General features: G+C 41.4%; 2 pseudogenes; both read right to left on the reverse strand.

The window, feature by feature from the left end:
• Positions 1–31762: 31762 nt before the first annotated feature.
• Positions 31763–32255, reverse strand: LOC132534642 (protein mago nashi homolog 2-like; annotated as a pseudogene).
• A 7618-nt stretch (positions 32256–39873) lies between these two features.
• LOC132534692 (probable RNA-binding protein 46) lies at positions 39874–57975 on the reverse strand (annotated as a pseudogene).
• Positions 57976–72089: the final 14114 nt, after the last annotated feature.

The following is a 72089-nucleotide window of genomic DNA, read 5'->3' on the forward strand; positions in this document are numbered from 1 at the left end:
GGCAAAGCAAGTGCCCCCCCTAAGTGAGCTACTAAATTGTTAACTTTGTTGACATAATAGGCTATGTCATTGTTTCAATATAATCATCTTCAACAACAGCATCTATTATAAAGGCTTAAGATATAGAGGTAGTTTTAGCTTTCAAATTCTCATTTTAGATATTATATGTTCTCCTCACACTTGCTCTCCATGAAGGCAAAACCCATTTCTTTGATAATATCACATCATTTCCACTGACATACTAATGGATCCTGATGTGTTATAAGTTTATGGCTGTATGATTCACCTCCATAATAATTTCACTTTCATTAATATAACAGTTCCAACTGTAGTACATCAATTCCTAGAATATCTACATTCACAACATAATGACTTTTATTTTAAACCCTTAATGTGTTTTAAAAGAGAAGAGTCCCTTTGTTCTACAATTCAAAAAATAAAATCTAAGGTGATGTCAGTCAACTACACAGTACCCTTTCCACAGAGTGGTTAGCATGTACTAATTCAGCACTCTGTATTCATGAGAGCATTTGCTCACATGGGGGGAGGGAAGAGGCACACCTAGTAAAGTGCACCTTACAATTCACAAAGACAATGTTGCAAATCCCCTGTTCCCACTTGTGGGGAAAGGGAGAAGTGAAACAGTGTTGCAAAGAGAGATTCTCCTCTCTTTCTCTTTCCCTCTCCCTTGCTTTGCCCCCAGCAGGAGGTCAGAGATGGGTGTGGTGGATCTTTGGTGGAGGGAGTAGTACCCCTTTTCCTCTTGATATCTCCTGGTCTCTTATCAAATAAATAAAATAATATTTTTTAACTTCTTTGACTGATTTAATAATGATCAATAGAACCATAGGTCTTATAAGAGGGACATAATTCCACACAATTCCCATCACCAGAGTTCAGTAACCCATCCCCTCCATTGGAAGCTTTCCTACTCTTTTTTTTTTTTCCTACTCTTTTTTTTTTTCCTCCTTTTGTTGCCCTTGTTGTTTAACATTGTTGTGGTTATTGGCAAACGCTAGAAGAAGTTGTGGTTATTGATGTCCTTGTTGGATAGGACAGAGAGAAATGAAGAGAGGAGGGGAAGATAGAGAGGGGGAGAGAAAGAGTCGCTTGTGAAGCGACTCCCATGCAGGTGGGGAGCCGGGGCTTGAACCAGAATCCTTACTCTGGTCCTTGTGCTTTGACCCATGTGGGCTTAACCTGCTTCATCACTGCCTGACTCCTGCTTTCCTACTCTTTGACCCTCTGGGAGTATGGACCCAGGATCATTATGGGGTGCTGAATGTGGAAGGTCTGGCTTCTGTACCTGTTTCTCAAAAGCCCAAAGAACATATAAATTACGTAACTGAAAGGAGTGAAACTAATTTTCTAAGCAATGTGGGATATATTACTATATATCCTACACTATGGGAAATATATTACAAGAAAGAAATGGGAAACAAATATTGGATAGTTTCACTCATGTGAGGAATGTGAAAAATAATGAAATGCATGAACTTGGGGGGTAGTCAAATTGTAAACTGTCTCTAAGGCTTTGTGAGAATCATGGTGGTCTGGAGTTGATGTGGGGGAGGGGACGCAGAACTTTGGTGTGGTATGGAACTATATGCCTGGCCTCTAATTTTATAATCTTATAGGCCACTATTAAATCACTAATACAAAATTTAACAAATTATATTACAAGGCTACTTAATCTGATATCTAGAAGCCTGAGAGTTCATGGGTGTACTACAAAAGGCAGGTAAAGCACCAGCAGTTGTAGGGGAAATGTTATATATGTGTATATTTTAGGAAATAATTCCTACTTCTGATCACATTCCTACAGTTGTTTACATTTGCTAAAATGAATAAATAAAGGATTAAGAGACCTCATACTAACTTGTCCGTATAACACGGATTATGGGAAAACAGGAGTTTACACTCGTTAAAAGTTTATCATGTGCAAACAGAATTGGGGAGGAAAGGGGCTGGGTGGTGGTGTACCTGGTTGAGTGCACATGTTACACTGCTCAAGGACACAGGTTCGAGCCCCTAGTCCCCACCTGTAGAGGGAAAGCTTCATGAATGGTGAAGCAGGGCTGCAGGTGTCTCTCTGTCTCTCTCCCTCTCTATCTCCCCATACCTTTCAATTTCTGGCTGTCTCTATCCAATAAAAATAAATATAATTTTAAATAATTAAAGAATTGGGGAGGAAAATAGAAGTAGTACGCTTAACTGTAAACACCTATCTCATGTCTACTAAGTGAAATTGTAATTGTAAAAGTTAAAACTGATACAAAGTTTTAAGTTTAACTGAAGACAGAGACATGGCTCAAAATTAGTATAAAGCAGGACTAGTGAGAGTTCACCTGCATCGTTGCGCCTGCTTGGTCAGGTACAAGACCCAGGTTCCAGTCCATTCCCTCACACTACACTGCAGGAAGATTCCATGTCTTTCTTGCCGGGATAGCCTGAGGGTGCTTCTTCCCGAGCTAGTGCTCTCTGGCTTGGAGAGAACTCAACGGGAGCTGATCTAGGCTGCTGCGTGGGAGAGGGATCAGGAACTCGTGCCGCACTAACTTCGCAGGAGATACACTCTGGAACTCTCGGAGCCAGAAAGCAATTTCCAAGTGTCTTTAATCAGAAGAGCAGCTGTATTTATACTCTCCAAGTAGGGTGGAAACAGGATGTGACATAGAGAGGGTGGAGTGAAAAGTAACTGGTGGAAGATCAGGGTGTGACAAGGAGAGGGGGCGGAGCAGGTGAGAATTCTACCACTGAACCACCAATGCCCTGGAGGGAAGGTGATGCTTTATGTAAATGTAAATGCGACTTATGTAAATAGACCACAACTTTGAATGGGATCAAACTAATCTCATACAGACATACTGGTGTTTAAGCCAGGGGGAGCTGGCATACTATCCAACATTTCTCTGACAAAAAAAAAAAGCTCATTGCAACAACGAAGCCTTAGTTAAATGGAATAAATGTAAAAAATAGCATAAAATATATAAATGTATATAAGTAGTATAAAGCAAAAGAGCATACCTACTTATGATTAAAAAGAATACAGATGGGCAGATGGGTGTTGGCCGGTAGTGCAGCAGGTTAAGTTTATGTGGTGCAAAATGCAAGGCTGGAGTAAGGATTCCAGTTCAAACCCCCGCTCCCCACCTGCAGGGGAGTTGCTTCACAGGCTGTGTCTTTCTCTCCCCCTCTGTCTTCCCCTCTCCTTTCCATTTCTCTCCAATCTAACAATGATAACATCAATAATAACAGTAACTACAACAACAATGAAAAATAAGAGCAACGAAAGAGAAAATATATATTTTAAAAATTTAAAAAAGAATATAGACAAAGCCTTTATAACAAGGTAGTTTTTTTCTTAATTTCAAAGTTGATATAAGAATTGTTTTTTTGTGAGAAATACTTTTTAAGATTTACTTATTCTATGAGAGAGAGAGAGAACCTGAGACCAGAGCATAAATCGGTTATTTTGGTGCCAGGAATTCAATCTGAAGTTCATACAAGGAAAGCATAGGTCCAAATCACTGAGCCATCTCCCCAGCTGCTTGGAATCTATTCTTGAGGAAAAGTGATCTACCTGGGGTTTACTAAGAGCACTCAAACATTAAATAAGCCAAATGGGGGCAGGAGGTGGTGCTCCTGGTTAGGCGCACACATTCAGTGTGCAAGGACCTAGGTTCAAGCCTCTGGCCTCCACCTGCAGGGGGAATGCTTCAGAAGTGGTGAAGCAAGGTTACAGGTGTCTCTCTGTCCCTTTCCCTATCTCCTCTTCCCTTCTCAATTTCTTTGTCTCAATCCAATAATTAATAAGTATATTTTTAAAAAGAAGTAGTAATTATTTTAAATGAGCCAAAGCCATACAAATTAAATAAACCAGTTTTGTTCATAAAGAAAAGTGAAGAAATTAGAGAAAGGAGAAAGATCTTGAGTATGGAAAGAGTAGAAAACTTAGGGAGCAAAAGACCAAGATAATTTCATGGTAAAAGGACAGCTAAAAAAAAAAAAAAAACAACAACAACAATAAAAACATCAGGACATGGTTACTAAGAAATCAATGCCCTAAAGGCAACCAGAAACTGTTACCTGGTGATCTCATCAGGTCATTAACTACTTTGCTGGATTAACTCCTTTGTGTGTTTACCTGGCATAAGTGGTCACTAGCTGAGTGGTGGAACAGTAAGAGGGCAAATCAATTTTACTTAGCCTTTGAATGGAAAACCCTAGAAAAGCATCCTGATTATAAGCAAGCAAAGACTGCAAGTTGCTTAATCTAATGTGCAATAAGGGCTAAGTTACCACATACATCAAAATGTGCACAAACACAGTGTAGAGGAAAGGGAGGTTACCCAGAGTTCTCATGAGCACCTATTAAAATTCATGATTTATGTACTAACAAATGAATCTTCTGAATGGAACCCATAGGCAGGGACTGAGGAGTTGAGGAATAACTTTAGACAGGAGATGAAATGGTTCTGATTTTTAAGCAGTGTAACATCATGCTGAATGAAGGAAGACTGAGAAGCATTACAGCCCTTATTAGTTACGTGATTTTAAGCAAGTGACTTAGTGCGTGACTGTCCATTTTCATAAAAAGTTTCATCAGGAACACTCCCAATTCAAATTCAAAATATTGCTACTATCCTCCAAAGTTTCTAGCATGTCTATGTCTAGGTAGTTTTCACTCATACCATCAAATTACCATTAATATGCTTTCTTTCTAATTATTTGTCTTATCAAGAAATTTCACATATACATAACCATTTCATATACATTATTTCACTTATAGTTTGAGATCCATACATGTTTCATGTGTCAAGATATTGTTCCCTTACTATGTGGAAAATTCCATTGTGCATATATGTCTCTTTTCACCTAGGACTATGAGTCACTGTTCAAGGAAATTGGAAAAATGAAAAGAAGTAGAAAGATATTCCATGTTCATAGATTGGAAGAATCAATCAAAATGACTATTTTACCCAGAGTCATATACAATTTAGTGCAATCCCCGTCAAGTGAGATAAGCCAGAAAAAGAAGAATGAACATAGTGTGATCTCACTTGTGTACGAAAATTGAGAAATAAGAACAGAAAGAGGAAACATAAAGTAGAAGTTGGATTGGATTTGATGTATTGCACCAAAGTAAATGACCCTAGGCAGGGGAGGGGGAAGGGAGTACAAGGTAAAGGGGCTTTCAGGTCCTGGCACATGAAGGATCCAGGCTAAGGGTGAGAGTGTTTTGCAAAAAACTGAGAAATTTTATACATGCATCTATGATTATATTATTGTAAACCATTAATCCTATAATAAAAATAAAAAATAAAACAAGAAAATATACCTTATTGAAATAAAAATGTCATCTACAGTAGCACATGCTCTGGGCAGAGAGATTTATTTTTTAACAGAAATGTTGTCAGAAAGCTTAGAAACCTTGACCAAAGTCTCTCAGGATAAAAAGGTAAAAAAAATTAATTAAAAAGTAGAAATAACATGAAAGCTAAGAAAACCTGGATAAGTTTTTAAGTAGGTCAAAGATTTTTTTAATTGCTCCCAGACTGCTGAATTTGGCCCAGATATCTATCCTAATTCAAGAAGAGTATCCTCAAAAGAGATTCATTCTGGAATCATTTAAGAGCCAACATGTAAGCGTTGCTATTGCTTTCTTAAAATAAAGTGTAGTTTTTATAAGTCACAATTTTGCTGTTGCCATGACACTGTGATTCAAAAAATCAGTCTTAAGGAATTAGGGTTTGTTGTTTGTTTCTGTCTTTGGCTTGTTTTTGGTTTTGTTTTATTTTGGAAACTCATTTATATTTTGCTACAACTTGTTTAGGAAATTTCTAGTTAAAACCAATGACATTATATATTATATGAGGAATGTATTCTGATGTAGTGATAACCTTCACAAATGATGCATGAAGAATTCTGCCAGGATCATAAAAGTCTGTGTGTCAGCTCCCACAGGCCACCTTTCTCCTTCTGAGCTGATAATATTTGGGGACTTCTAAGGAACAGGGGAAAATAAACATAATCTAGATCAAATGGAGACAGGAAAAATCATAGGCTATAGATCATATATGACAAAGAAACCAAATCTTAAGAAACTATCAAATAAAATAGTCATAAAATATCTCCGACACATTAAAAGACTCTAAGAGGCATACTGATTCCTGAAAGAATAAAACATTTTTGCATTTAACTTTTATTTCCAGTTATATCTCTTTTTATAATCATACATACATAATTACAATAATAATAGGATTCCAAATAGGAACTAATCTCTCCGTGATTAATACAGCGTAATTTCGGAGAGAAATAAATACATTAATTTTGTAATGTTTTATGTTGATAAGATTCTTTATTCATAGGAAACTGCAAAAGAAGTGTTCAGACACATCTTAGGCACCTTTTTATCTAGCCCCCTTCAATTTTGATATTTAAAGAAAAAAAAATCACAACCAGGAAACCAAGGGGGGATGGGTGGTGTACACTGGACACGTTAAGTGCACATAGTACAACCAGGAAACCAGCTGCAATAAAAACCACAGAATTTATTCAAATTTCACCAGCTTTGGACCCACAAGATATCGCACCTGGGAGTGTGCCTGCTTGCCAAGCGTGCAACCCAGGAACTAACTCTTCCTAGGTAAAGCAGCACTAGAGGAAGCCTGATGTTAAGGAATTATTCAGATGCAGTCTATACCCCCAGGTTTTACCACTTCCTGGATATTCTCGCAGTGCCCTTTTCAAACAATCCTGTCCCAACACGTCACACCTGGTTGTTGTCCAATAAAAGCCCTCCCACTCCCCCCCTCGTTCTCGGCGCCCTCTCTCTCTCTCTCTCTCTCTCTCTCTCTCGCCCGGTGGTGAGGTAGCAGGCACGGCCATTTTCGGCTGACTCCATGTGGCCTGAGCCACCCCCTCCTGATCCAATAATAAAGATTTGTATACCCCACTTGATCCGGACCTCCTCTCTCTTCTCCATGGCGCAGCCTGACACCTGGCACCCGAACGTGGGGCTCGACCGGCCCAGAGGCAGCCACTTGACCCTCAGCAGACATGGGACAGGCTTTCTACCTCAGAGATGTTTCACTTGGGGCTGCACTGTGGATTCTCTTGACTGTGATCACAGTGCTTGAGAGATGTGCAGGGTCCACTCCATGTCTCCTTTAAGGAGCGCTGACTCTGGCCTGAGAAGCAGCCCTAGTCTAGCTGACCATGAGGCTGTCGCCCAGAGACTCCTATTTTGGCAGACATGTCTTAGGCTGCTGCCACAGCTTCTGCGGCCCCTCCCTTTGCCACTTTTGCTGGAGGCAGGACGCCCTCTGGGACTCCTGATACAAAATAGCAGAATCTGAAAAATTAGTTCACAGAAACAAAACTTCCCTACCATTTCTTTCTCCCCCCCCACTCTCTCTAAATATCTTAAGCCTGCTTCTGTCTAACCTCTCTGTTTTCAGTAGTCTTAAACCGTGTGAGTAAAAATGGTTCAAATAAGACGGTACAGATCTAAATTCGTGTTTAAAATGGCATGTCTTCATAACAAAAGTTTTTCTCCTTGTGTATTGAAGACCATGTGTATGTGTGTGTTTAAAGTTTGGTAAACATTAACTTTAAGGTTAAGGCTACGTTCTTACCAGGAAAAGTTAAATGAAAAAGGTTTTCAACATACTTCTCATAAAGGTAAAATTAACTTACATTTAATGTCTGAGGTAAAAATTAGTTAAAAATCAATATATTTTAACTAAGTTGGTAAAAAAAAAAAAACAACCTGCGCACACCTAGGGTGTGTCTCCATCTTGAATGGGTGTAACAAAAGGTTAACTAAGATGGTATTGATATGTAAAACTCTCAAATACCTTCTCAATCAGGAACAGATTGCACAATGGTCATGCTAATGATTACTCATGCCTGAGGCTCTAACAATGGCTCTTTGCCTTACCACATTTTATTGAGCTTAAATTGGTTAAGCAGCCTTAAAATGAAAGGAGAAAGTTTATAAGATATTTAAACCAATTATAATCATCGAGGTATCAACTATAGTAAACCTCTAACTTGTTACAAGTTTTTTTTTTTCACAAGTAAGTGATTACAGCTATCAAGCCTTCACACAAAGAATCATCTGTTCATATGGTAAGGTATTAAACTATAAAAAGTTCTTCCATATACAACTTATGTGAATTAACAACATTCACATATTCTTCTACACAACTGATGTATCTCGTCCCCCAATACTCAGTTGGCTAAGGCACCAAACCTCTTTTTCCAAAAAATAAATAAATAAAATAAAATAAAATCAGATGCCCTGCTAACCACGAGAAGCAGATTGTTTGTGCTTCTTTCACAGGAATCCCAGGAAAAACCATCTGAACCCCTGCACACCCTGACGTCACCCACTAGACGGCACGACTACAGTGGCACACCCCCCGAAACCCTAGATGACACCTGACGCAATCTGAAGAACCTGATACACAGCCTCCAAGGACAGAACTTTCTTACTGCCTGCTTGCCTTTCCTGCTTCTGCTTTTGGCGGTTCCAGCTTTTGGCGGTTCCAGCTCGCAGAATTCCAGCGGCTGACCTTCCTCATGCAGCGTTTCATCCCCTGCCATTTCTTCCCCTAGCCATCTACTTTGGACTGAGACTTCTATCAGACTTGCTGGTATACTCTTTGGACACTTTACACAATTTTAAAGCAGCTTCTTTCCCTTCACGCTGCTGGTTTTTCATAGACTGACCCTGAGTAGTTCATAGACTTTACAGACTGTTGCCTTGAGGACTATACAATGCCAAATAGCCCCTCTGCTTGGTGGGTCATGCCCTCCCGCCTCCCCCTCATTATGTACCCTTGCCCCCCCAAACAGGGAAGGTCCCTTTATGCACCAATCCTTCCCTTGACATCACACTGGCTTTTACTACTCCCCTATTTGTCCCTTCCTGTTTCGTTATATCATTTAGGTTTATGCCCAAAAGGTTTCTGCTCACCCCTACACTACTATTCCTCTGTCATAGATAGTCTTTTACAGACTTTGAACCATCTTATGTGATGACTAGATAGAAAGATAGAAAAAGATGTAGAGATATAGTGAGGCGATGGTTGAGCAGGCTGTCTGTGCTTAACCTATGAGATGAGACCCTCCAGGTAAGTCTCTCTCTCTAAAGAGGGGTTGAGCACAGGAGGGACACATAAATCTCACAAGGTTGGTGGCCATTTAAGCCTTCTCTCCTCCACAGAAACGTCCTACATCTTCCCACCTGAGCACGGCATTCCTTAAAAACATTTAAGCCTGCTCCATTCCATATTTCCTTACTGTGTCCATTTAGATATAAAGGAAAAGGAGGAGATGTTGAGGAATTATTCAGATGCAGTCTACGCCCCCAGGTTTTACCACTCCCTGCAAAATCCTAGCAGTGCCCTTTTCAACCAGTCCTGTCCTGACACATCACCCCTGGTTGTTGCCCAATAAAAGCCCTCCCACTTCCCCCCCCCCTGCTCTCGGCGCTCTCTCTCTCTCTCTCTCTCTCTCTCGCCTGGTGGTGAGGTAGTGGGGACGGCCATTTTCGGCTGAATCCACATGGTCTGAGCCACCCCCTCCTGATCCAATAATAAAGATTTGTGTACCCCATTTGCTCCAGACCTCCTCTCTTCTCCGCGGCACAACCCGACAAGCTCCCACCACTGTTTTTTTTTTTTTTTTTCCCCTCCAGGGTTATTGGCTGGGCTCACTGCCTGCACTATGAATCCACCGCTCCTGGAGGCCATTTTTCCCCCCTTTTTGTTGTCCTTGTTGTTGTAGCCTCGTTGTGGTTATTATTATTATTGTCATTGTTAATGTTGTTCGTTGTTGGATAGGACAGAGAGAAATGGAGAGAGGAGGGAAGACAGAGAGGGGGAGAGAAAGACACCTGCAGACCCACTTCACTGCCTGTGAAGCGACTCCCTGCAGGTGGGGAGCCAGGGGCTCGAACCGGGATTCCTACGCAGGTCTCTGCTGGTCTCTACCGGTCGCAGCGCTCTGTGCCACATGCACTTAACCCACTGCGCCACCGCCCGACCCGGCCACCACTGGTTTTTAACGTACATAATCAGAATGACAAATAGGGCTGGGTTCAAACTTTCTGAGAGATACATCACCCATATTAGGAATAAGTAAAACTTATCACATATTGTTTTGTATTTTCCACCCTAGGACAATGACTCAAAAGCTAAATATAAAGCAGAATAAACCAGAATTACTAATTGTTAAGCAATTTATAACCGTGAAGTATTTAAAAAACCTCAACTAAATAGGGGTAGGGCGGTAGCAAAGCAGTTAAATGCACATGGCGCAAAGCACGAGGACCGGCTTACGGATTCCAGTTTGAGCCCCCGGCTCCCCACCTGCAGGGGAGTCGCTTCACAGGCGGTGAAACAGGTCTGCAGGTGTCTATCTTTCTCTCCCCTGTCTTCCCCTCCTCTCTCCATTTCTCGCTGTCCTATACAACAACAATGACATCAACAATAACAAAAGTAATAACTACAATAATAAAACATGGGCAACAAAATGGGGGGGTAAAAAAACAAAAACAAAAAACTAAATCATTAAAAATCATCAACTAGATTTTTTTTTTAGATAAGACAGGCAGAGTGGAAGACCACAGCACAGACGGTTTCAGTGTGGCGGGGGCTGGGGTGCACACAGAGCAAGCAACACATCACCCAAGGCAGCCAGCCCCAGCTAGATGCTTTTAAGTGACCTTTTTGCTGGAATACACTAGTGTCAAATGTGCACACGCTTTACCTCATTTCTTTATTATTATCTACAACCCCACAAAATGATGTTTTTATCTTCTATTTTCAGTATCAGGTAAGTAAGGTGGTAAGTGTATTTTCTAAGGCTTAAACCTGGATGGGAGGTCCTGGGTGTGTTTATCTCAGTAATGGATACCTTGAAGAGAAAAACTATTGATTATAAGGCTTCCTTATAAGGTGCTAGTTAGTTAATTCACTATTTTTACTAGAATAATTATTATTATTAAAATTCAGTTTTGGAAAAACCTATCATGAATAAGAAATTACAGGAGAATAGGCAGTGGTACACCCAGCTGAGAGTACCTACTGGCATGAGCAGGGACCAAGGTTCAGCCCCACCTGCAGGGAAGAGGTCTCAAGAGTAGAAACAGGTCTACATGCATCTTTTTCTCTCCCTATCTTGCCCTACCCTCTCAACTTCTCTCTGTACTACCCAATACAAACAGGGGGAAGGGAGCAAAGGCCACCTGGAGCAGTGGATTTCTAGTGTTGGCACCAAGCCCCAGAGATAACCCTGGAGTCAGTAAAGGGTGGGGGAGAGAGAGGAAGAGAGAGAGAATATAATGGTTATACAAAAGTCTTTCATGCCTGGGACTCTGAAGCCTCGGGTTCAATCCCCATCACCATTGTAAGCCAGAGCTGAACAGTGCTCTGGTATGTTTTTGTATCTTTCTGTATCTCTCTCATTAAAATTAAATGAGTAAAATATTTATTAAAAAAAAAAAAGAGGAGGGGCAGGCACTGGTGCGTCTGGCTAAGCACACACATTAAAGTGTGCAAGGACCCAGGTTCAAGCCCTTGATCACTGCCTGCAAGGGGAAAGCTTCAAAGTGATGAGGCAGGGCCGCTGGTGTCTCTCTTTTTCCCTTCCTATTTCCTTTGCCTCTCTCAGTTTCTCTCTGTCTCTATCCAATAATAAGTAAATTTTAAAAAAATTTAAAGAAGGAATATATTACAAGGAGGCACTAAGGCAACTAGACAGAAGTGTATGCTCACTAGCTGTGACATCACAACTACAAATACAGAAATCAAAACTGATCACAGTATTTTAAATATGCACATTTTATTATACTTCAAATCATAAACACAATTCAAGTACTCTTGAGTTAGTTTCAATGTCTCCAAAGCTACATCACAGATAATGGGAAATACCTCAAAACAAGGAGCCCTTCGCCACAAGCTCTTGAGAAAAGATGGGCATAACAGGCTGCGGCACAATCGCTCTACAGCTAAAATGCAGCATGATATTCCAAGACATTGTTTTTACCAGCCTGATTCTAGAGAAAGTCATCTCACTGAACAAGTTGGAGAATCAATTCTGTGAGAACTTTCCATAGTAATAATAATGGGAAAACATTAAAAGTAAAACAAGCAAACAAAAAAAAAACCATGAAGCACTAAATACAGCAATTACAAATACAAATGTTTTCAGGATCCAAGACATAACAAAGAAAAAAGAACTCACAAGGTCAAATACAAAACAAGTGTCTAGCTCTCTGTACCGAAATTAAGCTTATAGCTCTCCTTTCAAACAAACAAAAAACCTGGAGACCAAATAAGCCACATCTAAGGTCACCAATCTACTACTATTGTCTTAAGAGATTACTTATGCGTAATCCATTTGAATGCTAGTTTCTGGGCCATGTGGAAAAAGAGTAACAGAATGCAGAAGGAGAGGGAACACTACCTGAGTGGAGCATAGTGCAAAAAGTGTAGCTCACCAGGCAAACAACCCAAGTTAAAAAGAAGGGAAAAGCCACGGAAGAAATAGCAGCTCTTCAAGATTCATCTCTCTCTGAAAATAAAAACTCACAATTTCAAGCCAGAACTATAAAAAAAACACCTGTAGTGAGCATGTTTCTGATGTCACATATATATGTGTTTTATGCTAAGAATCGATACATAATAAGCATATGTCTCAATCATAATAAATTATTCACTGAAATGTGAGTACTATTACTTTCAACTGACATTTACAGAGCAATAGGTGTCAAAAGTAATTATACAGAAAGAAAAGCACTACTTAATCTTTCCAACTGCCTTACAAGAGGAATATTATTTTCCTAACAATAAGAAAATTGAGACACAGAAAACTGAAGAACAGAGACCATAATTCAGGAGCACAGAACATGGTGCTGGTGGTACTGGTTATTCCCCAGGAAATCACAGACTTCTTTCTGTTACTACATGTAAAATAGTTTGGACAGTAACAATGTCTACTCAAACTGTGAACTAGCAGCCTGGGGAGACCGCCTAACAGATATGCAAAAACGTTCATGCCTGAGACTCTGTGGTACCAGGTTCAATCCTCAACACCACCATTAACCAGAACTGAGCAGTTCTCTGGCATTTCTGTCTTTCTTCCTCTCTCTCTCTCTCTCTCTCTCTCTCTCTCTTTCTGTGTGTGTGTGTGTGTGTCTTTCTGTCTGTCTCCCTGCCTCTCATTAAAATTAAGTAAATAAATATTTTAAAAAATTATGAACTACCCTTAATTGCCAACAAAAACTGAATGTTCTCAGTACCGTGTGGAAAGAACCAAAATGGTGAAGTCCAGCAAGCTACCAATTTTCTCAGCAGCAATTTTGGTTTATTATGCTTGAGTAATTTAAGTTCCTTGCAAGTTTGAGAAATGTGCCCAAGTCACAATTTAAAATGCTGCCTATCAGCCTGGTAACTCCTAATGTACAGCAACAGGTTACAGGTTTGCCACTAGCTCTGTAATTAACACAGCCATTATAACTAAAAGTATTTCAAAAAGGTTTCATCCGAAAAGGTCTTAAGTGGCTGTCTGGAAACGAAATCTATTGCTTAATATTCCTACGACTTTTTTTACCTATTTATTTTCTCCAAATTCTTCTACAAAGGTCCGGGCTTAAGAGATTGTGTTCCCTGTCTGTAAGCAGTGAAGACAGAAAAGAATTGATTGAGTCTTTTAAGTTGATATCATCCCTATCTTGGAAGTGCACGCAATCCTTGACAACGTCAGTTAAAAATGTTTTTGATCAGTAAATAGAACACATTCAGAGAGAAAGGAACAAATGTCAAATAGTTATTATTTCTAAAGTTCTGCAAAGATGAACAGAGAACAGTATTTTGATACTTGAATGAAAATTATTGAGTTAACACATTATCAGAACAAAATTTACCTTCCTATCAGATTATGTCCTTATTAGTTGGTTTTTCCAAGAAACACTACTCTACAAATAAAATTCTTAATAAATGACACTGTTCAATGCCTGATAATTGAAGAAAACTAGCAAAATTGAACAGTAACAGCACATTTTCCTCCCTATCTTAAATATATACGGATGGCCAAAATGATACTAAGCTTTAAGACAAAAACATTTTGTTGATAACAGCTAAACTTTCTTCTTTTTTTATATTTATTTCTTTATTTACTTACTCCCTTTTGTTGCCCTTGTTGTTTTTGTTATAGTTATTATTGTTGTTATTGATATCATTGTTGGATAGGAAAGAGAGAAATGGAGAGAGGAGGGGAAGACATAGAGGAGTAGAGAAAGACAGACACCTGCAGATCTGCTTCACCACTTGTGAAGTGACGCCCCTGCAGGTGGGGAGCCAGGGGTTCGAACCAGGATCCTTAAGTCGGTCCTTGCGCTTAACCCACTGTGCTACTGCCTGACTCCCGCTAAACTTTCTTCTATTTGAGGCCTAATTTAACCACATACAGTATGCTGGGCATCTTTCTGTCTCTTTGTGTCTTAAAACTTTGCAATAGATATGGATATTCAATCCTAACTTCATGCTAATAACTATACATAAAAGTATGAGCAAAAGAAAATATTTGATAACCCATGTAAAATATATTTCAGTGACCATCTTTTAAGAGGAGAACTCAGTAGACAAAAAGTCTAGCTACTTCCTGATTTTACATGATGTGGTAGGTAACTTAAGCACACCCCTGGGAGAAACTAGAAAATATTTAACAATTATTAAGAGCAAAAGTCTCTATTTGAAAACACTGAGAATCACCAGGACAGTGAAGAACTATGAGATTGTAATCTAGACCAGAAAGAAGTCCTCCGAGGAGTGCCTGTCTTTTAAAGATGCATTCACTCTGAAAGGACCTGCCAATTCTGAACAGGAATCTGAGAAGCCAGGAAATGACAAGAGACAGACAAATTTCTGAGGACAGGACAAAAATCAGAGCAAAGAAGCTACCAGTGAAGTACGTCTGGAACCCTAAGTGTAACTGAACTACAAGTGAACCAGTTTAACAGAGAGGAAATTCAACTTCAGAGCTTCTCAACCCCTAGCTACTGTATAAAATAAAGCCATCAGTCCCTAACCACATTCTGACAGAAAAATAAATTCCCCCTTTAGATCACAGCATGCTAGCTTTTTAAATATTTCCGCATTTTCTCATAGACAGTATCTGTCACTCAATAAAAAAAATAACACCTGATAGAATGTACACATACCCATGTAGGTTCAACCACCTGGCCCCTACCTGCAGGGAGGGAGTTTCACAGTACACAAAACAGAGCTGAAGGTGCCTCTCCTCCTCCTGTTTCTCCTCTCTCTCTCTCATTCTGTCTCTTGTCCTCTAGCAAAAACAGAAAGAAAAGAAAAAACTATGGCTGTAAGGACAGTGGGGTTTTTGCAGGCACCTAGTCCTATCAATAACCCTGGTGGCGAGCAAAAGGGGGGGGGGTGCTGGGCAGTGGTGCACAGGGTTAAGTGCACACAGTATGTAACGCAAGGACCAGCTCAAGGACGCCAGTGCGAGCCCCAGGCTCCCCACCTACCAGACAGTCACTGCACAAGCAGTGAAGTCTCTGTATCTCTCTCCATCTCTACCTCCCCCACCTCAACTTCTCTCTATCATATCCAATAAAAATGAAAGAAAAAGTCATACAAATATATAGAAACAATGGGAGCCAGGTGGGGGCACACCTGGCTAAGCACACCTATTACGGTGCACAAGGATCCTGGTTCACGTCTCTGGTTCCCACCTGCAGGGGAAAGCTTCATTAGTGGTGAAACAGTGCTGCAGGTGTCTCTATCTCTCTTTCCCTATCTCCCCCAATTTTTCTGTTTACCCAAAAATTTAAAAAAACCAGATATTGAAACAATATGTCCTAGAACCAAAATCAAGTCAACGATAGTAGATGTATAGACATTTCCAGAACTTGGTATTATGATATGCTCAAGGAAATGAGACAAGATTAAAATGTTTAAAGAAAGATGAAAATGTGAAAATGCCAAATATGATTGCATTACTAAGAAATAAATGTAAATGAATGTCAGATAAAAAAATTGAACTCATGAGTCATGACATGCCTAAAGAAAATGTGCAAACTGAATATATAAAATAACAGAAAACACATAAAGAACAATAGATATAAGAAATACAGGGGCCAGGTTACCACACACACTGTGGTGCACAAAGACTTGGGTTCAAGCCCCTGGTCCCCACCTGCAGGAAGGAAGCTTCCCAAGTGGTGAAGTATAGCTACAGGTGACTCTCCCTCTCTAAATCTCCCTCCCCGCTAAATTATTTTTTTAATGGAAAAAATAGGGAGTCGGGCGTTAGCACAGCTAGTTAAGCGCATGTGGCATGAAGTTCAAGGACCAGCATAAGAATCCTGGTTCGGGGGAAGCAATTACAGAAGCCAGACCTTCTACCTTCTGCAACCCTCAATGACCCTGGGTCCATGCTCCCAGAGGGCTAGAGAATGGGAAAGCTATCATGGGAGGGGGTGGGTTATGGAGATTGGGTGGTGGGAATTGTGTGGAGTTGTACCCCTCCTACCTTATGGTTTTGTTCATTAATCCTTTCTTAAATAAAAAATTTAAAAAAAAAAGAATCCGGGTTCGAGCCCCGTGGCTCCCCACATGCAGGGGAGTCGCTTCAGAGGCGGTGAAGCAGGTCTACAGGTGCCTAACTTTCTCCCTCTCTGTCTTCCCCTCCTCTCTCCATTTCTCTCTGTTCTATCTAACAACGACGATATCAATAATAACTACAACAACAATAAAAAACAAAGGCAACAACAGGGAAAAAATTGTTTTAAATGGAAAAAATAGAACAAAACTAATATATGTAACTGGAATAAGGAAATGGGAAAACTGGAACTAAAGTAATATTCAGAGGCAGAGTAACAGAACTTTCTAAAATAAAAATATAAATGTGGCCAACACTGATAAAACCAAAAGGAAGAAAAGATGAATCTGTGTTGGGTAGTTGCCACCTCCCCCTGGCTTCTGCTTAACCATATGCCTATATAGGGATTTTACTGATCCAAAGCTTTGGTCTATTTACATAAATCACTTTTACATAAAGCACTCCAGGGCATTGGTGGTTCTATGATAGGATTCTCTCCTGCTCCACCCCCTCCTTGTCACACACTGATCCCTTCTTTGTCACACTCTGATTTTCACCAGTCACTTTTCTCTCCACCCTCTCTATATCACATCCTGTTTCCACCCTACTTGGAGAGTATAAAAACAGCTGCTCTTCTGATTAAAGACACTCGGAAATTGCTTTCCGGCTCCGAGAGTTCCAGAGTGTATCTCCTGCGGAAGTTGGTGCAGCACGAGTTCCTGATCCCTCTCCCACACAGCAGTCTAGATCAGCTCCCATTGAGTTCTCTCCAAGCCAGAGAGCACTAGCTCGGGAAGAAGTACCCTCAGGCCATCCCGGCAAATCTGTAATCATAGTGGGTGATTTCAAAGCTTCTCCCAGTAACAGAGCAAGGAAACTAAAACTCAAGAAAGACAGAAAAATCAGAGTATGACTAACTGCCCGATCTTGATTGTTCACTTGTGTGCCTATGTTGCCAGTTGGTATGTAGAGCATCTAACCTAATCCCTAGTACACTTCAGAATATGACTTGTCCTGGAAGCAAGGTCATTGGAAATGCATTTATTCAAGGTGACGCTAACCAGAGTAGGGTGGACACTTATACTGTTTTTTAACCTTTTAAACACTTGTTTTTTAAATGTTTTGTCCTTTTAATATACATAGGTATTTATTTATTCACTTATTCGATTGAGGCAGAGAAACTGAGATGGCAGAGAGAAATTGAGACAACCACAGTATTGCTTCACTGCTCTTGAAGCTTCCCACCTGAAGATGGGGGTAGGGGCTTGAACTTAGGTCCTTGTCCATGGTAACAGATGCACTCAACCCCTCTGACTGGTATTCTTTTTTTAAAATTTTTTTTATATTTATTTTATTTATTTATTCCCTTTTGTTGCCCTTGTTTTATTGTTGTAATTATTATTGTTGTTGTCGTTGTTGGATAGGACAGAGAGAAATGGAGAGAGGAGGGCAAGACAGAGAGGAGGAGAGAAAGATAGACACCTGCATACCTGCTTCACCGCTTGTGAAGCGACTCCCCTGCAGGTGGGGAGCCGGGGTTCAAACCGGGATCCTTATGCCGGTCCTTGTGCTTTGAGCCACCTGCGCTTAACCCGCTGCGCTACAGCCCGACTCCCTGACTGGTATTCTTTTAAGAGTAGAGACACATAATAGAATGCAATGTGAAGACACAGAATAAATGCAAGCTGATAAGAAAACTATGTTGTTGGTTTTTTTCCACTCAGTATAATTTCTTGGGCCTTCTTTCAGGTTACTATAGATACTGTTATTTTATTTATTTGGAATTATGCAGCAGTATTTCATGGTATGAAACAATTTGTTTGAACTACCACTCATTAAAAGATTATCCCTATTGCCTAACTATTCCCTATTCAAGATAATGGTCCTCTGGTTCCGACCAAATGCCAGAGTAAACAAGTGTTCTGGTCTCTCTCACATGAAGTAAGCAATCACTTCAAAAAAAAAATAATTGGAACATTTAACTTTAGGTTTTTTTACTCAATATTATTCTTTTATTCCGATGACACATTTTTTCCTTTCCTGTCCTTTTTTTTATATTTAATTTTATTTATTTATTCCCTTTTGTTGCCCTTGTTGTTTTATTGTTGTAGGTATTATTGTTGTTGTCGTTGTTGGATAGGACAGAGAGAAATGGAGAGAGGAGGGGAAGACAGAGAGGAGGAGAGAAAGATAAGACACCTGCAGACCTGCTTCACAGCCTGTGAAGCGACTCCCCTGCAGGTGGGGAGCTGGGGTTCGAACCAGGATCCTTATGCCGGTCCTGGTCCTTGTGCTTTGCGCCACCTGCGCTTAACCCGTTGTGCTACAGCCCAACTCCCTTTTTTTTTTTTTTTTTTTCTAATAGCCACTAAGATTGTTGCTGGGGCTAGCTGCCTGCATAATGAATCTACCAACCTCCCGTCCTGGAAGCCATTTTTCCTTTTTTTTTTCTTCTTTCTTTTATTTAATAGAACAGAGAGAATTGAGAAGGGAGAAAGAGACAGAGAAGAGAGACACCTGCAACCTACTTCACTAACTATGAAGCTTCCCTCCTGCAGGTGGGAGACAAGGGTTTGAACTCTGGTCTTTGCAAGGATAATGTGTGCATTCTACCAGGTGCCCCCCCATATTTTAATATAAAAGGAATTATTTCAACCACTTTAATTTCATACACACAGTTATCCAATGAGATAGATACTGCTCATACTCCTGTTTTACACTGATGTACAGAGAAGTTAAAAATAAACTTTTCAAGTAATCAATGAAGGTGGAATGTAAACCTACTCAAAACCTAGCTTCAAATTCTATGTTCTTTCAGTCTGTGTTGCCTACTAAATTTAAAGTAGTGAATTTCCTTTTGCTGATATTACTTGTAAAATACAGCGTCGTATTTTCCGGTCCTTTCATCTGAGATTAGGTCAGACCATCCAGTGGCACATGCTCATGTCACTCTGCACTTCTGCGAGTTTAGCAGGGATGTAAGTATCTGTCTTCATCAATTCAGTCTAAACTCTATGAAGGCAGCAACTGTGCCTCATTTGCCACAGTGATCCTCAGGATGTCACACAAAAGACAGAGCTCCATATTTCTGGGGCTGGCAAAACATTCTACTCCAGATCTTGTGCTGCTTTGACATGTCTGCCAACCAGGTTAAAGCCCCAATACAGTAAGGAAGCATCAATTCTGTTCACTATTCTCTCTCTCTCTCTCTCTCGAAGGACAAGAAGAAGGAGAAGATGATAATAAGATGATGATGATGATAAGAAGAATAGAATTTGTACTAACATATATGTTAACAAAGACTAGCAAGCAGTGAGCTGTCAGCTAATAAACTAGAATTAAGAAAGGAAAGCCCTGATGAGTTAATAGTTATAAGGAAAACCATATGATAAGAAAGATGCCAAAAGAAAGCTTTATTAAAATTGGTCTTTTTAGGGCAAGAATTTCAGAGGGCTTCAAAACAGCAAGGTTAATATATTTCAAGTGGTCTTAAGAGAAATAATTCTGATTTATAATGATCTGATAATCTTTCCTTCCTCTGTGTATTTAACTAATAAACAGATTAACAATAAATGTTTAAAATTTGGGTTTTTTTTTCTTTTTTCATTTTTATTTATTTATTCCCTTGTTGTTTTATTGTTCTGGTTATTATTGTTGTTACTTATGTCGCCATTGTTAGATAGGACAGAGAGAAATGGAGAGAGGAGGGGAAGACAGAGAGGGGGAGAGAAAGATAGACACCTGCAGAACCTGCTTCACCACTTCTAAAGCGACACCCCTGCAGGTGGGGAGCCAGGGGCTCTAACCAGGATCCTTATGCTGGTCCTTGAGCTTCGAGTGCCATGTAAGCTTAACCCAGTGCACTACTGCCCGACTCCCTTTTCTTTTAAATTTGTTGTTTTATTGCAACTACAGTGTTCTCCTGGAGCTCAGTGCCAGCACTATTAATCCACCTCTCCTGGCAGGCTTTTCTTTTTTCTTCCTTTTTTTTTTCTATTTTACTAGATAAGACAGAAAGAAGTAGAGGACAGGGGGAGACAGGGAGTGAGATAGACACCTGAAGAGCTGCATCAACATTCCTGAAGCTCCCTTCCAGCAGGTGGGGAGTGAAGGCTTGAACCCATGTCCTGGAGCATGGTAACATGTGCACTCAACTAGATCATGTGCACATCAACTTCCCGCTAAAAAAATTTTTTTAAATAAGAACATAAATCTTTTAAGTCATTTAAAAGCTTACATGGTTTATAGGTTATATTAAATTATAATCTACCTTCCTACAATTTTCTTCTGTTAGGTTTACTTTCAATCCTTGGGGCTTCATACTAAAGTCTTTCTTTTACATGGCAAGTCTTCAAACATTTGGAGAAAGCATTAATATTCCTCCGCAAATATTAGTCTTTTCAGACTAAAAAGCCCTAAATTCTTCAGCTGTTCACTGCTCTACTTCATGTTACTGAGTTTCCAAGTGATTTCTGGTTGTCAAGATTTAATTAAACTCTGGAGCCTGAGAGCAAACAAAACATTCTCTGTACAGACTGAGAAAAACAAAATTATTTGGTCTGGGTACTAAAATTTTCCTATTTTGTCCTGAATTATGTTAATTTGAGACTCGCATAGAATGATTCTTTCTCTAGTTTTGACAGAATAAAGTTCTTATTTTTGGCTGATTTTCAATGTCAGCTTACCTAATTATAAAACCATGCATCTGAATACATAAAATATAGATGTATGGATTGTATGATTTATGATTGCATGATTTAAAGAATAAAAACGCATACTTACAACCCAGGATTAGAAATAGATTAGAAATAGCAAGTGATATCCCCGACTCCCCACCTGCATAAGAGTCGCTTCACAAGCAGTGAAGCAGGTCTGCAGGTGTCTCTCTTTCTCTCCCCCTCTGTCTTCTCCTCCTCTCTCCATTTCTCTCTGTCCTATCCAACAACAATGACGACATCAACAATAAATACAACAACAATGGAAACAACAAGGGCAAAAAAATGAATAAATATTTTTTAAAAAGAAATAGCAAGTGATAAATAGCTTAGAAGTGTTTCCTGCACCCTTCCTAAAGTCTCCGTCTAGCCCTAAAGTAAAAATACTTCTGATTTTTACAGTTAAATCTTGCCGGTGACTTCCCTTTTTCTTTTTTTTTTTTATTTATTAAAGAAAGGATTAATTAACAAAACCATAGGGTAGGAGGGGTACAACTCCACAGAATTCCCGCCACCCAATCTCCATAACCCACCCCCTCCCCTGATAGCTTTCCCATTCTCTATCTCTCTGGGAGCATGGACCCAGGGTCATTGAGGGTTGCAGAAGGTAGAAGGTCTGGCTTCTGTAATTGCTTCCTCGCTGAACATGGGCGTTGACTGGTCGGTCCATACTCCCAGTCTGCCTCTCTCTTTCCCTAGTAGGATGGGTCTCTGGGGAAGCTGAGCTCCAGGACACATTGGTGGTGTCTTCAATCCAGGGAAGTCTGGCCGGCATCCTGATGACACCTGGAACCTGGTGACTGAAAAGAGAGTTAACATACAAAGCCAAACAAATTGTTGAGCAATTATGGACCCAAAGCTTGGAAAAGTGGAGAGGAAGTATTAGGGAGGTACTCACTGCAAACTCTAGTATACTTCTGCTTTCTTACTTTGGTGCCATACTTCAAACTCAGTCAATTTCTGCTTTGCGTTTCTACTTCTTTTTTTTTTTTTTTACATGCATAACATTCCCCAGATTCCCATTTAGCAATACAACCCCCACTATTTCATTCATCATTTTTCATGGACCTGTATTCTCCCCACCCACCCACCCACCCCAGAGTCTTTTACATTGGTGTAATACTCCAATTCCATTTCAGGTTCGACTTGTGTTTTCTTTTCTAATCTTGTTTTTCAACTTCGGCCTGAGAGTGAGATCATCCCATATTCATCCTTCTGTTTCTGACTTATTTCACTCAACATGATTTTTTCAAGGTCCATCCAAGATCGGCTGAAAACGGTGAAGTCACCATTTTTTACAGCTGAGTAGTATTCCATTGTGTATATATACCACAACTTGCTCAGGCACTCATCTGTTGTTGGACACCTGGGTTGCTTCCAGGTTTTGGCTATTACAAATTGTGCTGCCAAGAACATATGTGTACACAGATCTTTTTGGATGGATGTGTTGGGTTCCTTAGGATATATCCCCAGGAGGGGAATTGCAGGGTCATAGGGTAGGTCCATTTCTAGCCTTCTGAGAGTTCTCCAGACTGTTCTCCACAGAGGTTGGACCAATTGACATTCCCACCAGCAGTGTAGGAGGGTTCCTTTGACCCCACACCCTCTCCAGCATTTGCTGCTGTTACCTTTTCTGATGTGTGACATTCTCACAGGAGTGAAGTGATATCTCATTGTTGTCTTGATTTGCATTTCTCTGACAATCAGAGACTTGGAGCATTTTTTCATGTGTTTCTCGGCCTTTTGGATCTCTTCTGTGGTGAATATTCTGTCCAATTCCTCCCCCCATTTTTGGATGGGGTTATTTGTTGTCTTGTTGTTGAGTCTGGCAAGCTCTTTATATATGTTGGTTATTAAACTCTTATCTGATGTATGGCATGTAAAGATCTTCTCCCATTCTGTGAGGGGTCTCTTGATTTGGGTAGTGGTTTCTTTTGCTGTGAAGAAGCTTTTTAATTTGATGTAGTCCCATAGGTTTATACTTGCCTTAGTCTTCCTTGTAATTGGATTCGTTTCATTGAAAATGTCTTTAAAATTTATGCGGAAAAAAGTTCTTCCAATATTTTCCTCTAAATATCTGATAGTTTCTGGTCTAACATCCAAGTCCTTGATCCACTTGGAATTTACTTTTGTATTTGGTGAAATACAGTGATTCAGCTTCATTCTTCTGCATGTTTCAACCCATTGTTTCCAACACCATTTGTTGAAGAGACTCTGCTTCCCCCATATAATAGTCTGGGCCCCTTTGTCAAAGATTAGATGTCCATAGGTGTGGGGCCTCATTTCTGGGCTCTAAATTCTATTCCACTGGTCAGTGTGTCTGTTCATGTTCCAGTACCAAGCAGTTTTGATGACAATGGCCCTATAATATAGTTTGAGATCTGGCAGTGTGATGCCTCCGGTTCTGTTCTTTTTTCTCAAGATTGTTTTGGCAATTCTAGGTCTTTTCTGGTTCCAGATAAACATTTGTAGCATTTGTTCTATTCTCCTAAAAAATGTGCTTGGGATCTTGATGGGGATAGCATTAAATTTGTAGATGGCTCTGGGTAATAAATTCATTTTGATGATGTTAATTCTTCCAACCCATGAGCATGGAATATCTTTCCACTTCTTTGTGTCTTTTTCAATTTCTTTGAGTAGTGACTCATAATTTTCAGTATACAAGTCTTTCACTTCTTTGGTTAGGTTTATTCCTAGATATTTTATTGTTTTTGTTGCTATAGAAAAAGGAACTGATTTCTGGATTTCAATTTCTTCTAACTTAGTGTTTGCATAGAGGAATGCCACTGACTTTTGAATGTTAATTTTATAGCCTGACACATTACTGTATTGCCTGATGATTTCCAAAAGCTTCTTGCTGGATTCCTTAGGTTTTTCCATGTATACTATCATGTCATCTGCAAATAAGGAGAGTTTGACTTCTTCTCTTCCAATCTGTATTCCTTTAATTCCTTGCTCCTGCCTGATTGCTATGGCAAGAACTTCCAACACTATGTTGAATAGTAATGGTGATAGTGGGCAGCCCTGTCTAGTACCTGATCTGAGGGGAAATGCTTCCAGTTTTTCACCATTGAGTATGATGTTGGCTGTAGGTTTGCTATATATAGACTCCACTATCTTCAGGAATTTTCCATCTATTCCTATTTTTTGTAGTGTTTTGATCATAAAGGAATGTTGTATTTTGTCAAAGGCTTTCTCTGCATCTATTGATATGACCATGTGGTTTTTGGTCTTGCTTTTGTTGATGTGGTGGATCACACTGATTGATTTACGTATATTAAACCAACCTTGCATGCCTGGGATAAACCCCACTTGGTCATGATGAACAATTTTTTTGATATACTGCTGTATCCGGTTGGCTAGAATTTTGTTCAATATTTTCGCATCTATGTTCATCAGAGATATTGGTCTGTAGTTTTCTTTTTTGGTTGTGTCCCTGTCTGCTTTTGGTATCAGGGTGATGTTGGCTTCATAGAAGCTGGCAGGGAGTATTCCAGTGTCTTCAATCTTCTGGAAGACTTTCACAAGTAGAGGTATTAGTTCTTCTTTGAAAGTTTTGTAGAATTCATTTGTAAAACCATCTGGTCCAGGACTTTTATTTTTTGGAAGATTTTTGATAACTGTTTCAATTTCATTAGCTGTGATGGGCCTGTTCATGTTATCCACTTCCTCTTTACTTAGTTTTGGAAGTTGGTAGGTATCTAGGAAATCATTCATTTCTTCCAGGTTCCAGATTAAGAGATGCTGAAAACAACAACAGAGTCCTATGGGATGACTTCAAAAGAAACAATATACGCATTATTGGCTTACCAGAGGAAGAAAGAGAAGGGGAGGAAGAAAGCGTTCTCCAGGCCATAATAGCTGAAAATTTCTCTAGTCTAGACAACACCAAAGACATAAAGATTCAAGAAGCCCAGAGGGTCCCAAACAGAATTAACCCAGACCTAAAGACACCAAGACATGTCATACTTAGAATGGAAAGGAATAAGGATAAAGAAAGGATCCTCAAGGCTGCAAGAGAAAAACAAAGAGTCACCTACAAAGGAAAACCCATAAGATTAGCAGCAGACTTCTCCATACAAACACTACAGGCCAGAAGAGAATGGCAAGATATCTATCGAGTGCTCAATGAGAAAGGCTTTCAGCCAAGAATACTATATCCTGCTAGATTGTCATTCAGACTAGATGGAAGCATCAAAACCTTCTCAGACAAGCAACAGTTGAAGGAAGCAACCATCACCAAGCCTGCCTTGAAAGAAGTTCTGAAAGGTTTCCTATAAACAACCAGACCACCACAAATAGAACATATATCAAAACACTCTAAAACTCTACAAGAATGGCATTAAAATATCTTCAATCTTTGATATCAATAAATGTGAATGGCCTGAATTCACCTATTAAAAGACACAGAGTAGGAAGATGGATCAGAAAACACAACCCAACAATATGTTGTCTACAGGAAACTCACCTAACGCAACAAGACAAACACAGACTTAAAGTGAAAGGATGGAAAACTATCATTCAAGCCAATGGCCCACAAAAAAGGGCAGGAACAGCTATTATCATATCTGACATGATAGACTTTAAAATAGATAAGATTAAAAAAGATAGGAATGGACACTACTTAATGCTCAGAGGATCAGTCAATCAAGAGGACTTAACAATTATTAATATCTATGCACCCAATGAGAAGCCATCTAAATACATCAAACTTCTACTGAAAGAGCTACAGCAATATATTAACAGTAACACAATCATAGTAGGGGACTTCAACACCCCACTCTCTCAACTTGACAGATCATCCAGGAAGAAAATCAGTAAAGACATAAGGGAGCTAAATGAAGAGATAGATAAACTAGAACTATTGGACATTTTCAGAGTCATTCATCCCAAGAAACTGGAATACACATTTTACTCAAATCCACATGGTTCATTCTCAAGGATAGACCATATGTTGGGCCACAAAGACAGCATCAGCCTATTCAAGAGCACTGAAATCATCCCAAGCATCTTCTCAGACCACAGTGGAATTAAACTAACACTTAACAATCAACAAAAGATTAGTAACAGTGCCAAAATGTGGAAGCTCAACAGTACACTTCTTAACAACTTCTGGGTCAAAGAGGAAATCAAGGAAGAAATCAAAATGTTTCGAGAGTTCAATGAAAATGAAGACACAAGCTATCAAAATATTTGGGACACAGCTAAAGCAGTCCTAAGAGGGAAGTTCATAGCTATACAAGCACACATTAGGAAACAAGAAAAGGCACAAATAAACAGCCTGATTGCACATCTTAAAGACCTAGAAGAAGAACAACAAAGGAACCCTAAAGCAACCAGAAGGACAGAAATTACTAAAGTTAGGGCAGAAATAAATAACATTGAGAATAGGAAAACCATACAAAAGATCAATGAAAGTAAATGTTGGTTCTTCGAAAGAGTAAACAAAATCAACAAACCTTTAGCCAGACTCACAAAACAAAAAAGGGAGAAGACCCAAATAAATCGGACAGTAAATGAAAGAGGAGATATCACAACAGACACTGCAGAAATTCAACATATCATGCGAGGCTTCTATGAACAACTATATGCCACCAAGCTAGAGAACCTGGAAGAAATGAATGATTCCCTTTTTCTTATGACAGAGTGTGAAAGAAGAGACAGCAAGAGAGAGGGAGACAGAGAGGAGAGACACCTGCAGCACTACTCCCTAGTCTTGGCCTCTACTAGGTGAGCCAACACCTGGCCCTCTTGCTGTTCTTTGTGGTTTGGCTAGGTATTCATTTGGCTGGGTATTCATTTCTCGACTTTATTTTCCTACTCAGAATTTCATGTGGCTTCAATTCTACATTTGAACCATTCTGTATTTTCATATTTTTTCCTTCTTTATTCCCAACATACAAAGAGAAATGCCACAGAATCACTCCACCATACATGGAGCTTCCCCTGGTGTTGTCCAGGATGTAAATACTTTTTAGATGTCACTTCAGATATTTCACAGGATGAGACAGGGGTGAAAGGAAGCAGTTAATTACTTAAGATGATGAGAAAGGAGGTGGGCGGTGGCACACCTGGCTGAGCACACACATTACCATGTGCAAGGCCCTGGGTTTGAGCCCCTGCTCCCCCCACCTGGAGGGGCAACTCTTCATGAGTAGTGAAGCACAGTCTATCTTTCTCTCTTCTTCTCTCTCTCTCCCTCCTCTCTGAGTTTTCTCTGCCCTGTCAAATAAAACTAGAATAAGGGAGGAAGCTTTATTTAATTCAGTGTGTCCATCAATATGAGACAATAGCATCTCTTCCCTGGAGACACCAAGAGGAAGGACAGTGGGAGCATCTTCCCTTCTTTTCCTAAGTTGGGCTTTAGTATTCTGGCAAAGTGCTTGTGGCCGAGGTGGGATGTTGAGAGGACGTCGGGGACTCAGTTCATCATGACAAAGGAAGAGTGAAGGTGGTGATGGAAGTGATGGACTCAAGCCTATCACTGGGAGGTAAGACACTGTACTCATGTGACAACAACTGCCCTTGCCGTTATTATTTCCTAACATAAAAAGAAACTATATCTTCAAGATCAACCCAGGACAAGGAAATAAAATTAAAGTAATATACCAATAATATTTGTATCCATCTTGACTTAGCTTCTGATCTAAATGTAGATCTGAAGGCTAAATGTTCTGCCATAAACACCCTCAACATAGACTATCAGCATCAGGGAGTCGGCGGTAGCGCAGCGGGTTAAGCGCATGTGGCGCCAAGCACAAGGACAGGCATAAGGATCCCCTGGCTCCCCACCTGCAGGGGAGTCACTTCACAAGTGGTGAAGCAGGTCTGCAGGTGTCTATCTTTCTCTCCCCCTCTCTGTCTTCCCCTCCTCTCTCCATTTCTCTCTGTCCTAATAACAAGGACATCAATAATAATAATAGCTAGGGCAACAAAAAGGGAATAAATACTAAAAAAAAAAAAAAAGAATATCAGCTTCAGACAACTGAAAATAAGCTAGCTTTGCCTAGAAATTCAGAGAAAATATTAAGGCAATGAGAATGAGGCAAGTCCCTTACTGGCCAACTCAAATGAAAGAATATCTGTACCACTAGTCTGCTTTCCAAGGTCTTAGAGGATTGATGAAAACGCCTATCACCTCGCCACTCCATGTTCACACATGCAGAAATAAATGCCTCTTTTCTAGCCCAAACTACATGAATAAACAAGTACCTGGATAAAGGTGGTTTTATCCAGAGAAGTGAGGTTTTAAAAGGGCGTTGGCAGATAAATGAAAGGTAGATGGCTATAAAAAGAGGAGAAGTCGGCAGCCTACATGCAGTTCAATACAAGAGCTTCAGATGCTCCGGTCTAGCTGTGTGAGTGTGGAGGGAGGAGGCTCGGTGGGTAGAGGACTTGCACGTACGTGTCAGGTCCAGATGCTCTGCTCTCTTTCAATCTCTTGTCAAAGTTTTTTTTTTTTTTTTTCAGGTCAACCACTAAGTAAATCATCTTAGCTCTTACTCAGCAGCTAAGAGGACGCTTTTTTTTAAGCTCTCATTTTTTTTTTTAAAGATTTTATTTATTTATGAGAAAGATAGGGGAGAGAAAGAACCAGACATCACTCTGGTACATGTGCTGCCAGGGATTGAACTCAGGACCTCATGCTTGAGAGTCTAGTGCCTTAGCCACTGCGCCACCTCCTGGACCACAAGAGGACGCTTTTACAGGCACTTAAGTAGGTTTTTACTTACTATCTCTTCTTTCCCTCTAGTTTTTACAGAAAGAAGGGAGTTTTCCAATGCTCTGGTATCATCACTAATTCTATACTTGAGATACTTCAATAACATTCTAAGCAATCCTCTATCTAGCCCAGTGAATTCCTGCTCATCCGCTTGATGTGTGCTGTCTCCAGGGATACAGACAGGCAGTGAAGTGCAAACAGGTGCACCTCGTTAAAAGTAATAAAAAGTCACAATCTGGAATTACCTGCTTTTGATTATAAAATGAACTTCAGAGTTCAGGACACAGTTGCAAACCTATTTTCTAAAGATTCATAATGGTTCACCTGGAAACTTGGTAATTCTGTGCCCCCAACAATCCAGCACTTTTTAAAATTTTTTTATTTATTTTCCCTTTTGTTGCCCTTGTTTTATTGTTTTAGTTATTATTGTTGTTGATGATGATGATGTCGTCATTGTTAGATAGGACAGAGAGAAATGGAGAGAGGAGGAGAAGACAGAGAGAGCAAGAGAAAGACACTTGCAAACCTGCTTCACTGGCTGTGAAGCGACTCCCCTACAGGTGGGGCGCTGGGGGCTCAAACCGGGATCCTTATACCGGTCCTTGCTGCGCTACCACCGCCCAACTCCCAATCCAGCACTTTTTTTTTTTTTTTGCCTCCAGGGTTATCACTGGGGCTCGGTGCCTACACTATGAATCCACTGCTCCCGGAGACCATTTTTCCCATTTTGTTGCCCTTGTTGTTGCGCTTGTTGTAGTTTTTGTATTGTCATAGCTGTTGCAGTTGGATAGAATAGAAAGAAATTGAGAGAGGAGGGGAAGACACAGAGGAAGAGAGACAGACACCTGCAGACCTGCTTCACCACTTGTGAAGTGATCCCCCCCCATGTGGGGAGCCGGGGGCTCGAACGGGGATCCTTAGCCGGCCGTTGTGCTCTGTGCCATGTGTGCTTAACCTGCTGTGCTTCCGCCCACCTCCCAATCCAGCACTTTTATAACTCTTCTAACTACAACTTAGTCACACATGGACCAAAAATTAGCACGCAAGTAGTTGTCAAAGAAATCCACATACATCCACATGGCATATGGGCTGCTAATTTGTCTGTCCCATAAACTAACCAGTGAGGCAGCGGATTAAAATATAAAATATATACCAAAACAGATGGAACAAGGAAAAAATTTAATGCACTTGCAGTCTAATAAGAATCTTCATATATATATATATATATATATATATATATATATACACACACACACACATACAGAGAGAGACAGACAGACAGACGGGGGTGGGGGGCTGAGAAAACCAAAACGCACCAAACTGGGAATGTAAATTGGTCCAACTTCTCTGGACAACAGTCTGGAGAACTCTCAGAAGGCTAGACATGGACCTACCCTATGATCCTGCAATTCCTCACCTGGGGATATATCCTAAGGAACATGACACACCCATGCAAAAAGATCTGTGTACACATATGTTCTTAGCAGCACAATCAGTAATAGCCAAAACCTGGAAGCAACCCAGGTGTCTAACAACAGATGAGTGGCTGAGCAAGTTGTGTTCTATATACACAATAGAATGCTACTCAGCTATTAGAAATGGTGACTTCGGGAGTTGGGCTGTAGCGCAGCGGGTTAAGCGCAGGTGGCGCAAAGCACAAGGACCAGCATAAGGATCCCGGTTTGAACCCCGGCTCCCCACCTGCAGGGGAGTCGCTTCACAGGCGGTGAAGCAGGTCTGCAGGTGTCTATCTTTCTTTCCTCCTCTTTGTCTTCCCCTCCTCTCTCCATTTCTCTCTGTCCTATCCAACAATGACAACAACAATAATAACAAGGGCAACAAAAGGGAGTAAATAAATAAAATAAATATTAAAAAAAAAAAAGAAATGGTGACTTCACCATTTTCAGCCGATCTTGGATGGACCTTGAAAAATTCATGTTAAGTGAAATAAGTCAGAAACAGAAGGATGAATATGGGGTGATCTCACTCTCAGGCTGAAGATGAAAAACAAGATCAGAAGAGAAAACACAAGTAGAACCTCAACTGGAATTGGTGTACTGCACCAAAGTAAAAGACTCTGGGATGGGTGGGGGTACAAAAAGGATGACAGAGGACCTAGTGGGGGTTGTATAGTTATGTGGAAAATTGGGAAATGTTATGCATGTACAAACTATTGTATTTACTGCTGAATGTAGAGCATTAATCCCCAATAAAGAAATTTTTAAAAATGCACCAAACAGGCAGTGATGATCAACCAACAGTAGAGAAGCTGGAGCAGTTCATCCTAGTTTACATGTTTGATTTATACTTGTCTATCTAGTGATGTGTCAATTCCTTGAGTTAAACTGTGTGTAAAAGTTGTTGAGCTTCTTAAACACATAAAAAGGTTTTCAAGGTCCATTCTCTAAGTTACCACACAATACAATACAATGAAGGTTTTCGTTTTTTTTTTTTTACAAGGAAAGATGGATTTTATTTACAAAATGTAATATGTATGGGGACTTTCCAACACATTTGGGCCCAACTGATGATAAGCATTAAGCCTTTTTCTATTTTCTCATTTTCGGTTAGCATACAAAAAAAAGTGTTCACATTCATATAAATCCCAATACTGTAAAAGATACAAGCCTTCCCTTAATCAATCCCTTAAATTTATAAATGTAAAAAAAAAACTGTCACAAAAACATACAATTTAAATTGGTTTAATCTTGAAATGTAATCCAATAAGACTGAAAACTAAACATTTCAGGTCCTGTACCAAATAGTAGAACACTCGAAGGCCTTCAGGATCCTTGACTGATTTACATCAATAAGAGAGCCTATTTTAGAGGTGGTGAAAGAAATGTGCTCAAATCCAATTACAATTTCAAGCTCCTGTCGACCACCCCTATCTGGGGGAGGCCACAAAGCATCATCTTCGTTTGTAATTTCACTGTCGTCAATAATTCTCTTCAGTTCCTCCATTACACTCTCATGTACATATGCCTCTTTGCTCATCATGACATCATTTTTGTAATTGCTGTTGTTGGCATATCTAAGTTTTCCGTCTGGCCGAAACTCAAACTCCAAAAATTCGTGTCCAAACTTGTCCTTATGCCCAACGTAGTAGCGCAGGTAGAAATCGCTGGCCACAGACATTTTTCTTGCTGGAAAACCCGCCGAAAGCCCGGCCAATGTGCGGCCCCACGCCTGGCAGTGTTTTTGTTCTTTTGTTATGGCCACTACCCTAAGCTAACTTCTCCAGAGAGAAAGACAGAGTCAAGGGCAGATAGCTTAACGGTTCTGCAAAAGATTTTTGTGCCTGAAGCTCTGAGGTCCATGGTTCAATTCCCAGCCCCTACTGAGCTGAGCAGTGCTCTGGATGGTCTCTTTCTCTCTCTTTCACTTTCTTCCTCATAAAAATAAAATATCTTGGGGGGGGGGGAATAAAGACACCATAGCACCAAAGCTTTTCCTGGGTGACCAGGCTCGAACCTAGTTGTGCACATGGCCAAGCTGGCATCCTCCTAGGTGAGCTCTCTTGCTAGTCCAGGCAGGCATGCTCTAATAACTACAAAATGTCTATAGAACTTTTTATCCTTTTTTTGAATTGCTGCCAGGGTTGTCACTAGGGTTTGCTGCCAACACTACAAATCCACTGCTCCTGCCAGTCAGTTGTTTTATCTTTGTTTCCTTTTTCTATTTTATTTGACAGGACAGAGAGAAATTGAGAGGGAAGAGGAGATAGAAAAGGAGAAGACAGACACCTGCAGACCTGCTTCACCGCTCATGATGCTTATCCTTGCAGGTGGGGAACAGTGACTAGAACCCGGGTCCTTGGGCGTGGTGGTATGTGCACTTAGCTGGTGCCCCACAGCCCAATCCCCAGCCATCAGGGTTGCACTGGGGCTTCCTGCCTGCATAATTCCACCTCCTAATGACTTTTTTTAAGGTAAAAGGTGAGAGGAGAGGTTCTCCAGCACCACTTCACACGGATGAAGCTCCCTCTTTATGGGCTGCCTCCATGGGGCTGGTGAGAGACTCAAACCCTGGTACCTGGTGAGCTTCTGGCCTCCTCCCCCCTCATATACTTTTAAACCAAACTTTTTTTATATAAAAATCTTTAGGTAAACTTTTTTATCTAAACTTATAGATAAAATTGCAGCGGAATACAAATTATATTTGCTAAATTAAAGTAACACAAGGTACACAGGCAGTTTTATTAAATGTAAACTCTTATGTATATAATATCCTTATTCTATAGTTCAAAGAGTACTTGCTATGAGATAAATGACACAGATATAACTAAGACATAGTTAGTCAAATACTACCATTTTAAGAAGCAAGAAAATCCCAGAATGATTAATATTCTGTTGACTTAAGCCTTTTCATTAGTTGAAGAGACTAATGGGTTTTTTCCTTTGTTTTTGTTTTTTGTTTATTTTGCTTTTACTTCCTAGACAAAAGTCCACCATTCTTGAAGGTAATGAACAGGCAGGTCTTGGGGAGGCTACAAGATATGTGCAGTATTAACTGACAAGAGTAAGTATTACACTTAATCTTAACCAGAAGGTAGAGAAGCAACTGACTCTACAATTAAAAGCAGGGACGAGAACTTGAATAAATCCATCACAGCTGAGCCATTTTTCCAGAATACATTCATTTCCATCAATGAAGTATACCGCTATTAAACTATCATTGTCTGTCAGACATAAAATCTAAAGCAGAAATAAAGGATAACAGGTTCCAGTGCAGTTTCTCACACAGATTTTACTGATTCTAAAGTCCTACCCCTCCTCCAGCCCAGCCAGTAAGTATGCCCTGGAGAACAAAAAAGCAAATGACAGTAAAATTCCTTTTGAAGTCAAATTGAAGGTCTGGGCGACCCCATGTGGCAACATTAGGAATTGCTGTTGATAGCTAACTACAGACAATTTTTTATTGTCGCCTTTTATACCGGCAGAAAATGTACAAACCACTATTTTTTAATGTGAACTGAATAACAAAATCAGATGTTTAAAAATTATAACATTGTAAAGGGTCTATTGGTAAAACTAGTGTACTAAACAAGTATTTTAGGAATCTCTAAACCAAAGATAATAAGGTTATAGAGTTATGGCTCAAACAAAGCTAAATAATTTAACGACAACAACAAAAAAAAAGGGTGGGCAACAAAGTTCACTTGGCTGAGATTCTTACTTTATTGTGAGTCAAGTTTGCTGGACTCCACCACACTGAAGGAAGCATAGGTGCTGTGGTCTCGCCCTCTCCCTCTCTCTCTTCCTCTCCCTTTCTCTGTTATTGACTCTATTTATCTGAAATAGTCACCCTGAGCAACAAAGCCCCAGTGATAACAAGAAAATATATAATGCAGATCAAATCAAAGTGATCACATTAGCTAGTTAATAACACTGAAACCAACATGGATCATAAGATACAGTTTAATTTGCACCAGAATTGTTCTAGATTTTCTCTTAGAACAAGGAAAGTAACTTCTAAACTACAATCTCTTCAGTAATGATACCATTTTATAAAGTGTTGGTTTTCATTATAATTGATGAACTTGGTACAGAAACAACCAGACATTACTCTTATCATGTAAGGAAAACGAACTTTTCCTTGTTTTCATGGCCGTTCTGCTGTGAACTAGACAGACACAAAGCACCTCCTCATTGCAAACTATTTGAACTAAAATATTTATTTTGGTAAACAAAAAATGTCAAGTATTATTTTTTGTCTTTCCTAAGATGTGTGACCATATTTTAAACAAAACCGTACATTTGGGTGATAGAGTTCTGTGAACTCAAAAAGTAAAGCCCTGATGTTTAGAGGTGAAGGCACTGAGAGGCGCCCATTGAAACAAATGATTGCCAGTGTCATTACCACAATTTGTGGATGAGCAGGAATACGGTTTTTGTAGTTTTGTGTAATTATTCATTACTCTACCAAGCTGCTTCTCTCACAATACTCATTTCATAACAATTATGATCCTTTAACACAAGTGTTAGAAGAACTATGAAAATAAACGGTGATTTACAGAAAGAAAAAAAAATCTATAAGTTTCAAGAAGAATAGAAATGCACTTCCAGGAATACTAGGCCCTTTCAAAGGGTGCAAGACACATAGTTGAGTTGATGGAATTTTCATCTCACTACTTGGTCATATGAAAACAACGAATGTTTAAAAAGTTGATGCTGATGCTACTTCTCATTTAACTTGGTGAATTTAAAGTAGATTCTGCAAACTATTTCTGCTCACTAAAATATCAATTTGAAATAGTATCATAAAAATTAGATCTGTAGTTATACTGTAGAAGAAAAATAATGTTCTAAATGTATTTTCTCTTATATAATTTATAATATATTGCTCTGTAATATAATCATTATACTCCATTTAATTTAAAGGTATCTCCTAAAGCTATTTCTTAAACTAAACTTTAAAAAAATTGGGAATATAGCCTCTTGGTTTCAAAGCAATTTGCTGGAATAGTTTTAACTTAAATTGCATCTTTACTTTTGCATTTCTGCCCATCAATCTGGAAATGATATCTCATAAGAAAAAAGCACCAATTACCTTTCAAGTTAAAATTTTCCAAAGTAGTTTACCTTCATCCTGCCCTCCATTCTATTTCACAACCTTTCATCCACATTATAAATGATAACAGCAACCTCTCAAATGGTGTTAAAGAGATACCAAGCAAAACTGACTACTACACTGAAATGCATATGTTCTAACTATTTACCACCCATCATCAACAAAATAGTGAGAAAAAATACGACATAATGAAAAGTGCATGTCCACACATTAGGTGGTTCATGCAAGTAATGGGTTCATCTAGAAAAAAACTTGCCTACAGGAAAACTCAATACAGTCAATATAGCTGTGCTAAAAAATAAAAGGACAAAATCTTTAAAAAGAACAAATTGATTCCAGTTGCCTGAAGTCTACGTGTTTTCAATTTCTAACACATTAAAACACTGAAATCATACACTAGATAGAAATGTTTTGTCATTAACCCACCATCACACTATTTTTCTAGCAGACATTTGTTTGTTATGTCCCTCTACCACAAATAGCATCTCCAAAAGATTTTACAACCTGATCTAAGAAATATGACATTCCTTTACAACATAGTCTAAGGCAGTTTACATCTCAACCTCCTTCAATAGACTGAATTCCTTAAAAGCACATTCTTTTATTTCTCTCTAGCCCCCAAATACCTAGGAAAGTACAACTAGTACATAAGAGACATTCAGGAAACACTTGTTCTTTAATTAAGCCTCATCTTTCCTGACCTAGACATGACTTATGACATATGTCCTTCGTGACATAAACCAGATGAAATCAAATCACAGGTAGTTAAACCAGCACAAGCTGGCTTATGACAGTTTCCCCACCCTTTTAAAAGCTATCACTTGCATCACCATTACACATAGAAACTTTAATTGGAACCCCCTCCCCACAAAGGATCAAAATGTCTGAAAAACTAACTTTAAATACTACAAACCAAGAATGTGGAGGATTCTAACATGTGGTAATGGAAAGTAAACTCTCTAACATCTAGTATTCATGTGAGGACCTGTTACTCCTTCTAACAAGTGTCTGTTTTCCTCTTAACAGCAATGATGGTGATTTAACAAGAAAAAATATTTTCACCCTTTTTTTCATTCTTTAAAACTTGAAAAATGGATGTGATAACACCAAAATAAGGTATTAAAAATGCATTCTTTTTTAATATTTTTTAATATTTATTTTATTTATTTATTCCCTTTAGTTGCCCTTGGTGTTTTATTGTTGTAGTTATTATTGTTGTTGTCGTTGTTGGATAGGACAGAGAGAAATGGAGAGAGGAGGGGAAGACAGAGAAGAGGAGAGAAAGATAAGACACCTGCAGACCTGCTTCACCGCCTGTGAAGCGACTCCCCTGCAGGTGGGGAGCCGGGGTTCAAACCGGGATCCTTATGCCGGTCCTTGTGCTTTGCGCCATCTGCGCTTAACCCGTTGCGCTACAGCCCGACTCCCAAATGCATTCTTTTTTAAATGTTTATTTATTTATTCCCTTTCGCTGCCCTTGTTTTTTATTGTTGTAGTTATTGATGTAGTTGTGTTGGCTAGGACAGAGAGAAATGGAGAGAGGAGGGGAAGACAGAGAAAGGAGCGAAACATGGACACCTGCAGACCTGCTTCACCAGCTGTGAAGCGACTCCCCTGCAGGTAGCGGAGCCGGGGACTCGAACCATGATCCTGACTCCAGTCCTTATGCTTTGTGCCACCTGCGCTTAACCCGCTGCGCTACTGCCTGACTCCCTAAAAATACATTCTTAAAGAGCCCTTAAGTAAAAAGGTAAATGAATATATATTCATTTATATATATCATATATGCATAGTAGGCAAGATCATCAAGCTAAGAATGGACAATAATGCTTTAAAAAAAACCAAGCAATTTGAGATTTCATGAAATGCTCACAATCTCAGAAATACTCAGAACTAAGACATGTTAAGTTTTTACTTAACAGGCCGTTAATAACATGTCAACCCCTCCCACACCTCTAAGAACACAACAGCCTTCAAACATCCAATGAATGAAAAAGTGAACCAAAAGCAGCAAAATCACAGATGTACAAGGAACCAGCTCCAATAAACAAAGAAATTGATCCTGGGAGTTGGGCAGTAGCACAGTGGGTTAAGTGCACATGGCTCTACGAAGCAAGGCCTATAAGTATCCAGGTTCGAGCCCCCGGCTCCCCACCTACAGGAGAGTCACTTTGCAGGCAGTGAAGCAGGTCTGCAGGTGTCTAAGTTTCTCTCGCCTTCTCTGTCTTCCCCTCCTCTCTCCATTTCTCTCTGTCCTATCCAACAACAACAACACCAATAACAATAATAACTATAACAATAAAACAAGGACAACAAAAGGGAATAAATAAAAATTTGGGGGAAAATCTTTTTTAAAAAAGAAATTCATTCTAAATCTGCAATGGAAATGAGCAGAAACAGAAATAAAATAGTGTGGGATAACTACAGTACATCAGGGCAAGTATCTGGGAAAGTCTTGTTCAGCAAATCTTGTTCAGCCGCTTATTATTCCGCTCCAAATTGGGGCTAATTTTGATCCATTTTTATTCTTTGCTATCCCAATATTTCTCTTTCAGTATTAAAGGAAAAATGAAAAAAAAAAATCTGGAAATCATAGATAACAATTTACTAACTTAGAGATGAGCTAAAAAGAGAAACAGAAATACCAGACAATGTCACATATCCATGTGGAACTAAAAAAAAAAAAAAAAACTGACCACACTTTTAAAAGTTTCTTTGAAGGGAGCCCCATCTTCGGTACTAAAATTGTAGCAATTTCATCAAATCAGAATTTCCAAAAAATATTCACGTATAGTAGCAGGATCTGATGAATATGCAAATCCCCACAATATATAAACGTCCTCTCCCTATAGACTATGCTTTTTCCTTTCTGATGCCTAAAAATATCTGAGACTATCAATTTTAAATTTAGACTTTAGTCCTATGGATCTGCCACCATGCAACAGACCAAGTTGAAGTCAAGAGTTTTGCCTATTCTAGTGAAGAAGCAATTATCATCCTTAGTGGGAGACTTTTCCTTATTAATTCTCAAGAAACCACCATCTTCTAATGTATTACTACAGTGGGTATGAAAAAAATCACCAATGAAACCAATAGCTGCATTAAACGATGGGACAAACAGAAGAGAAGGAAGCTTAACATAAGAGCAAAAAGCAAGAGGGGGCCAGATGTTGGCGCACCTGGTTAAGAGCTCACATTACAGTGCACAAGGACCCAGGATCAAGTCCCTGGTCCCCACCTGCAGGGGGGCAAGTTTCATGAGTGGTGAAACAGGGGTGCAGGTGTCTGTCTCTTTCCCCCTCTCTATCTCCCTCTCCCCTCTGAATTTCTCTTGGCCTCTATCCAATAATAAAGAAATAAATTTTTTTTTAAAGCAAGAGACAGTAAAACACCAGTAGCTTTTAAATGTCCTCATTCCAATACCAAATATTTAGTTAGCACATGTCCCAATGCCTTTCTTAAAGGACAGAACATAAACATCTCTCAACAATCCTTTTTGTCTTTCATGAGTAATAGTAAAAATTTCCAGATTGGTGAACATAAGGCTGTGTCTACACATGACCCATCCAAAATGCCTCAGGTTTTACCCACTCACAAATCTGTTCAAACAAACGAATATTGTACAGACTTCACCAAAAGCAGAAACTCTCAGGAGCAGGTTTAAGTTAAAAAAAAAAAATCCTCTAACTTAAATAGAAATTTGTATCTCAGATGAAGATTCATTAAATAATTAATGAAATAATCATGAACTCTAAAGAAAAACCAAAGTTCCCCTAAGTAATGTTTTTAAATATAGGACAAAGTCTTCCTAAAATCTGTGTACTCGATGTGCTCGATGATATTTCCTAAGGTATAAAGTCTCAACAAAATTTACCATCTATTCATAAAGCTGATGTCAAATTCATGTTATTCACCGCCAATAGTCTGGGTCTATCATGATTTTTCCTGAGTGGACATCCTATTATTATGTAAAGTGATTCTGAACTTACCCAAATGAAGTAACGTGAACTGGGCCGCTAGCTCCTTTGCATCTTCTATGGTAGTACACAGCTTGTCTGGCATGAAGTAACTCTGGGATCCATTTGTGACCGCAGGAATAACTATCTATATACCAAATAACTATCTATATACCAAAAGGAATAACTATCTATATACCAAAAGTGCTGCCTCCAGGTGTTCTCTTTGTTGACCGGCTTTGCCAGGGTCACCTCGATGCCAGCTCCGTCAATGCACCTTCCATTCATCACGGACATGGCGGCCGCTGCATCTTCTCGGTTGAAAAAGTGCACGAACGCATAATCTCTCAGTTTCTTCACTCGCTCCACTGCGCCAGGTTTAAATTTATTGAATTCCGACTTAATTGTTTCTTACGTTGTTGAGATCATTAAATTTCTCACATAGAGAACTTTCACTCTCTGCATGGTTTCCTCATCAACCTCTTTTTCTGGGTCAGCCCAATCTACTTGAATGGTATGACCCCATAGCTGAAATGTCCCTGTAAAAAGAAAAAGTAAACTAATTTTAAGACAACTTCAAACAAGTGAAAGTTGAAAACTACTCAATTAAACCACACTTCCAAAAGCAGAAATTTAAATCCAAGTCAATATACATGATTAAGCAATAAAATTAAGTTCACTACTCACCTGAAAATTTTTAGTAAAGCAAGTCTAGTCAGAATTTATGGAACAATCTTTTTTAATAGTCAACAGGTCAGAGAGAAGGCTTATCAGGCAGACTGCATACTTTGCCACGCAAGTAAAATCCAGATATAAACCCCAGAGGAGTACCACAGTACCAGGGAAAGCCCTAGTGCCTCTGTGTCTCCTTCCCCATCTCCTTTTCTCTGACTGGGGAAAAAGAAAAGAACCTTGGAACCATAAAATCATGCACATGTGTTGGGTAGTATGCCACCTCCCCCTGGCTTCTGCTTAACCATATGCCTATATAGGGATTTACTGATCCCATTCAAAGCTTTGGTCTATTTACATAAATCACTTTTACATTTACATAAAGCACTCCCTCCAGGGCATTGGTGGTTCAGTGATAGGATTCTCGTCTGTTCCGCCCCCTCCTTGTCACACTCTGATTTTCACCAGTCACTTTTCTCTCCACCCTCTCTATATCACATCCTGTTTCCACCCTACTTGGAGAGTATAAAAACAGCTGCTCTTCTGATTAAAGACACTTGGAAATTGCTTTCCAGCTCCGAGAGTTCCAGAGTGTATCTCCTGCGGAAGTTAGTGCGGCACGAGTTCCTGATCCCTCTCCCACGCAGCAGCCTAGATCGGCTCCAGTTGAGTTCTCTCCAAGCCAGAGAGCACTAGCTCGGGAAGAAGTACCCTCAGGCTATCCCGGCATCTGGCGCCCGGAACAGGGACACGTAAGCAGCAGATTTATAAGAAGACATCTTAGATAAGTACACACCTTTTGGGTATCTGCAATATTGTGTTAAGGCACTGTGATTTTTTTTCTTTCTTATTGTTTTCCGGAGATCTCTCCACCATGGAAAATCTTTTCCAAATTCTGCATTCTTTTTCCAGTATACAATTTTTATATATCTGAGACATTTTTCTTGGTGCTTCACCTTATATCCTGTTGATCATCATAGCAGCTTTTAAGGGATATATAGGGCAACCTCTCAAAAGGCTTAAGGACCTAGAGGCTGAAGTCCAAGAGATAAAGGAAGTGATCATAGAACTTAACCAGCACCTTAAAAACAAGAAGAAGCAAAGGCCTGTCGTGATGTTGACCCACCCTAATTCCTCTGCATCTTGCCCTGATGCCCCTATTTTGGCATTTTGCCCTGAGGCCCCTATTTTGGCAGACACGTGTCCGAATTCTCCTTTGGACTCCACAGCCACTTCTTCGGCCACCCCCATTTTGGCATACATGTGTCCGGAACCTCCTGCTGCCTCCGCGGCTGCTTCTTCGCCCACCCGTTTTGACAGACACATGAGCGAATTCTCCTGTATCCTCCAAAACCACTTCTTCGGCCACTTCTCCAGAAGCTTCCACTTCGGTGACTCCTCCTACAGCTACACACTTATCAGAACAAGTCCACACATTTCCGGTCAATGTTGCCCCCAATAGACAAAAAGCTCAGGCCTGGTATCCATATTCCGCCACAGACCTGAAGGAACTATGCCAGGCGATCAAGGGTGGAGGTGTTCATGCCCCATGGACCAGGTCTATTTTACAAGGCCTGCTTCAGAACCTTAATACCCCCCAAGATTGGAGGGATGTGACTCGTGCTATGCTCCCAGGCCCCCTCTTCCTGCAATGGGAGGCATTCTTTTGCGATAAATGTTTACAACAATCGCGGAAAAATATTCAAAATCAGCCAGAGGGGAATTTTGATGCATTGTTTGGAACTGGCCAATTAGAAACAGGGATTCAACAGGCGGAAGCCAAGTTTCCACCGGGGTATTTTGATCAGGTACGCCTGTGTGCATTAAAAGCATGGGAGCGATTAACACCACCCATGGGAGCAGCCTCAGCCCCCATTCTCTCCCTTAAACAAGAACCTGATCAATCCCTCGCTAAATTCATTGCCAGGGTCCAGTCGAGTTTGGAAAGGAAGATTTATAATCCTGACGCTCGTTTTCTCCTCCTGCGACCCATAGTCTGGGATGGAATGCTTCCACATTTTCGACAGGCCTGTATCACTGTTAAAAACGAACACCCAGATACTTGGATTACAGCTACACAGGATCTCAGATCAAGCTCTTTTCAAGGACCTATGTTACAGGCCTATGCAGCTACCTTACATAAGCAAAAAGGGGCTTGCTTTCAGTGCGGTCGCCAAGGGCATTGGCGTAACCAATGTCCAGAAAATAGACCGCGACCCCGCCTCCAGACAGGGAACCAGAGACCACGAATGCCTTGTCTTAGATGCCAGAAAGGATTTCACTGGAGGAGAGATTGTTGGTCAAGGTTCCATAGGAACGGCACGCCTCGTTCCATAGGAACGGCACTGCCAAATGTGAACAGGGATTTAAACTAGGTGTGGGGCTTCCCTTAGCCCCGCCCCCAAGAAGGAATGAAGCAGGTCACCCGCTTGGTGCTGTGCCCTTCTTCCACAAACAGAAGCCCAGCTTGGGACCCAATCCATCGCTACACCCACCACGCCAAGTAACAATAACAGAGGGTGAGCAGAAGGAGGAACCCGCGGTATGTGGGAACTTCCAGCATAGAAATAACCAGCTGGAGCAAGAGAACGGCTCGAATTCGGAGCCTGAGATTTTATGGACCACCCCTGTTTTAGAAAGGGGTCACCCAACTATGACAGTAAAGATTGGTAATATTCCTTTTAAGTGTTTGATTGACATGGGAGCAGATAAGACAATATTAAGACAAGCAGAGGTTCCCCAGAGTTGGGAACTCCTCCCAGGACCACGCTTACATGGTGTTGGAGGATTGACTCAGGCATTCCGAACACAAGATTCTCTTGTGACACAAGATTCCCTTGTGTGGGAAGATCCAGAAGGGACTACAGGATGCTTTCAACCTTTAATAGCTGATATAAGCACCAATTTATTGGGAAGAGACTTGCTGGAATCTTTAGATGTAGTGATATCCTCAGACACCTCTGCAGGACACCACACTCACTCCTGTGAGACTGCTAGACCCAACCAGCACCCCCAATACTAACTGCCACTGTTCGTAACAGAACTCTCTGTTTAGACTGGCTTTCTAATGAGCCTGTCTGGGTGGAACAGCGGCCTTTGCCTAGGGAGAAGCTAGAAATTTTAAAAGAACTCGTCCAAGAGCAGTTATCTTTGGGACACATTCGTCATTCTCGGAGCCCATGGAATACTCCACTCCAGTCTTTGTGATTAAAAAGCGCTCAGGAAAATGGCGCCTCCTCCAAGATCTTCGTGCAGTTAATAAAACCATGCAGGTTTGGGGCTCCCCCAAAAGGGGTTTGCCTCTTGCTTCTGCAATTACCACAGGAATTCCAATCATAGCTATTGATATACAGGATTGTTTTTTCTCTATTCCCTTACACCCACAAGATTGTAAATGTTTTGCTTTCTCTGTTCCTTCTATTAATAATGCCAGCCCTGCCGATAGATTTGAATGGGTGGTACTGCCCCAGGGCATGGCTAATAGTCCTACTATTTGTCAAGAGGTTGTTAAATCTCCCCTTTTTCCATATATTCATAAGGGCCTTAAGGTTTTTCATTATATGGATGATGTGTTAATATGGGGAGAATTAGATACAGATCTCTCCGCCCTACGTGATTTTCTAATCCCTGCCTTAAAGAGAAGTGGACTTAATGTAGCTCCTGAGACGATACAGCTAATCCCTCCAATATCTTTCTTAGGCTCAGAGATTTCCCTAATGCAGATTCGTCCTTTAAAACCTTGTGTTACTTTTCCTTCTAATCTCACTCTTGCTTCTTTACAAAGTTTTCTTGGAAATTTGAATTGGCTTAGGCAGTATCTTTATCTGCCTATGAGCTGCCTGCAACCACTGTTCGATCTGTTAAAAGGAAACAAACAGCCCTTCTCAAAGTGTATGTTAACCCCTGAAGCTTCCTCGGCACTGGAAAAAGTTAACCAGTCTCTCCAGGACATGCACCTCGTTCGGTTCTCCCCCTCCTCTCCAGTAAATCTTCTAATCTTTAACTCCACCCCCATGGTAGTGGGGGCATTGTGGCAGAAACATGGCGTTCTCGAATGGCTTCATATGCCAGTAGGCGGAGCTCCAAGACTCCTTACTGAGATTGATGCCTTAGCATTTATGGTTCGCCAAGGAAGAAACAGATCGGTTCAGATCTTAAGAAGGGAACCAGATTCAATCATTCTTCCCGTTTCTCTCACAGATACAGAATGGCTCATATGCCACCATTCTCATTTTGCCATAAGTTTAATGGGTTTTCCAGGACAATTAGATAATCATTTTCCCTCTAATAATTTGATAGCTTCTTTACCTGTTGCCTCTACTAGTACCTAAACTTTTCTCTCGAGATCCCATTCCCTCTGCTCCTACAGTGTTCACTGATGGTGGAAAAAAGGGAGCTGCTGCCCTTATATATTATCCAGACCAGCAATACCCCAAACCTCTCTTTACTGAACTTCCTGATAATTCCCCTCAGTACAAAGAACTTTATGCTGTTTTCCTTGCATTAAAAGCTGTACCAGAATCCTTCAACCTTTTTTCTGACAGTGTGTATACTGTTAACTTACTTCCATGGCTTGCTCGATCTTATGTAAGAATTGATGACAACCCACTTTCTCCTCTTTTAATTCAAATTGCCTCTATGCTCTGTTCTCAAACCCATCCACTGTATGTTCAGCACCTACGTTCCCACAGCCCTCTTCCTGGTCCCCTGTCCGAAGGGAATGCTGCAGCCGACCACCTTGCCTCCACAGGAATACTCCTAGCCTCTGTCTCTAATCCTGCTGACTTTCATTCCCTAACCCATGTTAATCTTAAAGGTCTTCGAGCTCGATTTCCTGATATTCCTCTGCCACAGTTAAAACGTATTCTTGCTACATGTTCCTCCTGTGCTGGTCTAATCAAAACACCTGCTATTCAGACTCTGGGGGTTAATCCTCGAGGTTTAAAAGCCAACGCTCTTTGGCAAATTGATGTTACCCACATACCTAACTTTGGCAAATAAAAATATGTGTTCGTCTTAATTGATACCTTCTCTAAGTTTATGTGGGCTACAGCTCAGACTGGAGAAAACTCAAAAAAGCTTATAAGCCATATGCTCTCCTGTTTTGTTGTAATGGGCTTACCTCTTCAACTTAAAACGGATAATGGACCTGCTTTTACCAGCAAACAATTTAAAGATTTTTGTTCCCTCTGGAACATTACTCATACTACAGGCATTCCGTATAATCCACAGGGACAAGGCATTGTTGAGAGGGCCCATCAAACTCTTAAGGCTCAATTAAATAAAGAAAAAGGGGAAATGTACCCCCCTAATATCCAGCTGGCAAAAGCCTTAACTACATTAAATCTCTTTAATATTTACAAAAACTCAGACCAACCTCCTATAATTCTTCATTGGCAAACACCACCCACCCTCCCAGCTATTAAAGTCAAATGGAAAGACCCACTTGATAAAATTTGGAAAGGACCTGACCCCCTGTTGACTATGGGGAGTGGTTTCGTATGTATTTTTCCACAAAATTACTCCAAGCCTGTTTGGGTTCCTGCCCGCCATGTCTGGCAATACCCACATGATGGCGCTGATATCCCTGAAGAACAAGAAACACTGCAAGAAGACTGCTGCAAGAGGACTGGCTACAGGATGCACCCCAGGATCCATAATACAGCATGGCAGAATCAAAAAAAAATCTGATTCACAGAACTCTCCCCCCCCCCCCCGAATGAATGTCTTATGCTATGACTGGCCAGTTGTGTTTTGTGAGTAAGTGAGTGAAAAAAAAAATTGAGTGAGTTGAGTGACCAAAATTTTTGTATGACCCATTGTGCTCAGAGTACTCTGAAAGTTAACTGACTTTATATAAAACGGCTGGACGCAGCCATGGTTTCTGGAGATGTCCAGAAACAGTCCAAAAATTGTTCATTCCCCCTTTTAATTTCTTTTTTAAGTCTTGATATCAATATGAAATGTTTAGTCTTAAACTGTGTGAGTAAAGATGGTTCAACTATGACGGTAGATCTAAATTCACATTTGAAATGATATGTCTTATTTACAAGTTTTTCTTCTCCTGTGTGTTATAAACTATATGTTTAATATGCATGTTTCAAGTTTGGTAAACATTAACTTAACAGTTAAATTGTAACTTCGAAGCTACATTTTTACGAGAAATGGTAAAATCAATTCATTTAAGTAACTGAGTGTTTAGGTAAAACTCTAAATATTCAATGTGACAATTCATCATCTCCTAAGTTAAAATACAAATCCTCTATACAGGACATTTTTGGAGGGCCCCCAAAAATGTCCTGTAAGCTATCTTGTGGAAATTAATCCACAACAAATTTGGCATCAATCCGATATTGTAAATGTACCAAAAAAAATTTTTTTTCACTAAAATGTGTTAACTCTAGTAACCTGAGTTTGCTTAAAAACCCAATGTAAAAATAGTTAAGAATCAATATATGTGACAAATTCGGTATGAAAATTTTGCTATATAAAGACTGCTACATGAGGTCACATAAGATGACCTTTACACGAAATTATAAAGATACCTAAACCAATTATAATCATTGAGTTATCAATTGTAGTAAACTTCTAATTTGTTACAAAGTTTTTTTCATAAGTAATTGACTACAGCTATGACAAGCCTTCGCATAAAGAAGCATCTGCTCATATAGAATCCCCAGTAATCTATCTTGGACCCCTGACCTCTGACATCACCCACAATTACAGCCATCCCCCGAAACCCATGATGTGACCTGACACGATCTGGAGAACCTGATTCACAGACTCCAAAGGACAAGACTTTCCTACTGCCTTTCTCTCAACCATCGGTGTCTGCTCTTCCTGCTTCTGTTTCGCCCACCATGTTTTGGCGGTTCCAGGTCACTCTCTACAGAGAAGAAAAGTTCCAGTGGCCATCCTCCTCCATCAAGATAGACATGTGGCATTTATTTCCTGGCCGTTGACATTGGACTGATACTTCTATAGAACTTGCTGGACACTCCTTTTATACTGCTGGACTTCTTGAAGAATGACTGTAGCAGTTCATAGAACTTTCCGCCAGCTGACTCGGGATTTTGCAATGCCAGATCACCCCTCTAGCCCCTCGGCTTATCAGGCCCCCACTCCTCCACCCATCAGGCTCACTCTGTCTCTTGCTACTCTTACTTATCCCTCCCTGTCTTGTGCTAGTTATTTTTGAAGACACTTACACACTATCATTCTGCTTTCTTCCCAACAGGTTTCCGTTCACCCCTACACTGCTATTCCCCTGACAGAGATGAAGCCTTTTACAGACATTGACCCAGTTATATATGGCCATTAAGTAAGAGGAAGATGTTGGGGAATTGTGAGGATATGGTTGAGCTTGGAAGGGCTTGAGCCTGAGGGGTGTGTCAATCCTGTTAGTCTCTCTCTCCACGGAGAGGTTGAGCAAGGAGGGACAGTAGAACCCCAAAAAAGGTGTGCCTCTTATCAGTCTCCCTGCCTCACAAAGTGCCCTGCACTCCTGATACTATGGCAAATAGTTAAAAAGAAGGGGAGATGTTGGGTAGTATGCCACCTCCCCCTGGCTTCTGCTTAACCATATGCCTATATAGGGATTTACTGATCCCATTCAAAGCTTTGGTCTATTTACATAAATCACTTTTACATTTACATAAAGCACTCCCTCCAGGGCATTGGTGGTTCAGTGATAGGATTCTCGCCTGTTCCGCCCCCTCCTTGTCACACTCTGATTTTCACCAGTCACTTTTCTCTCCACCCTCTCTATATCACATCCTGTTTCCACCCTACTTGGAGAGTATAAAAACAGCTGCTCTTCTGATTAAAGACACTTGGAAATTGCTTTCCGGCTCCGAGAGTTCCAGAGTGTATCTCCTGCGGAAGTTAGTGCGGCACGAGTTCCTGATCCCTCTCCCACGCAGCAGCCTAGATCGGCTCCAGTTGAGTTCTCTCCAAGCCAGAGAGCACTAGCTCGGGAAGAAGTACCCCAGGCTATCCCAGCACACATGCAAGGCCCTGGATCCATACACAGAGAGGGGGTGGGGAAGATAAATGGAATACACTTCAAAGATTTTTAAGTATAAGAACTGGCAATTGGGAGGCGGGCAGTAGCGCAGTGGGTTAAGCACAGGTGGCGCTAAGCTCAAGGACCTACTAAGGATCCAGGTTCGAGACCCCAGCTCCCCACCTGCAGGGGAGTTGCTTTATAAGCAGTGAAGCTGGTCTGCAGGTGTCTTGTCTTTCTCTCACCATCTCTGTCTTCCCCTCCTATCTCCATTTCTTTCTGTCCTATCCAACATCATCATCAATAACTACAACAATAATAAAAAAACACAAGGGCAACAAAAAGGAAAATAAATAAATATAAAAAAAAACTGGCAATCAAGAGAATTAGGTGCTATCCCTTAGACTTACATCAGACAGGAAAAAATGTCTACAGTAAATCATTACAAATAATGATTCACTTTATAGGATCAACTTCTCTTCAGCAGTAATTTTTCTGAAATCTAATCATTATTCCTCAAGAGCATGAAATATTTTTAAGTCTCAGTGTCTCTCTCTCAACACCAGAGCATTGCTCAGCTCTGGCTTATGGTGGTACAGGGGAATGAAACCAGGACTTTGTGGAGTCTCACACATGACAGTCCCTTTGTATAGCCACTGTGCCATCTACCCCCCTTCCAATATTCTTCTAACACTGGCCTAAGTAGCACCATTATTTTACTGTCCTGCTTTAGTATGGAAAAGTAACCTCCACAAGAATCAATTTACCTGGAATCAATTTTCTTCTCGCCATAGCAGCAGCTCTGTGAGATTCATATTCAACAAATGCAAAACCACGATTTTTGGTCTTATCAGTAGCACTTGGATAAACAATGACATCCACAACTCCTTCGTAACTTTCTTGATCTCATCCAAAATTTCTTCTTTCTTCTTTTCCTTGGGAATCGCTCCAATAAATAATCTGCAGTTATCCAAACTTACACATACACCAATAAACTTCCCAGGTCGAATTTCATAATTATTAAGAATTCGGATGGCTAACTGGGCTTCCTCTTTTGTAGTGTACATCACAAAAGCATAACCTCTATTTTCACCACTAAATTCCATCATAAGTCGAAATTCATATATCTTCCCAGCTCTTTCAAATACAGGAACTAACTCATCTTCATACATGTCATGAGGGATTTTTCCTACGAAAACCTCACAGCCTCTAGGTGGAGGTGGACCTTCCCAACCTGAAAGACATAAATTAACTAATTAATTCTATAAGATATTTATATTTATTACTTATCCTACAAATTTACTGTGATCTGAGCCTTCTATGTATCATACATACACTGGCCAGGGTGTTGGGAATATAATGGTGAACATAATGAAAAAAATTCCTCTACCCTGAAGCTTTTATTTAATAAGTGAGATAAGAGGTGATTAAGAGGGAGCCGGGTGGTAGCGCATCAGGTTAAGCACAGGTGGCGCTAATCACAAGGACCGGCATGAGGATCCCGGTTCGAGCCCCCGGCTCCTCCCCTGCAGGGGAGTCACTTCACAGGCAGTGAAGCAGATCTGCAGGTGTCTGTCTTTCTCTCCTCCTCTCTGTCTTCCCCTCCTCTCTCCATTTCTCTCTGTCCTATCCAACAATGATGACATCAACTACAACAACAATAAAAAAAGACAACAAGGGCAACAAAAGGGAAGATAAATAAAATTACAAAAAAAAAAGTGATTAAGACTGTAAGAAAAACAAAGTCCCAGTAGTACAATATATTTTGCTAGTCAGGTAAATCTGAGTTCATGAGAATTAAGTTGAGGCTTTATGAGGAAGACAAAGTTAAGTGCTTTATCCTTCAGAACAATACGCAGCACAAAGGTCTGTACAGTCAGGGTGACTTTAAAGAAGAGGAAAGTCATTGGCAAAGCAACTGTTGACATAGACAAAGGCTAAGTTTTACTTTTCTATTTGCTGTATTTATTGGATAGAGAAAGAACTCAAGGAGGGAGAGGGAGAGACAGAGAGACACCTGCAGTACTGCTTCACCACCTGTGAGACTTAACCCCTGCAGGTGGGGACCAGAGGAACCTGGGTCCTTGCACTTCGTAACATGTGCATAATAGCCCCCTAATATTTACTTTAAATGTGGCAAGTTTATAAACTAGAGGACGGAAAAAAAAGAAATTAAACTTATTATTAGTAGAAAGGCAAGATGCAAAACATTAAGTCCATCTTCCTATTTGTATCTGATCTTCTAGTGTAAATACCACTCCCACTCCGTCACTCAATGTTCTTTCAAAAGTTCCCCAAACCTGCCAGGTGTTGGTGCACCTGGTAAAGTGCTCACATCACAGTGCTCGAGAACCCAGGTTCAAGCGCCTGGTTCCCACCTGCAGGAGGAAAGCTTTGCAAATGGTGAAGCAGGGCTGCAGGTGTCTCTCTGACTCTCCCTCTCTATCTCTCCCTCCCCATCAATTTCTCTCTGTCTCTGTCCAATGATAAATAAAAATATTTTTTAAAAAGTTTCAAAAGCAACTTTCTCTATACTAATTGAAGAACCACTGCTCCTACAGACCCAATCCTGATTTCTATTTTTAATATTTATTTATTTATTTATTCCCTTTTGTTGCCCTTTTTGGTTTATTGTTGTTGCAGTTAATGATGTCACTATTTGTTGGATGGGACAGAGAAATGGGGAGAGATGGAGAAGACAGAGAGGAGGAAAGATAGACACCTGCAGACCTGCTTCACCGCTTGTGAAGTGACCCCTCCCACTGCAGGTGGGGAGCCGGGGGCTCAAACTGGGATCCTTACTCCAGTCCTTACTTGCGCTTTGCGACACTTGACCTTATCCCGCTGTGCTACCGCCTGACTCCCCCCAATCCTGATTTCTTTAAGATTTATTTATATTTGTGTGTGTGTGTGTGAGGGAGAAGCAGAAACCAAAGCACCACTCAGCGTGGCATCTGGTATGCCAAGAAATGAAACGGGGTGTCTGGAACTTCAAGCGTGGAAGTCCTTGTGCTCTTAACACCCAGATATTCCCATGCCCCTGACTTCTTCTCTCTTCTGGTTCTTAAACAAGCCAGACTGAAAACAACTTAAGGAGAAGACATTTCCAGCCCTAGGACCCAGCCTACAGGGAGAAGATTCATGCATAAGTGGTAAAGCAGTGCTGCGGGTCTCTTCTCTGTCTCTCTCTCTCTCCCTCTTGTCTCTCACACTCGGTTTTCTTACTATAAAAGTGGCAAGAATGAAAGGGGAAAGGCACTAGGAATGGTAAGAGTCATGCAGGCATCAAGTCCCAGAGCAAACCCTGGTGGCAAAATTAAAATTAAGGTACAAGTAGTTACAAAGACACACACAGCACATATAACCTACCTCTTTCCCCCTAAAAATAGTAAAGACGATCCCTAAATTTTTAATGCAGTTACAAGAAGTAGAAAGCTAGTGCCTGGGATACCTGTGGTCAATACACTTAATGATTACATTAAGTGAGATCCAGTTTCAAAGAATATAGACAAATCCACACCTGGAGGAGGACCACCAAACTTCCTCTGCCCGTTCTCTTGAACCATGCTGTAACCAGTCTTCTCCATCAGAGCAAGCAGTGCTGCTTCATTCTGAGTACCAGTTCGAACTTTGCTGCCTCCATTTGTTCCATCTATATTTTCTTCATTCATGGCTGCAGTTCCTAAGACAAAAGTTTTAAAACAGTTTTAAATGGAGGCCAGGGAGAGCCAAGAATCTATGAAATACGACTTTGGGTTGCAAGAAATTAAAAGTGTCAATAGTTGTGTGGTCGAGAGGAAGTGCAGCAGGTTAAGCACATCTGGCGCAAAGTGCAAGGGCTGGGGTAAGGATCCAGGTTCAAGCCCCTGGCTCCCCACCTGCAGGGGAGTCGCTTCACAAGCAATGAAGCAGGTCTGCAGGTGTCTGTCTTTCTTTCCCCCCATCTTTCCCTCCTCTCTCCATTTCTCTCTGTCCTATCCAACAACAAACGACATCAACAGCTACAACAAGGCTACAACAACAAGGGCAACAAAGGGGGAAAAAATGGCCTCCGGAAGCAGTGGATTCATGGTGCAGGCACTGAGCCCCAGAAATAACCCTGGAGGCAAAAAGGAAAAAAAGAAAAGCACATACCTAATGTACAATTAAGAAAAACTACTGGAGATGGGGATACAAAATATTGGTGATGGGCGGAGTGTGCAACTATACCCTGTAATTCTACAATCTTAGATAACTTTGAAAAAATGTCTTTAAAGGAAAAAAACAGTCAACTATATAGCAGAAGGTCAAAACAGCACAGAACAGGTACTCAACTAGCAATCAAGCCCTTAGCTTGAAATGCCAATTATATCCTCACTGATTTTAAGCACATTAATTAAAAAAATAAAAACTCAAATTTGTACTCTTTCAAAATAGAAAATGTTTAAAACTGCAAGTACAGTTGTGTCAAAATATGAATAAAAATTAATTTTTTATCTAAAAATATTGTCTGCTACACTCAAGCTACTTAACTTGAAACCTCCTGCTGGCAAGATAGCATAATGGTTATGCAAAGAGAACTCTAGAGCCACAGGCTCTGAAGTTTCATGTTCAGTTCCCAGCACCACCACAAGCTGCAACTGAGGGGAAAAAACAAATTAGTATTCTTTGACATCCTTTAAATTACATGCCACTAAATTCCTGATTTGCTCAACTGTTACTGAGTAAAATATAATAAGGTCATGATGGTTGCCACGTCAATAGGGCAAGTCATCAACAGACGACATGGCCTCACTTGTCACTTTCTGTTGTCACATTATCCTGACTGGATAATTAGAATAATTTAATCCAAGCTGCATGACTGCAAACCTAAAACTGTCTCAGTATAAACAATTAATTTAATTGCATCTTAATTTTTTATATATTTATTTATTTTCTCTTTTTGTTGCCCTTGTTTTTCATTGTTATAGTTATTATTGTTGTTAATGTCATTGTTGTTAGAAAGGACAGAGAGAAATGGAGAGAGATGGGTAAGACAGAAAGGCAGGAGAGAAAGATAGACACCTGCAGACCTGCTTCACCACCTGTGAAGTGACTCCCCTGCAGATGGGAAGCCGGGGGCTGAAACCAGGATCCTTATGCAGGTCCTTGCGCTTTACACCATGTGCGCTTAACCCGTTGCGCTACCACCTGACTCCCAATCTTAAATTTTTAATTAGACAACTAAGCATATATTTTTATTTCCAGAAGTTAAATCTGTAGTGTATAAAAAGTATTATTACAGGGCAGGGGTAGATAGCATAATGGTTATGCAAAGAGATGCTCATGCCTGAGTCTCCAATGTCCCAGGTTCAATCCCCTGCACCACCATAAACCAGAGCTCAGCAGTGCTCTGGTAATAAAGTATTAGACTTTCAAGCATGATGTCCTGAGTTCAATCCCCAGCAGCATATGTACCAGAGTGATGTCTAGTTATTTCTCTTTCTCCTCCTAACTTTCTCATTAATAAATAAATTCTTTGAAAAAAAAGTTTTATTACAACTCTTACAACCAGCTATACTGTCATGGACAAGTTTAGACGTTAAGTTGAACTATTCAAAGGAATAACTGCAATAAATTTTTGAAATATTAGATACAACTGAACTACTAAAAATGTTATTAATAAAATTCACAAATACCTCTCTACACATAAAAGCAAAATATGCTTTAATTTAAAATAGGTATGTACAATGGAACCAAAATCCGTGCATATAATCTTTCTTAAATAATTCCATAATGTCATTTGAAATGCAATTCAAAAATAGGTATTTCTTCCCTGATTTTCTTACTTCACTACCCATCGGCCTGCAAAATATAACGGGAAACAATACCCAGCACTAATATCCAAGACTAGACAGAATTTACTTGGTTTCTGTTGTTTAAATTTTCGTCAGCTCTAGCCAGCTGGGCTAGCTTCACGGGCGGGTAACAGAGACGCAGAGACAACGGCTGGGCAGGGAAGCTGTATTTCTTTATTCAGGAACAATGATTCATAAACTAAGACAAACTAATCACCAAACAGAACTCTGCTGTCTTTTTGCGGCGGCGCAAGCACTCTCCCTTACAATGGAACTCTGAAACCCTCTCTTACTCTCAAACTCAGGAACTCTCTCCAACTCTTCCTCTGCAACTCTCGAACTCTGGAGGGGTCCCTAGGGGCGGGGCCAAGCGGGCCCACGAAATTATCAGGACTGATCTAATTCTCTTAGCGGGGGAGAACTAGAACCCAATGTAAAGCATACAACAATTCCCCCTTTTATTTTTAACTAGATGACTATAGTATCAAGGCCTGAGGGGGCCATATCTGCCTCTGTGGGCTAAACTTTATCAGCTTAAAAAAAACATTTCTTGCCTCTGGGGGTTGTACCTTTCTCGACGGACATTTGTATGGGGGTGGGGAACGGCCTAGAGTCCCAAAGGCAGCTGGCTGCAATTTACTTACTATGAAACAAAACTTGTTATTAGCATACTTCTAATAGAGAAGGAATTTGAGACTTTTACATAGCAACAACGTCTTTTTAACCTTTTGTTACACCCATTCAAGATGGAGTTAGGAAACCTCAGGCATGAGAATAATTAGCATAGCCATTGTGCGATCTACCATTTCTAATAGAGAAGGTAATGGAGAGTTTCACATATCAACAAGTCTATTTAACCTTTTGTTTAGACCAACTTAGTTAAAATATATTGATTGTTAACTAATTTTTACCTCAGACTTTAAATGTAAGTTAATTTTATCTTTATGAGAATTACGTTGAAAACCTTTTTCATTTAACTTTGTCTAGTAAGAATTGAGCCTTAAAGTTACTGTTTACCAAAATTTAAACATACACATAAACATGGTCATTAATACACAAGGAGAGAAACCTTTGTTACGAAGACATGTCATTTTAAACACGAATTTAAATCTATACTGTCTTAGTTGTTGGGGGGGTTTCACCATCCGGAGGTGGCTTCCTGCGCAGCTTCACTTCTAGGTTGCGATCTCTGCACAAATCTCGGCGTACTCCAGCTTGTCTGCCTTCAGACCGGACTGGCAACTGGAGATCTAGTGTGCCCAGTTTCGGCAGGGAGCCCGGGGGTCCGGGACGCCCGGTATCGTTCCAGAATTTATAGCAAGAGGGCAGGCGGGCCAGCATTGTAGAAGGCATGGGCCTAGGTGCCCAGGGGTGGCGGCCATGATGGGCCGCCGCAGCCCTGCCCCATGGCCCTGCCATGTCTGCTGCCCTGCTCGCAGTGGCCGAGCAGCGTGGAGGGATCACGTGTCCAGTGCCCTGCGCCACGCGGTGGAGAGCCGGCTCCTGTTGGTTGGCCTCCGTGCTGGCATCATCGGGCTCTTGCGTGGTGGCATAAGGCTCCAGTGTGTTGGCATCAGGCTCCAGCATGCTGGCGTCGGGCTCTTGTGTGGTGGCATCAGCCTCCTGCAGGCTGCGGGGCTGCGGGCGCGGTGCACGGGGTTGTCTGTGCGCAGCGGGCTGGCTGGCTGTTTAACCAGGTGGAAACAGCAGCTCCGCGCCTCGCCTCCCTCCCGCTGGCTATTCCCGCTGGCTGTTCTGAGTTCGCCCGAGCAAGTGGAAACCACAGAGTGGTCCCGAGATAAATGTTCCAGAAACAGCAAAACAGTCTCGTGAAGAAAGAGTAGAGGCCTTTGGAGATCTCTTTACAAGCAGAAGAGAAGGCCATAGTGCATAGGTAGCCAAAATGTCTTTACTTATCTGAGAGATGCGCAGGTCAGCCCCCGTTGGGCGCCATTTGCTGTATAAATTTTCGTCGGCTCTAGCCGGCCGGGCTAGCTTCACGGGCGGGTAACAGAGACGCAGAGACAACGGCTGGGCAGAGAATCTGTATTTCTTTATTCAGGAACAACGATTCATAAACTAAGACAAACTAATCACCAAACAGAACTCTGCTGTCTTTTTGCGGTGGCGCAAGCACTCTCCCTTACTCTGGAACTCTGAAACCCTCTCTTACTCTCAAACTCAGGTACTCTCTCCAACTCTTCCTCTGCAACTCTCGAACTCTGGCGGGGTCCCTAGGGGTGGGGCCAAGCGGGCCGTGAAATTAATAGGAATGATCTAATTCTCTTAGCGGGGGAGAACTACAACCCAATGTAAAGCATACAACAGGTTTCTAATTACAAACCCGCCTTACACACCAGGCCTAAGCCTCCTGACTACAAAAAAAGCAACACCAGTCAAAAATCCGAGGTGTCATTTCAGTCCACAAATTGGTTCCATTTTTCTTGCAAATAATTCCCACCGAGCGACACACAAGCTGACAGTCGGTGTACTGTGTAATCTCTGGCGACAGTGATCAAGTTCTTTCTCATCTTCACTATCTCTTTCTCTTTCCCTCTCTCTCTCTTTCATCAGAACTGAACAAACACGCTTCCTGAGCACCACCACGAACCCGCTAACACAACCACTGCTGCACCGCCCACAGCCATCTTTACAGCTACAGCTGCACATGGTCGCAAACCAATCTTTTTAAATTTTATTTAAGAAAAGCGTAAAGCCGGCCACCCTGAGTGCCACAAGCAGCTTTTCCTCTGGAAGCCTGCAGAAGAGGAGCTCAGCTACCCAACTGCCCCAATACTGGGTATGAAAACATTTTTCCCATTATTAAAAAAAAATTAAATGTCTAAGGCCGCAAGAAAAGTCTTTTTTTTTGGGGGGGGTGAGAAGTGAAGCCTCTTTATAGACATAACTGTAGCCTGCTCCCTGGTTCTTAAGTCTCAAACGCACCCAGCAGGATAGATCTGTAAGAAATACCAAGCGCTGAATAATAAGTATTATTACTGACTGACTAAAACTGGTTCCTCTTGCCCCCACTGGGACTCGCCATAAAGCCGCCACGTACATTCGCCCCCCCCCCAGGCGACAGGTGCCCACGGGCGCGGGGCGCGGACCCCGAGTTCACAGCACAGCGCGGCCGCGAAGACCTACAGGGACCCTGGCTCTGGGCGGGAGGGCATTTCCAGTATCCACCGCCCCCCAACAAACAAACAAACAAGCGCGTCGCGTATGCCCGTCCGCGCTCCCCGCACCCAGCCCCCCCCCATGCAGCGGACAGGGAGCAGGGGCACCGGGGAGGGTCCCAACATGGGGGTCCAGGCGGCCCCCGGTTCCCTGCTAAGTCTCACCCAGCAGACGGGACGGCCCGGGAGCGGCCCCCAGGCCCCTGGCGAGGACGCGCGGGCCCCACATCGGCCACACAGCCCGGGGGGAGGGGGGAGCAGACGACGCTCCATGGCAGCAGCGGGAAGAAGATGGAGGGCGGCAGGTGGGAAAAGCCAGAAGGCAGCGAAGGGAAGGGGGAGCGGAAAGAAGGCGGAGACAGGGCAGGACCCCGACGGCCTGCACCGCCCACGCGAGGGGAGGACTCGGGGAGGCTTGTCTGCCCCCAAGACGCCCGCCGGGCCTCGAACCCTCAGCTCCAACGCTCGCCCTTCCGTTGCCCGACGGGGCGACCCGACACGGCGGCGCAGGGCTTTCCCCGCTCTCGCTACAGCGATGTGAGCGGCCCGGAGCCTGGGCTGCAGCCCTTACCAGCATTTGCCAGGGGCCCCCGCCGCCCCCACCTTGCCCTCCTCACCCCTTCGGGTCTTCTAATGTTGGTCCAAAAACCCGGGGACCAACGACCACAAACGACCGCCGCCACCGTTTCGGGGACCAGTCGGTCGGGGAGGCGGGCGGGGTCTCTGGGAGAAGAGGGGAGGGGTCCCGGCGGGAGGGGCTCGGGAGGGGCCTCGCGTCTGGGCTGGGTTCCCAGAAATCACCTCGCTCCCGGCGGGTCCACGAGGAGCAGCACCTCGGCCAATCGGCGGCCAACCCGGTAGTGGAGCTGGGGAGAGTGGGCGGGCCCAAGTTTAAATCCATCAATGGCACACAGGATGGTGCGTTGATTGACGGGCCCTTCAGCCAATGGGGGCGCGAAGCGCGAATCCTGGCCAGTGGACCCGGAGTGCTACCCAAAGAAGGTCCTGCATTGTGCTGAGACGTTTGCAGACTGAGGCTGCAATTTGAATTTGACATCTTCTGTTAGATGGCAAAGTGAGATGCATGACAAAAGGTCTTCCTCTTCTGGCCTGACACTCGAGTTTTCAAGTTTCGACACTTGAATAGTCACATGGACCCAAAATGGATCTTTTAAATGAATGTAAAAAGCAGGCCTGCAAATGAGAACAGAATTTAAGTAATTTAAATGCCCCTCAGAGAATGGGCTGAATCAGGAGACTTGGTAACAGGCATGACTCTACCCATAGTTACTCCAGGGAGAAATTTAGAGGTGGTGGAGCAGAGGACCACTTCAAAACTCATGGAAAAGCACTTTTCATGGACACGGTTATGTAGCCTTTTACAAGTACCCTGAGCTTTGCTCTATAAAAATAAATAAATAAAGGGGGTCGGGCGGTGGCACAGTGGGTTAAGCGCATGTGGCACAAAGCGCAGGGATCAGCGTAAGAATCCCAGTTCCAGCCCCCAGCTCCCCACCTGCAGGGGAGTCGCTTCACAGGCGGTGAAGCAGGTCTGCAGGTGTCTATCTTTCTCTCCCCTCTCTGTCTTCCCCTCCTCTCTCCATTTCTCTCTGTCTTATCCAACAACGAACAACATCAACAATGGCAATAATAATAACCACAATGAGGCTACAACAACAAAGGCAACTAAAAGGGGGGAAATGGCCTCCAGGAGTGGTGGATTCATGGTGTAGGCACCGAGCCCAGCAATAACCCTGGAGGGAAAAATAAGCAAATAAATAAATAAAACAGAGCTCAGGATTATATGGAAAAAGAAAAAAGAAAAAAAAAACTCTTGAGATGCAGAGACTCATAGGTTGGTAAAATTGGAACGAACCTAGATAGTGAAGCTTCTTGAGCAAAGGAGAAACACGGATTCCAGAATGATCCACTGGTTTACAAGGTAACAGTTCCCTCAATTCCCAGCCTCCGAGGAGTATCTTCTTCCACATTAATGTGCGGATTCAGCTTTACATCTCCATGTGTTTAGGACACTGATGATAGTCTTGTATATGTTGTTAATAAGGAGTGTGTGTGTCTGTTTCAGAGATGGGCGTAACTGGGCTCAAGTCTGTTACCATTTTGTGGTAGACACACCTTAGACCACTTGATTTGCTCTGACTCCCCCCCCCCCCTTAAAATGATTGTGAAGGTTGGATCATAAATGATCTTAACATATTGAACACCTATTACATGTCACCAACAGTTGTCAGAGATGTTTGCGTACTCATCCACTTGACAAAGTAACTTTGATAAAGCCATTCATGTAGCCTTATTATTGTTAAGATGTTGGTATGCTTCTAATTCTACTTCTAAAAACCTCTTCTGTTTCATTTGGTTTAATCCCCCCTGCTTAACACTATTCTATTTACATAACAAGCACAAGCATGCCTGCCTGGCATTGGTTAATCCGCATTGGTTCATGATGTCTTTTTGCTCCGCCCCCTCTCCCTGTCACACCCTGATTTTCACCAGTCACTTTTCTCTCCACCCTCTCTACATCACATCCTGTTTACACCCTACTTGGCAAGTATATTAGTTTAGTTTAGTTTAGCTCAGCTGAGATTGTGCTGCGTCCTGCATGAATAAATTGATACTGCCTACAGCTCAACCATGAGTCCCAGGTCGTCTGTTTCCCGCTCACGAAGCTAGTCCGACATTAAGATAGGGAAACTCTGGGGTTTTCTCACAGAGAGCAAGCCAGTGGCCCCAGTTTGACTCAGAAACCAGCAGGCAGTGCCTTGCTCATACTGTCTCAAATTATACCCATAAACAACTGGAACAAAACCCTGTACACCCTAGAAGCTCAATATATAATTTTCCCTGAATTTCAATTATTTCATAGCAATCTCACTTGTATAGGCTGCTTGGGTTTAAAACAAAGGAAGTATAGAGCTTAGACTCAGAGAACACACCTATTTATTATATTTTATTTTATTGTTTGGCTGATTGGTTTTTAGTTTACCATTTCAGTTCTTCTTTTTTTCCCCTGCTATCACTGGGTATCAATCAGTGCCAGCATTATGAATCCACTGATGCAGAAGCCATTTTTTCCTCTTTTTTTTTCTTTCTTTTCTAGTTTTTATTAGATAGGACAGAGAGAAATTGAGAGGAGGGAGACATAGAGAGGGAGAGAAAGACAGACACCAGCACCTGATTCATTGATTGTGAAGCATCCCCCTGAGGCTCGGGAGTGGTGGCTTGGACTGAGGTACTTTAGGTTGGTAATATGTGCACATAACCGGGTGTGCTCCCCACCCCCATTTCAGTTCTTTATCTCAGGAACTGAGAGCCATTTTTGGTCATGTTAATTACTATCAGTGACTGCTGTTTTCTCTAGAAGAAGGGTCCCCGAATTCTTCAATTTGGGTGTCTTCTTACTTTCCAACAGCTAATCCTAAGTACATGTTTAAAGTTACACCAGCTACAATTCTATTAGACATAATTTGTTTAAGTAAGCAAAAAACACTTTCTTAGGAGTTGTTGGTGGTGTCTAGAAGTGTCACTAGGTGGCGATGTTATCTTGTGAGGCACAAAAGTTGTTCCTGGAAGGTTCCTTTAGATTTCCAATTTTGCTTCTCCGCTTTATGCTCCTCCCCTTCCAGTATAATAATTTTAAAAAGTAAATAAACCGAGGTGTGTCTGTGACTATTGGAGCCAGACCAAGGAACTCTATTTTAGATAAGGGTTGCTGTGAAAAGACCCTTTCAGCAGGACTGGCAGAAGAGCTCACATGAAGAATGCATCTGCTTTGTTTTGCTAGGCCTGCAACCCAGGTCCAAACCTGGCCCCCACTGCACTGGAGGAAACAATGGCATTGTGGTGTCTTTCCCACCTTCTGTGTCAGTCTCCTTCTTCTGTATTGTGAAGAAATAGCAAGCAGAACAGCTTTGAGATTTGAGTTTGAGATGCTGCACAAAAGCATCTACCACAGGAAGACAGGCCACAGGAAAGACAGGTCACAGGTCACAGGACCTGCAGACAAGTGGACAAAGGGAAGCAGTGAGACAAGGTCACTGGCTTAAGGATACAGGAAGTCATTGTTGATGTACGGGAGAGAATGTTTTCCCCAAGTTGTCTGCCTTTCCGGATGACAGAGGCATTCATAGACATTACCTGTGGGAGATTCTGCTCGCTGAGTACAATACCAGATGACTCAATGAAAAGTCTAGATTTCTAGGGTGGTTGCTTAATCTAACTTATAATGATGCTTATAATACTCTATTTTCTAGTCTGGCATGTTCTAAAGTAAATTAACTAGCCTAACATTAGCTAACTAGACGCTTCACTAGTATGTCACTGGAAAATGATGGTTTTCACAAGAAAATCTATTTGCTGATTATCTAAACACATATCTCTTATTTCTCTACACTATTGTCTACCCTTTGTGCAAGGAACCACTCAGGGTCGTTCTTTGAGATATAAAGATTCTAGTTACAGAGAAGCTTGGAGCTCAACTAGCTTAACTGCTCTTCAAAACCTTTCAACTCTCAGACTGTACCATTGTTGTTAGGTGAGTGTATATTTTTTGCTTAAAAGAGAGAGTGCCCATGACGGCAGAGGATGGCACTAGGATGCCATAGTTTGGGTTGAACTGTCATGTGGAAAACTGGGAAATGTTGCATATGTATAAACTGTTGTATTTTACTGTGGACTATAAAGTAAACCATTCATCCCCCAATAAAGAAATTTAAAAAAAGAGAGAGAGAGGGAGAGTCCCCTTATTTCATGCAGGAATGTTTCTTACCAAAACTTCCACTGTTTTGATCAGCTCCATGTCACCACTAAGCAAGGAAAATATGGAAAGAAGACATGGACCACCGCCCCCCAAAAAAGTAATAGTAAACTGGATAGGTTTGCTACTCAGAGCTACACACTGCTCCCATCAAGGATGGGGGTCCCTGGAGAAGAGTTCATTGAAATGGAGATGATGGCTCAGCAAGGACAAAAAATGCAGGACACAGAGGAGAGCGTGGACAAGGACCGGTGTGGACAAGGAGGGTGTTGGCAGACGTAGACCAGGACAGTCCTCAGCATAGTAGGCAAAGGATGACTTCTGCTACTGAACAGACTGAGCTTTGGGGAAAGCTTATAACTAAGTATGATGCCTTTGATCACAATTCCTGACTTCTTTTGATTGATCATGGCTCAAGATCAAGTTGTGGAAACACCTCAAAGGTGGCTAATTGCCCATTTCTTGCAGTTTATGGCTGAAAATGACACCAGCAAGCCTTAGGTGATTGCTTCCCACTTCTGAGTCTGCCCCCAGAGAACTGGTGATTTTGAACTGCGAGTTGCTGATTGCTAAGTGGCTGACAGGGACCAAGATTGCTGTGCCTTTCCAGGCAAGGTGCAGGGAACAAATGGTGACTCCCCTCACCCCAGTCTTCATGGGGATAATAAGAGTAAAAGGAAGAATTTTACTAGCAGGGATGCTGGGACAGTGTGTCACAGTTGTGACATCCAGCAGTTGTAGCTCCAGAGCACAGCATCATCGGGAGGAAGTGTGACCTGCCTAAAATCTGATGGTAGTAAACATCACACTTTTACTAGATTACTAGGTATTTGGGCATCCAATTTAAACATGTAAATCTACAGCTAACAATTACCCTGAAGATCTGGAAATAGGGGCTGGATGGTGGCGCACCTGGTTGAGCACAGGTTGCAGTACCCAGTGACCTGGGTTCGAGCCCCCAGGCCCCACCTGCAGGGGGACAGCTTTGCAAGTGGTGAAGCAGGGCTGCAGGTGTCTCTTTGTCTCACGCCCTCTCAATCATCTCCTTCCCTCTCAATTTCTGTCTGTCTCTATCCAATAAATAAAGATAATTAAAAAAAAAGATCTAGAAACAACCCCAGTGTCCCTTAGTAGGTAATGCAAGATCAAATAATTTATGCAAGCAATAAGATACTGCCCAGCAATACAAAACTAGCAAATTACTAATAAGTCCAGTGGAAGAGACAAGCAAGTTTCTTTGGAAATGGGACTTGTTATTAACTGATTTACAAACAGGTCTGCAGGTGTCTACCTTTCTCTCCGTTTCTCTGTCTTCCATTCCTTTCTCCATTTCTCTCTGTCCTATCTAACAACGACAACATCGATAACTACAACTATAAAACAACAAGGGCAACAAAAGGGAATAAATAAGTAAATATTTTTTAAAAAGGCTGGGGGTATGGATCGAACTGTCAATGCCCATGTCCAAAAGAAAAGCAAAGTAATAAACGCTAAAAGTGGACATAGAGCTGAGAAGAAGAAGAAGAAGAAGAAGAAGGAGGAGGAGGAGGAGGAGGAGGAGGAGGAGGAGGAGGAGGAGGAGAAGGAGGAGAAGGGGAATCAAAAAACCTCCAGCACATCTGGCTGTAGAACAGTGACTGAAGATGTTCTTCATTCTTCAACCAGGGGCAGGGGGAGATACAATCTCTCACTGTGGCTTGGGGGTTATCACAGTGGATAAGCCACTGGGCTCTGGAGCATGTGGTAAATTCAATCCCTGGCACCACATGTGCCAAAGTGATGCTCTGATTCTCGTTTTTCAGTCTCTCCTCCACTGCCTTCGCCTTCCACTCCCTCCTCCTCCTCTTTCTCATACATAAGTAAGAATAAATATTAAAAATAATAATGGTCCAGGAGGTAAATTCTCAAGCATGAGGTCCTGAGTTCTATTCCTGGCATTAAATGTACCTAAATAATGCTCTGACCCCCCATATTAATAAATAAAATCTTTTAAAAATAATTCTCGATAAAAAGACAAAAAATCAATAGTTTTATGCTAACAATGAAATCTGGAAACATAATAATTGGCTTTGAAAATGAGATATAATTAGTTAGGTTGTTGCTATTTTACATTTTAGATATACACAGTATAACTAGAGTGAGGTTACCCAGAGAACAGAATGATAATTATAATGATAAGTTGTTCAATAATACATTCAGACTTGGAGAAAAAGAAAAACCCTTATAAATTCACTTAATTTAACTGCAGCTCAGCTTCACTGCACTGCTAACATTATCAGGCTTGAAGGAAGGTTAAGGAAAATCATACATGCAGAAATACTTTTAAAAATCACATATAAGGTGGGAAGGTGGGTTAAGCGCACAAGGATCAGCTTAAGGATCCCGCTTAGAGCCCCTAGCTCTCCAACTGCAGGGGGTTACTTCACAAGTGGTGAAGCAGGTCTGCAGGTGTCTATCTTTCTCTCCCCCTGTCTTCCCCACCTGTCTCCATTTCTCTCTGTCCTATCCAACAACAATGACAACAATAATAATAACCATAAACAACAAGGGCAACAAAAGGGAAAAAAATAGCTTCCAGGAGCACTGGATTTGTAGTGCAGGCACTGAGCCCCAGCAATAACCCTGGAGGCAAAAATAAATAGAAGTAAACCTTGCAAAGACAAGGCATCAAATGATGCAAGAAATCCAAAGAAAATAATAATCTGGAAAAGGCCTCTGGCTACTGCCATTAGAGGGCCAAGGACCAGGTGATGACCTACAATGAAGGGTGAATGTTGGGGAGTCAGGAGGTAGCAGTGGATTAAGCGCACATGGCACCAAGCGCAAGGACCAGCGTAAGGATCTCAGTCCGAGTCCCCCGCTCCCCACCAGCAGCAGTGAAGCAGGTCTGAAGGTGTCTATCTTTCTCTTCCTCTGTCTTCCCCTCCTCTCTCCATTTCTCTCTGTTTTATCTAACAACGATGACATCCACAACAACAATAATAACTACAACAACAAAATAGTGAATGTTGGACAAGGCCAGTTGCTGGCACACCTGGTTGAGCACATGTATTACAGTGCTCAAGAATCCGGGTTCAAGTCCAGTCCCCATCTACAGGGGGAGCTGCACCAGCAGTGAAGCAGTGCTGCAGGTGTCTTTCTCTCCCTCTCTCTCCCTCTCTCTTCCTGTCCCCTTCTCTCTCAATTTCTGTGTCTATCCAAAAATAAAAATGAATTTAAAAAACACTAAATAAAAAAGGAAATACAATAAAAATTAAAATCAATGTATAACTAGGAAAACACAATAGTCAAGTAATATTTACTAAAAATAGCACATATTCTCTTAAATTCTCTTTATTAAGAATATGAGCTAGAATTATCCTTCACTGGAGAAAACTAGAATAGGAATCAAGCAGACACAGTTGTAATTTTTTTATCATTATTTTTGAAATACAGGCTTTACTAAGTTGATAGTGTAGACTTCAATACTTAGCCCTCATAAATTGGAAAGTGCTGCCCCCTACAGGAGCCTTCTGACACAAACTGTTAGAGAAAGAATTCTGAAGGATAGTTTTTATGGGGAAAAAAAATTTGTTCCTTGCCTAAATAGGACTTCTGACAAAACAGCGTGGAGAGTGGGGCCACTGATCGGCCCCCTGTTACATAAAATTTGATAAGTGAAGGTAAGAAGACAGACTAAAAATTTTCTCCTTTCCATCATGTCAGTCAAAAGAAAACGCCAATTTCCTTCTTGGGGCCCACTCTTAGACTCGCTCATTTTCCCCTCAAGATTTATTGATGACTTAATATTGATTTACAACATTATGAAATAACAGGGGTATAATTCCACACCGTTCCTACCACCAGAGTCTGGGTCCCCACTCCCTCCATTGGCAACTGCAGTAGTTATTCCAAGGTCATAGATATGGGTCCACAATTATTCCTATAACTATATATATATGCTCATTTTTTCTATGGACCTACCCTCTCTTACTTTCTAAGTCACACCGGGGGTCGGACGGTGGCGCAGTGGGCTGGGGGCACATGGCGTAAAGCGCAAGGACCTGCGTGAGGATCCCGGCTAGAGCCCCGGCTCCCCACCTGCAGGGGCGTCGTTTCACAGGCGGTGAAGCAGGTAATAATAATAACCACAACAAGGCTACAACAACAAGGGCAACACGGGGGGGGGGAAAGATGGCCTCCAGGAGCGGTGGATTCATGGTGCAGGCACGGAGCCCAGCAGTAACCCTGGAGGGAAAAAAAAAAAAAAAAAACTGGATAGAGGGAGCTGGAGGAAAAAAAAAAAAACTGGATAGAGGGGGCTGGGTGGTAGCACAGCAGGTTAAGCGCACATGGCACAAAGCACAAGGACCGGTGTAAGGAGCCGGGTTGGAGCCCCCGGTTCCCCACCTGCAGGGGTGTTGCTTCACAAGCGGTGAAGCAGGTCTGCAGGTGTCTCCCTTTCTTCCTGTCTTCCCCTCCTCTCTCGATTCCTCTCTGTCCTATGCAATAACAATAACAACAACAAGGGCAACAAAAATGGGAAAAATGGCCTCCACAGGCACTGAGCCCCAGGGATAACCCTGGAGGCAAAAAAAAAAAATGGGTCTAGTTTCTCATCTGCTCCTCTCTACAAGTAGGCAGAATCACAGTCATATCACTGTAGAACAAATCTAAAATTTATTAATTTCAGTTATTGTTTTTAAACACACACTAAGTTATGTAGTTAAAGCCCCACATTCAAAAGTTCTTTGGCTGGAGGGTAGATAGCATAATGGTTATACAAACAGACTCTCATGCCTGAGGCTCCAAAGTCCCAGGTTCAATCCCTTGCACTACCATAAGCCAGAGCTGAGCGGTGCTCTGGTTAAAATAATAATAATAATAATAATAGTTCTTTGGTTTATTTCACTTAACATGATGTCCTCCATCCAAGATGAGGCTAAGAAGATGACTTCATTTTAACCGAGGAGTATTCCACTATGTCTCACTTATATGTATAACTGATTTGTAATATCACAATCTGTATAATGGTATCCATTTAAAAATTAGCATTGGGAGTCCGGCAGTAGCACAGTGGGTTAAGCACACGTGATGCAAAGCACAACGACCCTGGTTCAAGCCCCCGGCTCCCCACCTGCAGGGGAGTCACTTCACAACTTCACAGGCAGTGAAGCAGGTCTGCAGGTATCTCTCTTTCTCTCCCCCTCTGTCGTCCCCTCCTCTCTCCATTTCTCTCTGTCCTATCCATCAACGAATGAGATCAATAACAGCAACAGTAATAGCTACAACAATAAAAAAACAACAAGGGCAACAAAATGGAATAAATTTAAAAAATAGCATTTATTGTTGCCATGAAAAGGGGAAAAGAAAAACTCCTAGATTTATTGAATTTTGAGTCCTGCCTGTGGTTTCCATGGTAAGACCAGATCAAAAGAAGGGGGCCCATGAAGGCCCCCAGGATGTTACCCACCCTGTATCACAATTTGATGTCTTTGAAACATAGGAAGCAATTTTAACTTGTGTTGTCCAATCAGAGGAGGGATATTTGATATCCACTGAATAGACTGCATGAGAGGTATAAAATAAAATGCTTCTGAATTTCAAAAAAAAATGTTTGTTTGGATGCAGTGTGGGGAGAGATAAGAAGTAGTGCAATAGTACAAAGCACAGGGACACTAGCAAGGATCCCAGTTCAAGCCCCTAGCTCCCCTCCTGCAGGGGGGATCACTTCATGGTCAGTGAAGCAGATGTGCAGGTGTCTTTCTTTCCCTTTCTCTATCTTCCCCACCCCTCTCAATTCTCTCTGTCCTACCTAATTCAAAAAATGGAAAAAAAACTGCCACCAGGAGCAGTGAATTCCTAGTGCTGGCACCACTGAGGCCAAGCAATAGCCCTGAAGGAATAAATAAATAAGTAAATAAATAAATAAATAAAATAAATAAATACAAAATAGTTCAGATAAGGTGAAGCAGAAGAGTGACTTTGAGCTACACATGCTGAGGCAAATTTAAACAATTGCAGAAATGCATCAAGATTAAAATGTGACTTTACAAAATTCATAAGGAAAGAAAAATTAAGATATACAAGAAATGCAAAAATACTGTGATTTGAACTTTATTATGAGACTAAATGTGATAATATTCTGTGCAAAGTACCTAGCAAAGAAATGGTAATATTTGTGGGGGTCGGGTGGTAGCGCAGCAGGTTAAGTGCACATGGTGTGAAGCACAAGGACAGGCTTAAGGATCTGGGTTCCAGCCTGGGGCTCCTCACCTGCAGGGAGGTCAGTTCACAAGCGGTGAAGCAGGTCTGCAGGTGTCTATCTTCCTCTCCCCTCTCTGTCTTCCGCTCCTCTCTCCATCTCTCTGTCCTATCCAACAACAACATCAACAATAATAATAATAACCACAACAACAAGGGCAATAAAAGGGGGGGAAATGGCCTCCAGAAGCAGTGGATTTGTGGTGCAGGTACCAAGCCCCAGGAATAACCCTGGAGGCAGGAAAAAAAGAGAGAAAAAAAGAAAGGAAGGAAGAAAGGAAGAAAGAAAGAAAAAGTAATATTTGTAAAGATCTGATATAAAACCATCCCAAATGCAAACGTATTTCTAATTCTAGAAGACCTGTTCAGTACAACAGTATAAAGAGTGCTAATCCTAAATATAATGGTTTCCTTCAATTCAACCCCGTTTTCACATTCCAGCCAACTTTCTGGCTCCCATACACATCAGCATGTGGAGCTCTATCTAAGTCATTCTATTTCTTCATCTACAAAAAGTTAACTATTCCTTCATGATCTGATTGGTCACAAGATATCCCAGAAATCACTCCAAACGTATTCATGGATTTTCCTCATTTTCCACAGTTCCTGGGTGTGGATACACAAATTTACTAAAACTATGTCTCTTGTAAACCGTTTGTCACGGTTTGCAATAAAAATATGTTGCAGTGAGTAGAACTGTGCTTATGCCCTGTATTTCCATTAGTCTGGTCATATATTTGTTATCCCTTGGTATTTTCCCTTTGGAAATCCCTTCATATAAAGTAGTGCTGAAAATTGGTTTGCAGGGCCTGGTGGTAGCACACCTGGTTAAGTGCACACATTACCATGCTCAAGGATCCAAGTTCAAGCCCCAATCTCACCCACAGGGGTGGTGCTTCACAAGTAATGAAGCAGTGCTACAGGATTCACTTCTCTACTGCGCCTTCCCTCTCAATTCCTATCTCTACTCAAAATGAATAAATTCTTCCTTTCTTCTTTCCTTTCTTTCTTTTTTTTTTTTTTTTTTTGCCTCCAGGGTTACTGCTGGGGCTCAGTGCCTGCACCATGGACCCACTGCTCCTGGAGGCCATTTTTTCCCCTTTTGTTGTCCTTGTTGTTGTAGCCTCATTGTGGTTATTATTGTTGTTGTTGTTGTCGTTCGTTGTTGGGCAGGACAGAGAGAAATAGACACCTGCACACCTGCACACCTGCTTCACCACCTGTGAAGCGACTCCCCTGCAGCTGGGGTGCTGGTGGCTCGAACCAGGATCCTTAAGCTGGTCTTTGCGCTTTGCGCCATGTGCGCTTAACCCGCTGCGCTACCACCTGACCCCTGAATGAACACTTTCTAAAAAGGAAAATTGCTCTGTATATCAGTCAGAGGTCTTGATAGGCAATATTCATAGTATCTTCATATTTTATAGAACTGATATTATAAATGTCTTCATATTTTAGTATATAATTACTTTGGGCACTATTATATTTGCTATGTTTTCCTCAACGGGGGTGAGAGGTTTTTTGTTCTGTTCACAAAGTTTGTTTGCTCTGGTCATTACCCTCTGACTTCCATCTTTTATAAAAAGTTTTTAATTTCTACTTTCTAACTTTATGTATTTTACAGTGTGAATCCTTGGTGCTACCATTCGCAACCCCTATTTCACTTTTCTTTCCCTTTTCCCATTTTTAGTTGCATTACTTCTATTTTGTTATAACATACACCACTTGTGTATTGTGTTTCCACTTTCAATACCTTTTATTTATTTTGTCTCCAGCGTTATCGATTGTGGCTCATTGCCTGCAGTAGGAATCCACTGCCCCATGGCCATTTTTTGTTGTTTTTTTTCCTTTATTGAGGGACTGATATTTTACATTCAACGGTATTGATTTTTTTTAAAGATAGGACAAAGAGATATTGAGAGAGGAGGCAAAGATAGGGAGAAAGATAAGACACCTGATGACCTGCTTCTCCACTTGTGAAGTGACCTCTCTGCTGCTGGGGAGCCTGAGACTTGAACTCAGATCCTTGTGTGTGTTCATACACTTCATATTATGATTAACCCCATGAGCTACCAACTGCCTCCCTTGATGCCTCCTTTTAGATCTGCAAATTAACTTGAGCAGTATTGGGTGTGATTTTTCCCCCTCATATAGTTAAATGCTCATCTGAAGATACAGCTACCTGCCAACTGCAAAACTGTCTCCTGCTGTTTGTAGTGTTTGGTATTTGGAGGAAACTTTTAGTCAGCCTAAATGTATTCTCCGTAGTGGTTCTGTAAAGGAGTAGATTGCCTTTGTCTTATTTCCGCTAATGAATGAGTTGTGGATGAACAGTTCTAAAGACTTCTCAGTGTGGCAAAGTACAACTCTTTTTTTTTTTGTTGCCTCTAGGTTTATCGCTGGGGCTTGGTGCCTGCACTACGAATCCACTGCTCCTGGAGGCCATTTTTCCTATTTTGCTGTCCTTGCTACTGTTGTTGTTCTTAATAGTTGACATTGCTGTTGTTGGATAGGACAGAGAGAAATGAGAGGAAGGGAAGACAGACAGACACCTGAAGACCTACTTCACAGCTTGTGAAGCGATGTCCCTGAAGGTGGGGAGCCGGGGCTCAAACTTGGGTCCTTGTGCTTCACACCATGTGTGCTTAACCTGCTGTGCTACCCACCACCCCCTGCCCACCCCTCAAAGTACTACTTCTTTAATTCCATGAGGCCTTGTGATTACAAGGCCCTCATTTTCTTTTGTAGTCCTCATTTTCATTTTGCAGGAGTCTAGATTTTCAAAACCCTTTTGCTTCCGTTTTGCTTTTTGCCATTTTACCACCGAGAATCCAGAGTTTGTCCCATTTCCTTCTTTCTTTTTTTTTTAAGTCTATGTATGAATGTGCACATATTTTCCACACTAACATCTTATTTGTGTCAGAGGGGAAAACAGGAAGATAAAATCACGCAACCACCTGAGATTTCAGAACAATTTTCCCATTTGAGAGCACTTGTGTGTATCAGGACTTTTATCTTGTCAGTACTATCACAGAAATCACTGGGCTAGACTTGGTTAGCTCACCCTGCCTTTGCACTCCCTTTCTCTTCCCCATGGTTTTCCATACCTCTCAGTACACTCCTTAGCTTCCCACAAACATTTGTATCAAGAGCTCAAAATAACTCCTAGAATCTGATGGTAGCTAGAGAATTATAGTGTTCTCTACTTATGCTAAACATGTGGCTCTTACTGGGTTTTATTTGCTTATGTTACTGTTTTGCCAGTGTATAGTTCTTAAGAGAATAAGTAGATCCTTGGTTTCGTTGATTTCCATTTTCCTTAGAAAACTAGGTTCCAAATGTTACCTACCTATTAGCCAACTGATGTGAGGAATCTTCCATTTGCAGATGTCTGGGAATGTGGTGGCAAGAGCAGCAGGAGGCCTCTAGAATATCACAGGACTTCCTCTGGCAGTGACACTGTCAGGTACATTCAGTTTTATGATCTGATAACCCATAGCACCTAAGGCACAATGGTCAGTCTCTGTTCATGCCAAGCCACTACCTAAAAGTGATTTCCCAGAAGGTGAGCTATTTGACTAAGATGATAATGGCTGTTCCAAATCCCAGAGGGTCTTGGCTATTTTTCTAGTTAGAGATTATTCAGGCTTCATAGAAGGAGACTCATTTCAAGTGCATATTGGAGCCATCATTCTGAAGTGGCGATGTGCATAGCTGCTTCCACTGCTGCAGCTGTCCTAGATTCCTACTCAAAACCCATTAACTTCTGAATTAACTGAAGTAACATGTCTATTAACA

This window comes from Erinaceus europaeus, chromosome 19 (genome assembly GCF_950295315.1).
Source record: "Erinaceus europaeus chromosome 19, mEriEur2.1, whole genome shotgun sequence".
In the NCBI taxonomy this organism is placed as follows: Eukaryota; Metazoa; Chordata; class Mammalia; order Eulipotyphla; family Erinaceidae; genus Erinaceus; species Erinaceus europaeus.